This window comes from Pseudonaja textilis, chromosome Z (genome assembly GCF_049901715.1).
Source record: "Pseudonaja textilis isolate UNSWEBS1 chromosome Z, rPseTex1.2, whole genome shotgun sequence".
NCBI classification, from domain to species: domain Eukaryota; kingdom Metazoa; phylum Chordata; class Lepidosauria; order Squamata; family Elapidae; genus Pseudonaja; species Pseudonaja textilis.
Window position 1 is genome coordinate 92,835,639 of NC_142008.1, and position 68,288 is coordinate 92,903,926.

General features: G+C 40.6%; 1 protein-coding gene, 1 long non-coding RNA gene and 1 pseudogene across 3 annotated transcripts in view; 1 reads left to right on the plus strand and 2 right to left on the minus strand.

Moving 5' to 3' along the window:
- Nucleotides 1–3,092: 3,092 nt before the first annotated feature.
- Nucleotides 3,093–34,523, minus strand: TNS4 (tensin 4). Of its 2 annotated transcripts, none has more exons than XM_087916894.1 (13): nucleotides 34,366–34,523; nucleotides 28,908–29,495; nucleotides 24,680–25,082; nucleotides 22,024–22,448; nucleotides 20,259–20,345; nucleotides 17,278–17,418; nucleotides 14,898–14,990; nucleotides 13,504–13,581; nucleotides 13,119–13,187; nucleotides 10,129–10,297; nucleotides 8,598–8,666; nucleotides 5,481–5,507; nucleotides 3,093–4,672 (listed from the first exon to the last, which is right to left on the minus strand). In XM_087916894.1, exons 2-13 carry the CDS (start codon nucleotides 29,377–29,379, stop codon nucleotides 4,546–4,548), a joined length of 2,160 nt encoding a protein of 719 aa, XP_087773020.1. In that variant the 5' UTR covers nucleotides 29,380–29,495; nucleotides 34,366–34,523; the 3' UTR covers nucleotides 3,093–4,545. The 2 variants fall into 2 exon arrangements, with proteins under 2 accessions (XP_087773020.1, XP_087773021.1); XM_087916895.1 differs by having other exon boundaries at nucleotides 17,311–17,418; nucleotides 34,366–34,503.
- Nucleotides 34,524–59,140: 24,617 nt separating this feature from the next.
- LOC148124151 (NADH dehydrogenase [ubiquinone] 1 alpha subcomplex subunit 11 pseudogene) lies at nucleotides 59,141–59,505 on the minus strand (annotated as a pseudogene).
- A 396-nt stretch (nucleotides 59,506–59,901) lies between these two features.
- LOC148124152 (uncharacterized) overlaps nucleotides 59,902–68,288 on the plus strand; it is a 17,335-nt gene continuing 8,948 nt past the window's right edge. The window contains exons 1-3 of the long non-coding RNA XR_015739941.1: nucleotides 59,902–60,288; nucleotides 61,060–61,165; nucleotides 65,664–65,770. This is a non-coding gene — a long non-coding RNA (uncharacterized LOC148124152). The remainder of the gene's footprint in view (nucleotides 60,289–61,059; nucleotides 61,166–65,663; nucleotides 65,771–68,288) is intronic.

The following is a 68,288-nucleotide window of genomic DNA, read 5'->3' on the forward strand; positions in this document are numbered from 1 at the left end:
GCAGAGATTAAAACAAGCACCACCAGAAAAATCCTAATATATGAGGGAGATATGCTACATCAGAACAATGATGACGTCTTAGAGCAGGGCTCGTGGCCCACAGGCCGGATGTGTCACATGCTGGCCACACCTGATTTAGCAAAGAGGAAAAACGTCCTGATACATCACGTGACACTGCCATGATGATGCGAGTTTGGCAACCCTGTCTTAGAGGATAAAAGGGAATTTGCCTAGTACCCCAAAGATAACAAAATTGGGATAGCAGACATTTCTTATAGAGCATGTTTTACAGCTGAGAAAAAGGAACACAAGACGATCAATGAAAAGTTCTCTCCTCCTAAAGAAGCTACTGTACTACTTCAGCATGCAGTGGTGTTCAGAAGAAGCTCTTCCTAAAAATCTCAGACATATATGGAAAGAGGCTCTCCTTTCTCCATTTGTCCTAGGGGTGTCCAACCTTGGCAACTTTAAGACTTGTGGACTTCCTCCCAGCTTTGCTGGCTGAGGAATTCTGGGAATTGAAGTCCACAAGTCTTAAAGTTGCCAAGGTTGGACACCCCTGTGACCTAGACCATAACTTTTTGTCACCTGAAGCAGTATGAATTGGGCATAAAAATAATTGAGCTACTGTGGTTTGAATGAAAGGAGTCTTCTAAAGACTTCAGGAGCAGCCATGGAGGGCATTTGCATGGTGGTGGTCCTGGAAAAGTTAAGATGGCAGGTGCATGATCAGAAATTAATCTAAACTAAGCTGAACATGGTTCAATGAAGCCATCATACCTCATGCGCAACCGTAATATGCTTTCCTTAACTTTACCTTGCATTTGTAAATATATTTTCCTTAATTCAATGAAGCAAGAGTCAATGTAATTAATAGGTTTTGGCCAAAGATAAGCATATTAATGATCTTCTAAAGTCAGAGAGAGCTGCTGGTCAAGCACAATTCATAAAAAAGTACATCCTATAATTGGGAAGCAAGCAAAGCAGGAAAAGGCCTTCACCACCTCTCCCAACGCTCCAGTTGTCATGTTTTTGAGATCTTATGAGTGGACTTCAACAGACTTGAGTTTATTCTCAATTTCAATTTAACTCAGTTTGAGGTTATTTAGCCTTGGAGTCCTAGTGGATGATCACTTAAATATGAGCCAGGAGTGTATGGCAGCAGCTGAAAAAGCTAATACAATCCTTGGTTGTATAAAAGAGGCATAGAATCAAAATCACCTGAAATATTAGTACTACTTTACAAAGCCTTAGTAAAGCCACGTCAGGAATACTGCATGCAGTTTTGGTCACATTACAAAAAAGATATTGAGACTTTAGAAAAAGTGCAAAGAAGAGCAAGATGATTAGAGATCTGGAGATAAAAACATATGAAGAACGTTGCAGGGTTTGGCTAGTCTAGAGAAAAGAAAGACATTCCAGCATTTGAGAGGCTGCCATGAAGAGGAGGGGATCAATTTATTTTCCAAAGCACCTGAGGGCAGGAGAAGAAACAATGGACGGAAACTAATCAAGGAGAGAAGCAATCTGGAATTAAAGAGAATCTTCCTAACTGTGAGGACAATTAACCAGTGGATCAGCTTGCCTTCAGAAGTTGTGGATGCTTCATCACTGGAGATTTTAAAAAAGACACTGGACAGTCATTTATCTGAAATGGTGTAGGGTTTCCTGCTTGAGCAGGAGGCTGGACTAGAAGACCTCTAAGGTCCCTTCCAGCTCTATTCTGATTGATAACTATGGCTTAGCAGAGTAGAAAGCTGACCACACTTTGACTGGCCACAACCATTGAGGCAACCTTTGTGAACAAATCACTTTCCTGTGCAGTAATTTTGGGTTAGGTTTAAATATAACCTCCAACTCAAAAAGATTGCTTGCCCCTGGCTTAATGCCTGTGAGAACCCAGTCAGAAAGGTTCCTGAATTATGCTTGCTGTTTGTATGATTTGTCAACTTTGCCACTTGTGGGTTATTGAGCAAAAACCCCATTTAAGCAGGATATGGAAGACTGGATTTCAGTGACAGGAAGTCAGTCTTATTGAGTATTGAAAAAAGCTTTTTAAGGACAAGAATAGTTTGACAGTAAAAAGAAGTGGGCTTTCCTTTATTGGCAGCTAGACAGCTCTCTGTCTGGGAAATTTTAATTTCAATTCTCACACTGATCAGGATGGCCTCTTGCACCTTTATGAACTAAATATAGAACTAAATGTGACCCTAGTCAGCTCTTTATTGAAGTAATACATACATAGTGTATTAGCTTAAGAGTTAAAAAGTGCTCCAAGCCCCAGAAATGCTTGAGCCTCTAATGGCAATCATACAGTAACCACAAGTTGTAAAAAGTCTCCTATAGGACAGCTTTTCTTAACCTCATGCCACTTTTTCAATCAATACATAGGCAGTCCTCGACTTACGATCACAATTGAGCCGAAGATTTATGCTGTGAGACATTTGTTAAGTGAGTTTTGCCCCATTTTCCCCCACTGCTGTTATGTGAATTATTGCAATCATTAACCTAGTAACACAGGTTGTTAAGTGGAATCTAGCTTCCCCATTGATTTTGTTTGTGAGGAGGTCACAAAAAGGGATCCCATGATCCCAAGATGCTGTCAGAAGTATGAGTCACTTGCCAAATGACTGAATATTGATCACATGACCATGGGGATGCTGCAATGGTTGTAAGTGTGAAAAATGATCATAAGTCACTTTTTCAATGCTGTTGTAACTTCAAATGGTCACTAAATGGTCAACTGTTGTAAGTTGAAGACTACCTATACTGGACCAACTCTTATATTAGCTGGTGATTATTGACTTTTGGAGTTTAACTCATGAAGATGCTTTGCCTGATGTAAATCAATTATAGCAAGTTCCAAGCAGGATGGAAAGAAGTGATAAACTCCTACATTCATGCTTTTCTTAATACTTAATTCTTTCATTGCATCCTATTTGCTTATAATTCTCTGATGCATTACTGAGACCAATGGCCATGTAAAAGGGAGTATATGTGAAAAACACCAAAAACTGAAGCAATAAGAAAAAGGCGAGTATTTTTGTGTAATGATGGAAATAACTTTCTGATGACAAAACAACAACAAAAAGGATGTTGAAACCTTGAGTATTTAAAGACTTCCTTACAAAGTAGGGAAACAAGATTGAATAGTTGTTTCATTCATTAACGACAAAGTCAGAGTAGGTATTGCCATGACAGATTCCTGCTTTGGATTTTTTAAGGGTAAAGTTACATGTTTGTTACATTTCAATTTTATTTCAGCGCAAAGTAGCTTGCAAATTTAGTTTATTGGACTGCCCCACTGGCCATTACAATAAATGAAGAAATGAAACATAATATACTGTATATAAAAAAGGCATTGAAATGGTGTCAATAATCTATTACATCATTATTAGCAATCTTATTCCCAGTACTTGAGTTATTACCAAAAAAAGCAACATCAATTGTAAAAAGTATCCTTTCCAATAAGACTGATAGGTTTTTGAGAAAACAGAAGATCAGAAAATATAATGCTAGTCTATCTGCAGATAGGACAGAGCATGCTTCTGGTTCTCTGTTGTTCTCTATTCTATTGTAACAGACGGAGAAGGTATTAAATAGCCTGATTATTGTTTCACATTGATCAATCCCTTCCCAGCAATTATTTTTTTGTCTAGAGAATATGAAGATTGATACCAACAATCTTAATTGGTATTCTATATAAAGCACAACAAAGAATGTTCATTCTGTGCCAACTCAGAAAGCTCAAACTGTCCAAGGAGCTGCTGATACAGTTCTACGGAGGAATTATTGAGTCTATCATCTGCACCTCTGTAACTGTCTGGTTTGGTTCTGCAACCCAACAGGACAGACAAAGACTTCAGAGGATAATTAGGACTGCAGAAAAAACAATTACTACCCACCTGCCTTCCATTGAGGAACTGTATATTGCACAAGTCAAAAAGAGGGCTGTGAAAATATTTACAGACCCCTCACATCCCGGAAATAAACTGTTTCAACTCCTTCCCTCAAAATGACACTATAGAGCACTCCACACCAGAACAAGAACACAAGAACAGTTTGTTCCCGAAAGCCATCAATCTGCTAAACAAATAATTCCCTCAACACTGTTCAATTATTTACAAAGTGTGCACTACTATTACTGTTAATCTTCTCATCACTCCTTATCACCCATCCCCTCCCACTTCTGATTGTAGCAGTGTAACTTTGTTGCTTGTAACCTTACTATTTATATTGACTGTTTCCTAGTATGATTTGATTGTTGATTGTACCTTATGACTATCATTAAGTGTTGTACGTTATAATTCTTGAATCTTAACAAATGTACCTTTTCTCTATGTATACTGAGAGTATTTACACCAAGACAAATTCCTTGTGTGTCCAATCACACTTCGCCAATAAAGTATTCTATTCTATTCTATTGATGAAAACCAATCCGCAGCCTCAAAATACAACACAGCAGCTTGAAGAGGTAACATTGTTTGGCATACTGCACAAGGCAAAGAATTTGCTAGAAACAGACATTTCAGTAGTGTGGCAGCCTTAGAAATCAAGAAGTTTCTGGATAAAGTCAACTACGTGAGAAGCTGGATGCACAGCATCATATTCTGCAAAGAGGTGGCATATATTCTCGGAATCAGCTGGGATCTTAGAAACAACACCAAAGATCCTATGGTGGAAGACAGACAGGAAGCAGTGTTTAAAATAACAGATTTACCACTTTATAGTCATGACTAATGATGATGAAACGGCTTTGATAAGACTGTGGAGAAGGTTTTATATTGCACTATTTTTCTTTTACATCATGCATTTAGCTTCTGGTATTCTACAGGAGGGGCCAGATGCTATGAAAGGCATTTTAATCCTTTGTTCAAATAGCATCTAGCCTGGGCTTGAAATTTCTAAGGAATAGGAAGAGGCAATACCCAAACTGACTCACTGATCTTATGCACTCAATTTTCCTCTTTCCTTTCATTGATTCATCATGTAAGTCATTTAAGAAGCATCAGAGTGCAACAATAAAGATTAAAGCTTAGATCCAAAATTAATTGAAAGTATAAGTACAAAATGGGATGTGAGATGTGATGTTAATCAAGTATATACAAGCAACTCCTTTGAAATTAATGGAATTTATATTTAAGTAGTAAACATTATTAGAATCTAGATATTGATTCAACAAGGAGGCATTTAGACAACTTCAATGCCTTTAAACTCTATTTGTGGAATTGGTTTTTTCCCCTTCTTTTTAGCCTTTGCTTGGCCAATATCTTAAAGAAACCCCTGACTAACATCTAATACAGGAAAGACTGTGGAAAGGATATGAGTAAAAAAAGTTAAGTCAGTAGCTATGTCTATACAATCAAAGATCCACTCCCTTATCTAATCTGCCTTACATCTGCAATATATAAAAATGGGAATGGGCTTTGATTGTGCAGTCAAGACCACCACTTTTGATTTATACCATTCATATAACTTACCTTGAAGTTTTGGAAAACTTTTGCCACCTTAAAATGAAAAAGAGATATTAAATTTAATAAACATGAACTCATACCATTTTCTTAATGTGACTTCAAAGAAACAACTAATTTCATATAAGAAAAAAGGCTTAGTGTCTGTTGCTGAAGCTTGGTGAAAAGAAATGGAATAAGGAGAAACATAGGTGATATTCCCAGGTTTTGAACTTTTTTTAAAAAAATCATACATTCATACTGAGACAATTCTGTTCTGTACATTTTGACCTTTTCCTGCAATTTTGATGTTACATTGCATTAAAAAAAATAAATGCATATTCAGAGTAGCTTTTTAACCCCTCTCATCATTCAGGTTTTTTTTTTTTACTGTAACTCACAAAAAGAGAATCTGGAGTAGATAATGATTTAAGTTTCTTTCATATAAACCTCTTCAAGCTGAAATTGATACGATGGGTTCAGTCATCCCAAAGGTGCAATTTCAAGAGGCAACTGGACTGTCTGTTTTTTTCTTTAAAAATGTTTCACTTTTCATCTAAAAAGCTTTGTTAGTTTTTTTAAATGCAGATGGCCTGCTGAATCTAGTCCTGATCTGTTTGTTCTCCTTCAGGACTAGATTCAGCAGGACATCTACATTTAAAAGACACAGGCTACTCTTTTGAAGACAGCAAAGTCCACAGAGAGGACAGCTGGTTTGACAGACGGGTCAAAGAGGCCATCTGTGTCAAAACTGAACAGCCCTTTCTCAACAGAGGGGGTGAGATAGGACATCATCTATTTCCAATCTACAAAACAGTTCCAAGAAGGCTCCACACCCATTTGTACCACTCAGGTGACTGCAGCTGACCTTAACAACTTGCTTAAAGAATGCAAATGACCAGCTGTCTGCAAGGAGCATAAATCCTTCCATTCCCCACCATCAGAGCTGAAGAATCTTCTTGGATGAGAAGCGAAATAAAAACCAGAAAATCCAGTTGCCTCTTGAAAAAGCACATTTGGGACAACCATGTCCTAGGTGACTGAGAATTTCCATAGACATGGGTTTAGTCAGTTATTGAAGAATGCAGATAATATTATTACCAAATCATTGAAACTATTTTCTTTGTTTGCAATTTTTAAAGGGTTTGATTTAAATGTACTATTTTGGATTAGCAAATGCCACTGATGTGTATCTCATAAAGGCAAAGTTGCTCATTACTGCCATCTTGGCAATAAAATACAGTTACTAATCTTGTTGCTTTTGAACAGAACTGCCATAATATCCTTGCTGTAGCTTTTTTCTTCCCCATCATTCTACTATGATCCAACCCAACTACAATTAAGTTTCATGCTTTGATTCATGCCATTATTATAGATCTCTTCCCCAAAACAGTGAATAATACCTATTAAATTTCTCTTTTTTCCAGAAAGTAGATTCCAATTCACTAAGGATTTGAAATTATATTTCATTATTACTCAGACACTTGTTTTTATCATGTGACAAGCACCCAGAGATTTACTGTAGAAAAAAACCCCCCTTTTAAAGCTACACCATATTGCTTGAGTTCCAGACATGCCATTAAGGCCTCAGTTCTGTTGTTATGTTGACAAAACAATTCATTGGGAACTATTTCCAGGTGCCGGCAAACGATAAAGTGGGTTGCTGGGAAATAGTCCCACTTAAAAATAACAGATAATATCATTATCCTTCCAAAGACCATATATGTGTGGGAAGAAAAGAACTACCTTTGATAAAATATTTTGCATACGTAACTAAAACAAAACACTTTGGAGGGAAAAAATAATGGGGACCTAAGGATTCTTCAACATTCTGAAGCTTTTACAGTACTCCAGAATCAGTATCTTTACTGCTGTTTTCTGGGTACAACAATAGAATCAAACACTGGATTGGCTGCGGTATATTTGAAACCCACAAAAAACAAGTCATTAAAAAAAAGTATCTAGCCTCTGAGGAGTTTGTTGCTGGGCTGTGTTTGTATAGTCTAAGAAAACTAGGTTTATTGTTGGTAAGAAACCCTTATAAGGTTGTTGTTTTTTGCATGAAGCAGAAAAAAATGAACTTATAATTTATGGCTTTGAGGATTAGAAAAAATAGATAATATAAAAAAACTTTCTTTTTTATTATCATAGAGTAAAAATGTACTTGTATTTGTTGCAATGAAAATCTGAAGCTCTACTTTCTATTTCTTTTTGCTTTATCTTTTTTCCTATTTTCCTTTTTTCTTTACTTGATAGTAGTTCTTGCTAGTTTTTATCTTTTATTCAAAAATTTTAATAAAAATTATAGATAAGTAAATATTTGAATAATATTTTTTTTTACAAAATTACAGGTAGTCCTCGACTTACAACAGTTCATTTAGTGAATGTTCAAAGTTACACCGGCACTAAAAAAGTGACATAACCGTTTTTTTCAGTTTCATCCTTTGCTACATTCCCATGATCATATGACCAAAATTCAGATGCTTGGCAGCTGGTTCATATTTATGACTGCTGCAGTGTCCCAAGGTCACACAATTACCTTTTGTGACCTTCTTACCAGCAAAGTCCATGGGGAAGTGAGATAACATTTATCAACTACAGTGATTTACTTAACAATTGTGGCGAAAAAGGTCATAAAATGTGGCAAAACTCACCTAATAAATGTCTCACTTAACAATAGAAATTTTGGACTCAATTATGGTTGTAAGTTGAGGACTACCTATATTTCAGTATTTGTGAGAACTTTTGATTTCCCTTACATCTTAATCCCTGGATATTAGCCATATGAGGAGGCCTTTCAAGGGAATGATAAATTAGCAGCTCAGCAGCTTCCCAAGATTGAAATCATTTTGATTTTTTATTTTTGCATACAATTGAATAAGTGCATATAGCATGAAATAAGGACATGAATGGGCTGCATTATGCAATCCATTTTATAATTTCCCTTCTGGTGAAGGGTTTTTCTTTTTATAAGGGGTTGCTACAGCTCAGGGTATGGCAATGATTAAATGTCATTCTTTGTTCCCTGTCCTTAGTTTTTCTTGTGTATAATATCTTGAAATTCCTTTGAGAATATGTCTTAAAATAGCCTGAAAATTGGTTCAACCTTCAATACTTGCTATAAGATTTAAGCTGAAGAGTACTCACTTTCGATTTTCAGGATCCATGTCACAGAAACTGATGGTAGCCAATGGATAGTGCCGTCTGAAAAAGATCCTGTAGCAAAAGAATGTTTGTGTGTGTGGAAAGTAATGAAGAGATTCAAAGAATATAGAACATGTTTGTATTCTCACTTGTAAGAACTATCATGCCATCTAATAGTGAAATGACCCCAGTCAATGCTTTTCAGGCTAAGAGCTGATATGACCTCTGAATATTATATCGGATGCACATATTAAAAATGTATGCAATTAGTTAAGAAGATAAGAGAAAATTACATGCTGAAAATGATAAATCAATGAATGAATTCAATAAAAACAATACTTAACTCTACCTCAACAATCTCACTTAATTTAAAGTGTCATATATGTGTAATAATCCAGGTATGGACTTATAAGACAGCAACCTTAATTGTTGTAATTTAGCTCCAGTTGTGTAATTTAGCTCCATTGTGAAATCATGGGATATAACACCAATCATCTTAATCTAGCTTTAAGATAAAGGAGATTAAGTGTTTGTTATTTCATAGGAATTTTTTTTCTGCTTATCAGACTGGGCTGGATTCAGTGTGAATGACTCATGATTTAATTCACTGAAATAAAATAAATAGCTCATTATTTATTTATGATGAATTGTCCCATTGATTTCAATAGAAATAAAACATGACTAATTTCTTTATTCAAGACTGTAGTCTGTATAAGTTAAACCAAATCCAAAATGCCATAATAGCATGACACATAAAGTTGATCACTGACTCAGGCAGATGTTGTGTTCAAACATACTGCCAAGCCAAAAAATTTAAGTTATGAATTGCTAAATAATTCATAGTGGCCTATTTCATATGCAACGTGAAAACAGATAATGGCTGGGCTCACATGCTGCACTAAAGTAAACAAATCACATTTAAGTTAATATGGTATGTGAATCAGTCCCCAAAACTTTACTTATATTGTAATAGGAGCTGGAATTATAAAGGAGCAGCTTTCCACCTAATGTTTTGGATGCAATGGACTAACCTGGCCACTTCACAGTGGAAAATACACAAAAGTAAAGGAAAAGGTAAAGGTTTCCCCTGTCCAATTATGTCTGACTCTAGGTGCTGGTGCTCATCTTCATTTCTTAGCTGAGGTAGCCAGTGTTGTCTGAAGACACTTCCATGATCATGTGGCCAGCACAATTATACATCAAGGCACACAGAACGATGCTACCTTCCCACCAAAGTGGTACCTATTTATCTACTTACATTTGCATGCCTTTGAACTGCTAGGTGGGCAGGAGATGGGATGAGTAATGGGAGCTCACCCCATTGCATGGCGCTCAGGTCTCAAACCCAGGTTGTTAGTTTCCAGTTGACAAGCTCAGAGTCTTTAACATCTGAGCCATTGCACCACCACACAAAAGTATATCTATTTTTTTCCTACACATTTTTTAAAAATATGCCATCTTTTCCATTTGAAGATTTATCCTGATGGAATTGGCTATAGAAAATGGCTCCCCGCCCTTAGGGCATCTTTCTTACTTTCTCTGGATGTCAGTCAAAGTTATTCCTAGGGAAGTAACTTTGAAGTGGACAATGGTGGGTGTCGGCAATATCTCTTGTTCCAAAGTGGAGGATACAGCTTTCTGAACTGCAGCTTTGCCAGTGAGGGTTTCCATAGTCACCGAGTGCAGATACAAGAGATTACATACTATAAGACAAAAGGTCAAAAAAGAAGAAAAAAGTTATCTCTGGTGGCTATCATTGAGATTTTTTTTTTTAAAAATGAAATATTTTCAAAAATATGGAAGAAACCAAAGGTTCTGAGACATTAACATAAGTCGATTTCTACGCTAAGATTGCACAGTATACTTTAAAAATACAGTAAAACTTATGAAAAAACTGAAGGCAGGCTGGAGATTTGTTTGCTTAATCAAAGAAATTCACATCTTACCACATTGGATAGATTGAAGCTTTATTTGAAACTGTGATTGTGATAGCCTTTAAAAAAACCCAAATCATTTTTTTTTAAACTAAGGAGAGAACAGAAAAGAAGATACTGGGTTTCAATGGGCTAATCAAGAATATGTGTTGGACTGCTAATTAACATTATTTGTGATCATATTGTAATATTTTTGGCTTCTAATAAAAGCACCTGAAAAGTCTGGAACTTAGCAATGGTTACAGATCTTGAGCTCCTTTCTGCTTCATCTTTCCATAGTTTTTAAAAATGTTTATATTTTCTTCTTAATTGCAGTTAAATATAAACACTGAATTGCAGCACTATCTGAACATTACTAACAGTGATATGAAACAATATAATGGAAACAAAACATTTACATATAAAACCTAGCAGGGTTCATTTTCTCATTTTTTTAACCCCATTCACAAAAATAATTATGAGCTTTTGCAAACAACAACAACAACCCCAACAACCTTGAACCTCTACACTAAATGATAACACTGAATGATAATCAAAATATGCTCCTCTGCTACAACCCCTCACTTGTCAGAATTTATCTCTTGATCATTTGAACAAGGAAGCAGCCTCAGAAAGCTTCTGTGGTAAGTGAGAGTAGATAATAATTTGTATTAGTTACAAATCTGATGTCCTTTGTGGTAATTGTGAATTCTCACAAGATGCTACAAAGGCACTTAGGGGATGCCCCCATGGCTGCGAGAAGTTTTGAGAAGTTAGATAACAAAACAAGAGCATGTGACAGAAATACCAAAAGAAGCCAAACAAGAAATCTAGAACAAATCAAGACATTACAACTGCAGAAAGGGAGATGGAAAGAAACACAGCGAGAAGAAACAAAATCATGTTAAAGGATATGAGCTTTGCAATTCCTATTGCTGATTCGTATGTTACCTCTCCTTGAAAGCATCGTTTATTACATGCCTGATTTCTGTACAGGTTAGCCTTTGACTTACAAGAATTCATTTAGTATCATTCAAAGTTACAACAGCAGTGAAAAAAGTGACTTATAACTGCTTTTCACATTTATGAGCGTTGCAGCATTTCCAGGGTCACATGACCACAATTCCGATGCTTGGCAACTGGTCCATATTTATGATGATTGCAGTGTCTCTGGGGATCACATGATCACCTTTTGTGATCTTCTGACAAGCAAAGCCAATGGGCAAGCCAGATTCACTTAACAACGGTGTTAGTAACTTAATAACTGCAATGATTCACTTAACAACTATGGTAAGAAAGGTCATAAAATGGGGCAAAACTAATTCAACAAATGTCTCACTTAGCAACATAAATTTTGGGCCCCATTGTGGTCATAAGTTGAAGACTTACCTGTACTGAGGTACTAAGTAATGAATGATAAGAGTTTAACAATTTTTATTCACCTTGATGCTGGAAGAAAAACATGTGAGGTAGCCCTAAGGTTGCCTCATTCATGAGATGGGCATGAGATGAATGTTATATTAAAAGAGGACCCAATAAAACAAAATTTTTGCCAGCCAAGGTATTTCTATATTAAAATTGCAGAGATAGAACAAAAGTGATTTCTTGGTGCAGATACACTATCTAAGTTGGCAACAACCAGTTCCTGAACAGATAAGGGGCCTTGCAAGCCAAAGCAATGCTGGACCCATGAGCTCAGAGACAATTTTCCTCTGCAGTGAAATGGGAGAGTCACCCACTCCTCCCATTCAATTCTCTGAAATTGGTAGCAAGATCCTGTCTCATGCTTAGACTCTGGTGCTTCTGAGCTGGCATTGCCAAGTATTTTCATCACTGCCCTTTTGGCCTTCCACGTTGTTCACCATGTCCCATTGAAAGCTGAGCAGAACAGCATTTCAAACGATCTCCACAACTGGGCGAGACTAACTCGGTAATAACCCTAGCTGTGGGGGAAGATGCTATAGATTGACAGTGATGAAATAGCATAGACAGAGAATATATAATATTGCTATATATTATGTATAATATTCAAATGTGCTTCTGGGGCTACAATATCCCCTGAACCTAACGAAACAAGTGAATGTTATCTGGTAGCTCAGCTTTTCAGTATCTGATGGAGGCTTCTTAGCTGATCTTCCTGGAAGGCCTCTCTTTGACCAGCTGTCGGTAGTGATGAATGGGCTAAATGCCTCTCTTAAGCCTACCCCCAAGCCATAGTCAAAATCAGTCAGACTTGACAACTACTTCTAAAATTCTTTCCTTCCTTCCTTCCTTCCTTCCTTCCTTCCTTCCTCCCTCCCTCCCTCCCTCCACCCCTTCCCCTCTGTCTCTGTTTCTGTCTTTCTCTCTCTCTTTCTCTCCCCCCTCCCCACACAAACCACAGAGGATTAAAATCTATTATGCAATCATCGTGTTAAAAAAAAATCTTTGTGTAGATACAGGATATTGTGGTCTGAAAGGTAGAAAAATGTGGCATCTTCATAGAAAAGTGACAGCACTGAAAGGAGGCAAAATGTAGATCAAACTGCAAGATATTATTTATTGCCTTAACCTTTAGGATATAAAATGGTCTGGTTAATTGAAGAAAAATGCATACTCTCATTATACTCACCAGCAGCTTTCTGGGACAAAAGAAGAGAAGCCTCTGAACCAAGGACAGGATTTTCATCACTGAGGAAAGCTAAGATAGGTATAACAGCACACCAGTTACAACCACATTACAAAACATATTAAATTAAAGTACTGATGCATAACCATATCCTTTCCTGGAAAGATCTCTGAAAATCTGCTATTCTAGTATGACGCAGAATTCGCTTTAACACACTAATGCGTGTTTACTTATCCTTTTCATTGGGGTTTTATTCATTAGCAAATATATTTGGGTTTAAAAAGGAATTGTTGTTAGCTGGTCTCTATAAGGTTTGTAAGAGTTTGTGTTGCAGTATATTATTCTTTTGATCATTGCAAGAACTCTTGGTCCAAGATTCTAAACATACCTTGGCTAGGAATGATCAATTTGCAGGGTAGAGCTAATGGCATAATGGTGTGTTGATATACAAATGCTGAGAGACTCCCTGTAATAAAGAACAAATGGATGAGGTTTGTACAAAGTGTTTTTAACATCTCTATATTTCACATTATTACCTCACACCCTACACTATATTCCTAAATTTTTAATTTTCAGGTAATCAACAACTGGGGTAGCAGTGTTAAGAAACTGGAGATTCATGAGACCAACGGACCCATTTGTCTTCTGAAAAAATGGGGTGGGAGATTGGAGTGACTAGAAGGGAATTCTTGAGGTGGTGGTAGTTTGGATTTGGATGCTCCCTCCCTTCCTTGTTACTTTGAATGATAATGGATGGATGAAAATGGTAAAACGTTTGATGCAAATTCACTTGCTAAATCTTATTGCAAATTAGAATGCACTCTGTACAACACTATATATTTATTAAATTTGTAAAAACCCATACTTTAAAAAAATGTATGTATTAGGGAAAATCAATGTATTAGTGAAAGGTTGATAAATATTAGGAAAAGATCATTGGCACAGTGTGTGCATTTCTGATGCTTTAAAAAATATCTTCTCAAATAGGTATCAACTTGCAGGAGGATTTTTAAGAAGCTACCTGATTTGTGAGTAAGGCCAGCTAAATATTAAAGATCCAATCTGAAATGGTAAGATTCACTCTTCATGATAAATGAAGAGATGGACAAGATTATCTGTTCTTCCACATAAAATATTACTAGTAAAACGTTAGCTATCTTAGGTAGTCTGTCTCTCTGCTTATTAGTTCTAGGATTGTAGACCATGTGAAAGGTCCACTGCCTTCTAAGACTGCCACATTTATGACTTTCCATAGATGCTCGGTCCCACTTAATTGAAATAGAATGCTGAGTCTGTTTCAAAGGTGGGGGGGATGCACAATGGTTCAAAGGTTAAAGATGCTGAACTGGTCAGCTGGAAAGCTGACAGCCCAAGTTTGAGACCCAAGTGCTGTGTGATGTGTGAGCTCCAGTAGCTTGTCCCACCTAGCAGTCTGAAAGCATGTACATGCAAGTTGAAAATAGGTACCACTTCACTGGAAAAGTAACAGCGTTCCATTCACATCAGCATATAGTCATGCTAGCCACATGACTGCTGTTCCCTCGCTAAGAAATGAAAATGAATAGTGCCCCCTAGAGTTGGACATGATTGGAAAGGGGGAACTTTTCCCTTTGCCTTGCATAATCAGATGGGCAGGGCACATTTTTAAGAGCACAAAGCAACACAGATGCAACTGCCTCAAACTCAGCTAACTGCAACACCAGCTAATAACTGTATGCATGAATATAAGACAGTCACAGCTTAAGCACAAGTAGCTGAAACCAAGTAAACCAACAATCTTACCAAAATAGGGTTCTTCTTCCGTTCCCTTAAGATGCACTCCTTTGGGAGAAGACTCAATGAGGAAGTGCCTAATGTGGTTACCAGCATCTTCTCCTTTAAAACAAAACCAAGAAATCTGAAATGCAACTTAGAAAAAAAATCAATACTTTACATTGTAAGCTTTCCAAAGAGCTTTAAAATTGGACTTTTAAAGGCTTTATTTAACTCTAATTCTGGTTTTGGTGTTGTTTATGTTTACTATTAGATACAATATGTGACAATGAAGATATAATTCCTGAACCTAGTTTTGTATGAAGAAATAGATAACACACATATTTTTTCTGATTTTCTGATGCCGTTATCATCATCTTTTAGTTCTATGGAAATTCTTTATTATAAATCTAAACCAGATGAAGAAGCAGAATTGTTTTGAGAACAGTTTCAGCTCATGAAACTAAGTGTTTCTGAATAATAAATCAGTGATGGACTCATAGTGGAATTCTTCCAGAGATGTGAAAGTTAAAATTTAAAAAAACTAAACTCAATATCTCATGCACAGCCTCTCATGTTCCTAAAATCCTCTATTTAAAGAAATATTATGTGATTGCAAATTCGGTAATGTGAGAATTGGATTGAATTTCAAACGAAAGCTAATGAATTGGAGTCCTAAACATTACAAGATAATTTACCACAAATGATAGAATTTGGGGCCAGAATGAGATCCCTGATCCTTTATCACAATCATGAACGTTTTCAGTGTATGACAACAACAGAAAATGCTCTCTATAAAGTTCATCCAATAATCACAGAGAAAAAAACTTTTTTGGCCTGAAAATGCAATTTAAACCCAAAAACAATTGAGAAGAAGCAAACGAGCAGAGATTCTTTAACCTATGTTTCCCCTCTCTCTCTTTTTGTACAAGGACATGTGCATTTTTTGCAGCCTTTTCCAGCACAGAGTCCTCAGATGGGTTGGAATATAAACTCCACAATTCCCAATGGCCATGCTGGGTAGGACTAATGGGAAATATAGTTGAATATATTTAGAAGGCATCAATGTGGCATGGTAAAGTTTTACTCTAGTGTATTTTTAATGATAAACTCTTTCCCAACTTTCAAAACCTAGGAATGTTGAAGGGCAAAATTTAAATGCTAGAAATAAATATTAATTTTTTAACATTAAAACAAAGGTTGCAATACTTGCTCACATTATTTACAATCTCTTACTGCTCCCTTCTGTTTTAAATAGATTATTTCCGCCGCTCAGCAAAATTTTCCTATTTGAGCTAAATTGGAGAAACTCTCTTAAAGTTGTGCAGAATGATATGGAACATTCTGCTCTGCTCCTTTCAATGATCATTAACTCCCATCTCTTCTATGCTTCATAACTCAACTGGGGCACACATGGTTAATTAATAGAGAAGCTTATGTTCCCCTTCAGCTGCATTCCCTTCCCTGAAGCTGACCCATGCTGAAGTCACAGAAAGATTGCTTGTCCTGGCTTGCAACTACTTTACCCTGAAATCCTTGCATGGACAGGCTCCAGGTTTGCTTTGTTTCTGTTTCATTTCCCCTGCGACATCTTGCAGGTTGCTTCCAATGTGAGAAGCAAAGTTTGCTCTGACTTGAACTTCCCACTGCCCTTGATTCAGAAAGACTGTGAATATGGTCATTTGCCAACTTTCTATTGCTTTTCTTTTGGACGCCTCATCAGTCATCTGTCCTCCCCTCTTTCACTTCTCTGCTGGTTTACCCACTGGGGTTTCCCCCACCATTGTTTTCCTGTGTGAAAGAAAAACCTTGAGATTTGTTCAGCTTTGATTTCTAAAACGTGTAATGATGATTGCTTGCTTTTACAGAAATGCTGTGCTCTACCAATTATAGAGCTCTGTTTTTCATTTTTGCAGAATTTCCTTAACTGTGTGCCATGAGGCAACTGGGAACATGTAGTGAGCAATATGTTGAATGATTAACTACAGCCATGAGTTTGGAGCTTTTGGCCATGCAAAGAACTTCTCTGCATTAGCTGCAGTTGCATCATCAGTCTTTAGGAGAAGTGAACGTGCTGCCTCTCTGTGAGAGTCAATAGCCTCTCTTGTTGTCCAATACTGCAACTGTCAAAATTTTGGGAGTCTACCATTTTCCCCTTCCTGTTTAGGTCTCGTTAGTATTCAGACTGGGATCATGCAAGTGGGAGACTAAATAAAAAATCCCCTAAGTGGGGTTTCTGAACAGTTTGGCATCAGAGCAGCTTTTCTAAACGCAGTGCCCTCCAAATACGCTGGAGCTGCAACTTCCAGACTTTCCAGCCAATTGCTTGGGAATCCTACAATTTATAGTAAAATACATCTGGAAAGCATCAGGCAGGAAAAGGCAGCTGTTGGCCCCTCTCTATTATCACCTTTTTGCAGTTTGAAACAGGAATTCTGAGTACCTGCTTTGTTGCTGAAGACTTTCAGGGCTAAGCCAAATGAGCCAGGATAAGATGTGCTGTCCCTCATAATAAATGTACCTGGTGGTTCGTCTGTTAGCAGTTGGATGGCTGTTAAAACATACACCCAAAGAACAAAGTGTCACCATATCAAAGAACAAAGAGAGATTAATAATCATTTGTATCTTTTGCAAACAGAGTTTCTTGTGTTCAAAGCATTTCACATGTACTACTTAGCTGGCAACCTTCACAGTAAACCAATATTGTGATCATATGTTGCAGAAAAAGATAATAGCTTACTTAAGGCCATTTGGCCACACAGAGGCCAGATTGGAATCAGCAGCATTTTGATTTACAGCTTAGTCTCTTTGCTCTTCATAACCTGAGATAAGACTAGAAAGGCTCTATATTTCAAATAACTGAGCAGCTTGAAGGTCCTACTGAGAAAATACTGCCTGTCCTCAATAACATTGCACATCTTTATCTATTTTATGCTCATCAGTTTGCAAGTTCTCCTTTTCAGAGACCCACAGGAATAAACCAGTTACATATAAAACCAGTAGAACCAGACCCATATCTGGGAAAATTTTCTTACCCAGGTACAGCCTGGTACTACTGCCTTTGCATATAGGGTCCATCTCACAAAATAAAGTTGTGGGAATTACTTGAAAGAACAAATTAAATGCCTTATTTATCATGAATATGTGCAATAAAAGCTTAAACAATAGCTGTGATAAAATAGTAGCTATATAGACAACATCTCTTAAAATGCCAGAGCATGGGAGTGTGATTGGATACCAGTCTTTATCAAGGAAGCTTTGCTTTACAAATAATAATGTAGATGACAAATTGTATAATTATTCTGAGCAGTGGTATCAATTCAATTTGAATGCAGCATATATGTATATGTAAGGCTGAAACTTACATCTTACTACAGAAATTAGTTGTCCCAAAGTTTGGAGTTTCAAAACATAAGGAAGTAGGTAAATAGGTAGACAGTAAATTGAGGCAGGGAAAAATAACTGAGAGACAATTCTACCAATTTTTTAATGCTCCAAGCATTCATTTGCGTTTCCAAAAGCTTTCATGCCCATAATGAGAAAGAGAGGGAAAGGATTAAATCACCCAAGAAGATAGGCTCAAGATCCAGGTGGATCTTGACAGACTAGAGCACTGGGCCTTTTCTAAAAAAATGAAATTCAATGTAGAGAAAAATAAAATCCTACACTTAGGCAAGAAAAACCAAAAGTACACATACAGACTGGGTGAAACTAGGCTTAATAGCAGTAACTATGAGAGGGGTCTTGGAGTCTTAGTGGACAACCAGCTAAATATGAGCCAGCAGTGTGCAGCAGAATCCAGAAAAGCTAATGCAATCCTAAATTGCATTAACAGAGGAATACAATCGAGATCAAGTGAGGTACTAATACCACTCTATAAAGCCTTAGTAAGACCACACCTAGAGTACTGCATCCAGTTTTGGTCACCACATTATAAAAAGATGTTGAGACTCTAGAAAAAGTACAGAAAAGAGCAACCAGGATGATTAGGGGACTGGAGGCTAAAACATACAACGAATGGTTTCAGGAACTGAGCTTGGCTAGTCTAGTAAAGAGAAGGACCAGAGGAGACATGATAGAGGTCTTCCAATATTTGAGGGGCTGTCACAGAGAGGAAGGGGTCAAGCTATTTTCTAAAACACCTGTAGGCCAGATAAGGAACAATGGATGGCAACTGAGAGATTTAACCTGGAAATAAGGAGAAACTTTCTGACAGTGAGAACAATCAACCAATGGAACACTTTGCCCTCGGAAGTTGTGGGAGTGCCATCACTTGAGACTTTCAAGAAGAGATTGGACTGCCATTTGTCAGAAATGGTGTAGGGTCTCCCGCTTGGGTGGGGGGTTGGACTAGATGACCTATAAGGTTCCTTCCAACTCTGATTATCTGTTATCCTTTATCCTTTTTGGCAAGTCGCCACTTCTTCAAAATGGACATGTAAATCAATATAAATCTGATATATTTTCCTTTCTGTATCTATATGGACTTGATTCAGGTTTTTTTTACAGACTTTAATAGATCAATTTAAAAACTATACTGCATTTTGTTAACAACTGATATGGAGCATTTGTACACAACTTTCCTAATGTAGTCTATTGGTAGCCCAAATACTTGAAGAAACTTCTTTTAAACACGCTTCTCTGAAATTATTTTTGTTGCATAACTCTTTCCTCACTATCTTTTTCACTTTGCCCATTAAGAAAATGGCTTGAAAAAGTATGAAAATAGAGGGAGAAAAAACACAGGGAAGCTGACTTCTATTGGTTTTTTTTTCTCCTGTAATTATAATTTTCTGCCTTGATGGATGTGCTCCTAGAAGGAAGATAAAGGTGTGGTTTAGGTATAGCAACAGATGCTGTTGCTGTACTTTAACCACACTTATGGGGAAAAGTAAAGTAAAAAGTTAGTTGTTGGATTTGAAGTTGTGGATTAAATGCCAAGGATCCCATCCCATGGGCCATCCCAGCAACACATCCCTGTGATGTTATCATTTAACAACACAGCCATGAAAGGACAGAATAATTATCCTTTTTTTGTTTCCCCCCAAAAGCATGTTTGTTAAGATATAAGACGCCTGTAGCGTTGTTCAGTCCAATATTGTAAAATGAAGCCTTTAACAGAGCTGCCAGCAACTTCTTTTTTTCTGAAATGGATCTTGGAAGTATTTCTAGCTTGCTTTCCAAGGGGAATAATATGTATTAAAAAGCTGTACAACACCATGAATCCATAAAAACTAATACAACTCCTTTCTGAGAGATATCAGCTCAGGCAGCGCATTCATGTAACAATCATATTTATCTCTGTGTCTGAATCAAGTCACATTCTTAGTCTTTTAGCTTTCTTGCCTTTCCGTCATTTTGTATATTGTTGCCTGCTGCTCTTTAGATTACCTTGGTCTCTTGTGATGCTGGGTTTGAACCAATATTTAGAGGTGTCCATCACAAACTTCATAGTTGTCTGGGCTTCTTTGGAATACCCTGCATTAAAAAAAAGTCATACATATATCTAAGTTTTAAAAAAAAAGGTTAAGGAAAAGTGATTAGAAAAATCAGAAATTTTCTTTTTTTTTCATCATAGAGGTTTTTTAAAAAATTTTGAGGGAGGTTTTATAAAATAAATGAAGGCAAGCCGGAGAGGAAAAAGAGATTATCCCGGTGTTGTCCATCCGTTTCAGATTACAAATACTGAAATGGATGGGTCACACTGATATAGTGGAAGAGATCCAAATTCCTTTCAAATTCCCAGTGATCCTAGGTTTATTGAAATCCAGACAGCAAGTTAGAAATGACTTAATTGAATTTCCTTTGATTTTCTTTTGCAATTAAGGCAATGGTATCTGGGAAAGGGGTTAAAAATAATCAAGATGCTTCAATGAATATATAATGAAAGCCACATTCTATGTTTACATACGTTGCATGTAATATTGCTTCCCTCACTTCATTATAACTTTCATTGTGAGAGAGTTTTTTGGGGGGACACCCTTTGTGAATGTTCAGAGGGTAATTATCACATCGGACTTTTATAAGGCTAGAAAAGTTATTTCTTTTGCATGGTGACAAAACTAATTTTAAAAGAGACTGCTTCGTTGTGATAGCTAAATACACAATTTTTATATTCAGGGACTCTAATGAATACCCAAACAGAATCTCCTCAAATCGCATGCCAGAATGTTAAATCAATGTTGCTGTTTTGGACCCAGCTGCTGGATTTTGTACCGGCCTCCTCTCCCTCAAAAGTAAACACTGTTTAATTAGATTTCCTAGCAAACATTCAAAACCCCAACATTACATGTCAGGATTTAATATTAACACAGTGACTACATGTTCTTAGAACATCTGGTTCTGTTAAGCAACAATATGCCATTCTAGATGAATTATTGATTGGATGTCCCTGATCAGCGACTTTGTTTTTCTGATAGTCCTACTTTTTGGAAAGAGGATGCAGATATAACCAGTCTGCAACTACTCCCTCCTCCTTGACTGAGGTGATATTGTTCAGAGGGTAGCAGAGAGAAGCATGTATGAAAATGAGAAAGCAAGGGAAGTCCATTTCTCATACTAGTATTCACCCCTAGCTTCCTTCTCAAACTGATTGTCAGATGGAAGATATAAGGAAAAAGGGTGTGCTGAAATGAATTTGCTTCCTCTTAATTTGTGCTTTTTCCATCACTAAGTTTCTAGAAATACTTCAAAAGGCTGACAGGCGAAGAAAAGGAAGGGCAGTGAATTAACAAATAGGGAAAATGTGGTCAATTTAGGAAACTTTACCAGGCTGATTGTACAGATGCTTTGCTTGGATAATATACAGATTGGCCTTATTCCCTGATTTTTGCATGAGCAGGCAGACTGCTGTTTTCAGTTTGGATTACTTCCTCTACTTCTTACAGCAGGGAAATTTTATTTCACACATCCTCTAGATTGGTACTTTTTAGATGTGTGGACCTCAGCTTCCCGAATTCTTACCAACATCCATGTCAGCTGGGGAAGGAATTGCAATTCTGATTGTGTGAACCACATATTACATGACCTGGGGAAGGTCGTTTTTTTTGCAAAAAGTTGTATGCCTTCCCAATTTTTAAAATAAAGGATTCTTTTGCAGCCCAATTGGAAATAAAGAAAGATGTGAACTTTCAGTCCTAGAGATGGAACAACTTACCTTCCAGAGATGAAGTGGAGAAACTTGAATTGTCAGAATAGGAATTGTTTAAATCATTAACTCCTGAAAAACTGCTGGAATTGGTCCTGGGCATCTTATCTTTGAAGGAACTGGAGTGGCCCCTGGAAAGCTTAATAGCTGTCTCATTCTCTTCTGGGAGACCATTGATGAGCACTATAGGGATTGGGAGTGGGGGATTTGTAACAGATAAAAGAGAGTGGGTGTAGGTTCCGGTTTGTCCCTTCTGGTATGGCTGAGTTAGAGAAGAATTCTCTTTCTGGGAGCATGTGGCTCTGTGGTAGGAAGAACCAGAGCTATTGGATGGAGCATAACATCCTGTCAGGGATTCAACAGAGGAAGGGCTCCCTATTGACCTGGTTAGAGGTGTGTCAGGTTCATGGTTGGACAATGATTGGCTGCTGCTGCTGCAACAGAGGGAAGAAAACATAGAAAAGTTAGAAAGGACTAGGGTTCTACTACTGTTACTTCTAAATATCCATATGGGAGCAAATCATGCATGCTAGGTACACAAGAGTTTAGAACTCTCTAATGTTGTATGCCTTCCCAATTTAAAGTTTGGCTTTAAAAGAAGAATTGAAACTCATCTAGATAAAACCACTGTTCCAGTGGTGGGATTCAAATTTTTTTACTACCGGTTCTGTGCGGGTGGCAGGGGAAAGATACTGTAAAATCTCCAGTCAGAGGTGGTATTTGCCGGTTCTTCGAACTACTCAACATTTCCGCTACTGGTTCTCCAGAACTAGTCAGAACCTGCTGAATACCACCTCTGCGCTGTTCTATCTGCCCACAACCAGCTAATTAGTGATTTGTTTGTTTGTTTGTTTTTAAAAAACACCCATCTTTTCAAAATTCTAAATGGAAACAAGTGGAGCTGGATGATATTTATTCGGGGAGGGCACATTTTGATGATATTCCTCAACTAATGGGGCATCATCAGTCAATCAGAATCAATCAGAATAGAGCTGGAAGGGACATTGTAGGTCTTCTAGTCCAGCCCCTTTGCTCAAGGACGAGAATATATCAAGAAAATATTTAGTTTTGTTCTGTATTGTTCCTGAATGTGAGAAACCAAATAATAGCCTGAAGTTATAGGAAGGCAGATTCCACTTGGATGTTAGGAAAGAAACTCAAACAGTTGAAGTGTTTGGCTGCAGAAATAAATTCCTAGAGAAGTGGATATGCTCACTAAATCTATAGGGAATTCTTTTATTTGAATTCCTGCATTGAATCCAGTGTGGAAAGTCAAATTCGTGTTTCTGATTTACTTCCTGGGACCTTTTTTAAAGACTCTGCTGTAACAGACACTATGGATTTCTGTGAAGACTAAATAACACTGTACAGGAGAATGTGTTCAATAGCAAATGAGTCTCTAAGCACTCTTTTGTCCTGGGGTGAGGAAAAACAGTGGATTTGTTTAGGTGGGCATTGATTTGTCTCCTTGCATTTCCTAACCTTGATTTTACAAAAGCGATTATTAGTTATTTTGACATAGTGAGGGATGCAGAGGAGTTAAATATCTGCCTATGCCCGAAGAAAATAACATAGCAGCTACCTTGAAATGCACTTTCCCTTACCAAACAAGTATGTAAGCAAAACCTACTTTCTCCTGTCACTTCTCCTGTCATTTCCCAGTCATCTTTTCCAGCCACCATCTTTAAATGTGCACAATTGCTGCTGGATTAGAGGTAGTGTGACCAGGCCACAGTGTCTTTTGAGGGCAATGTTCTGTTCTGACTGGGTTTTTCATCACTGTCTGCTAACATTTTCTCCTGCCATTATTGCTATACATTTTTTTCTCCTCCTTTCACCTTCCTGCCTGATAGAGATTGGACAACCATTTGTCTGAAATGATATAGGGTTTCCTCCCTGGGCAGAGAATTGAACTGGAAGACTTCCAAGGTCCCTTCTAACTCTGTTATTCTGTTCTTTTTTTTTTTTAATTTATTTGATGTATCAATCACTTACAAGATAATAGGTATAAGGATAAACATAGTTATGAATACATGAAATGGATAAAAATAAAAAAGAAACAATAGGACAGGGACAGTAGGCACGTTGGTGCGCTTATGCACGCCCCCTACAGACCTCTTAGGAAAGGGGTGAGGTCAATAGTAGAAAGTCTAAGGTTAAAGTTTTTGGGTTTGGGAAAGAAACCACAGAGTCAGGTAGAGTATTCCAGACATTGACGACTCTGTTGCTGAAGTTGTATTTCCTGCAATCAAGTCTGGTGTGATTAACCTTGAGTTTGTATCTATTGCTTGCTCTTGCATTGTTATGATTGAAGCTGAAGCATTCATTGACATATAGGACATTGCAATATATGATTTTATATACTATACTTAGATCGGACAAAAGGCGGCGTAGTTCTAGGTTTTCTAGGTCTAGAAGTTTGAGTCTGGTGGCATAAGATATTCTGCAACGAGTAGAGGAGTGTAGAACTCTTTTTGTGAAATATTTCTGGACTTTCTCAACTGTGTTAATATCAGATACATAATGTGGGTTCCAGACTGATGAGCTGTATTTGAGTATTGGTCTTGTAAACCAGCACTGCAAAGTAGTTCAGGCAATGATATTCAACTACAGAGAAATGTGAAGCAATCACACAGGATAATCCCTTTTTTAAGAGTGCATTTACCTTCCAAAAATGTAACTGGTGTCTGATCCAGGACTTGTTGAAAGCACTGATGCCTCACTGCATCTCTGTGCCATTCTCCTGAGCTGCAGAATGCCCGGAGAGGAAGCTAGAGAAGAATTTGAACCATAGGATGCAAAGTTCTTCTGATCTCGTTGTGGAATGGAGATACTCTCTGATACTTGGATGCAAGTTGGTGACTGCCTTCCTGTAGGGGAGAAATGCTGTACATTTCCAGAAATATTACCAACAGCATCACAGTTATAGCCAAGGTTGCCTCCAAGTGGAAATAAATGACCCCGTTTTGGAGAAGACACAGAAAATGGAGTGCTGGAAGGACTCCTTGAGCTCTGCCAAGACTCTTGATACTTGGTTTTGCCTGGTGACATTTCAATATATTTTATGTCTGGTAAAAACAAGAAGAGAAAATAAGACAAACTGCAAGAGCCACAAAATCAATTAGAATCATTTAGGTTCAACAGTTCTAAATCATTTTTATGCTTCTCCATAGACAATATGTAAACTTCTTCACTATATTTACAAAGCAACAGATATATAAAAGCAGATTTTAAATACTAGTACTTAATGTATGTCAATACCTTATCACCAGCAGCATATGGGTGGGGAGGGATAATCAAAATTAACAAATGAACTAACATGATAGAAACCTTGGGAAAGTATGCCCTTCATATGATGAATATAAGAGTGATGAGAGATTTTACTTGTGGAATTAATGAAAAGTCCTGTGTGAAAAAGAATGCTAGAAATCTTAGTGTCCAAGAAAAAAAAAAGGATATTAGGAGAGAAGTATCAGGGCCTAATGGGGTACTGGAGAGGATGTGAAAAGTAGAGGACAGTGGTGGTAGGACCACTCAGAGCTGTGACTCCTAAGTTGGGAGAGTGGCTCCAACAGATCCCAGGAAAAATATCAGAGCTTTCTGTACAGAAGATGGGAGAAAACAGCTAAGATATTGTGCTGAACCTTCAAGTTTGCAGGCCTCTGGTAGAGGGCTTGAGATTGAAGAAGATGCATACCACCCATTGTATTATATTGTATTGAATTGCATTAGTTTACATTAATATACTGCTATGCTATGCTATTCTATGCTATACTGTGCTAATCATATCATAACAGTAATATATGTGTACAATATATACAGGAGCCTCTGTGGCGCAGTGGTTAGAGTGCAGTACTGCAAGCTACTTCTGCAGCCAGCTGCCTATAGTTTGGCAGTTCAAATCCCACCAGGCTCAAGGTTGACTCAACCTTCCACCCTTCTGAGGTGGGTAAAATGGGGACCCAAACTGTTGGGAGTAATATGCTGACTCTGTAAACCGCTTAGAGAGGGCTGTAAAGCACTATAAAGCAGTATATAAGTCTAAGTGCTATTGCTATATGGTGGGATTAAAAATCAAATAATAAATAAATGTTCTGCATTTTAGTTATCATCCTCCATGACCATACTTGCTGGGACTGTGAGAATGGCAGTGGCAGTGGCAGTAGTTTCAAAGCAGTTGAGGGATACTGGGTTGTCTACTGAAGGCAGACCAAGAAAGAAGGGAGTTCTAACCTTACAGAGATTTTGGACTATACACATTATCATTGAGAGCTGGCAGACTGACTGGCAGAGATTAATGGTCCAGCTCCATCATAACTGCTGGTACAGAGATCAGCCTTCCATAGCTTGACTATGGAACATGGTAGAAATATGGCTAAGAATTCTGGGAGTTTTAAAACCCTATTACCATTTCTATTACAACATCTACTTTCAAGTTAGTGTATAACCTGTCTTTTCCCCAAAGAACAATCATTAGTGCGGGAACAAAGCTGGAACATGCAGATACAGCATTTGTCTGATACATTGTGAGACAATCTTATATATGCTCATGATTGGTCATTCATTCCAGCACAAGTATACTGGAGATATTTATCTAGATCAGGGGTGTCAAACTCACAGCCTGCAGGCCAGATGCGTCATGTGCTGGCCCTGCCCTCACCTGGTTTAGTAAAGAGGAAAAAAGTCCCGATATGTCATGTGACACCACCCTGACGACACGAGTTTGACGCCACTGATCTAGGTGGATAAACACCATTTTCAAGATCTTTTTTTCCAGGTGCAGATAACCTTCTAGCCAGACCTGGAAGTCAAAGAGCCCTCCCAACAATGTGCTTTGTAGAGTCATCCAAGCAAGCTTAATGTCAATGAGTCCATTACTTGTTGGCACCTGTATAAAAGGGTGGGGATGCAAGCTTCAGTTGTTCTCCTTTCCTGCCTGTTCTAACAGCAAATGAGAAACATCTGGTTACTTCCAAAGAACATATTAGATACAAGTTTAAGGAGACTGCACAAGGCCTTCTCCTTGCACAGTTTTGACTCCAATCAAGCAGTGATCTCATATTGACCTTTACCAATATGTGTTATACAATTAGTAAATATGCATTCAAATGTTTTTCTAACCTGGAACTGCATTTCAAAGCAAAAAGGTGAGTTTATATTACTTCTAATGCTGCCAGTACTTTCCCTAGCATTTGGTTTTAGAAAAGATTCGACATAAATTTGTAAAAATCATTTAAAGATTTTTCATTTAAATTTGATATTGCAAGAAAACCACTCTAGACACATTTAGATTTTAAAATATGTAATATAACTAGATGTATATAATACACATATAAGAAACTTTTATATGGATATGATTTTTGAAGAAAGAATACAAAGAAAAATAAGAGATACGTAGCTTTCCTAATGGATTGCTCTTATGCGCCAATGTGGGTTTTACACATTTTGATCTACAAAGAGACGTCATTGATTTTGTTTTCAAGGGACAAATGACCTGTAATTCAATTAGAACACATGAACACATCATCCCTTTCCTTTCCTGTCTTACTTAGCACCCACATTAAAAAAGGATAATAGCTCAACAGTAGATCACATTATGTATATGCAAAGGTTAATCCCTAACAGCTGCAGTTTGAAGTGGCAAAAGTTGCTGTCAGAAATCTGCTTAACTGCTATGACTCTATGTGAATACTGACCGAGAAGGATCAATAATTCAGTTTGGAATCAGGCAGCTTTAAAACATATTGATTTCAAAAACCTTCAAAGACATATCAGTCAAACTTGATCTTGATCTGTTTCATATATTAGGCAGGATTCTCAAGAACAGAGTCCTAAGTTGAACATATAAACGTGTTTCATCTTTTATAAATAGTATGTACGTATATTGCCCAAAGCACTTATAAAGAAGTGGCTGTGTCCGTGATATTTTTTAGGTAATCACTGCATATATTTGCAGTGCAAGCCAATTTAGCTGTTTAGCTGCACACCCTAGCAAATGATGTCATCTGCAGGCATTCTGCATTCCCAAAACTATGCCAAAGTACAAACTCTAACATGGCACTATGAGTCATGCTTATTTTCCTACCTTGCCTTAAGGATTTGGCTACTGGTCGGGATAGATAGGCTGAAAATGACTACTTGGTCTGTTCAACTGGAATGAGAATTGTAGTCATGCAGCTTGGATTCCAGCACTGGAAACTAATTTTGCTTAGTGAAAGCAGATGAAGAAACTTTATTATTACTGTTACAGAAAAATTGATGATGGGCATTGTGTATCTGGACAAAAGCTAGATCTTTTGTCTTATCTGAAGTATTTTTATAAACAACTTAAGGCAAATAATATCCAGACAGTTTTGTGGCAGCTGATGGATTAAAAGATTGCCAGCATATGACTGAACAGTCATTCTATGTCTCATTAAATGAGGGTAGCAGAGTTTGAGTCCTTCATACATAGTCCTTGGTAGAATGACAACTTTTACTACATGATCTTTTTTTACTACATGATATTAGCTGTAGAATTCAATGGATTGCCAAAGCAACAAAGTCTCAATTTGTAACCCCCCCTTCACCTATCTGCCATAATTTTCCTTTTCAGACAAAATCCATTAAGTGTGAAAAAACATATATGCTTTGATGTGTTTTTATTAGTTGCATCTAAGAGTCTCCAGGATCATCCATTTTTAATGCAAGAAATTGCACATTCATTGCAGTGGCTTCCACTTTCTACTGGTCTTGATTGTTCATATAAATTTTCAGGGCTTAAAAGGAAGTGGTGCAGCTTTCTGAATTCTCTGCACTCATTTTCAACTCTATAAGCCTAAAATATCTAAACAGTGGGAAAAGGAATTATTTTTAGAGTGATCTCTTATGGTTTGAAGGATTCCATATCTTACCTGATGTATCAGGTTCATGCTTTGCTACTGTACTGGTGTTGCTTTGGGGGACAGTTTGGAGGAGACTGTCTGCCTGGGTCGGCTGTTGGAGTGGCTTGAAAGTTGGGTCAATTTCCAAGATCAAGCGGTTCAAGTTCTCAATAGATATATCCAAAGTAGGAGAGGCTGGATAGCTGTCTTCATTTGGACCTGTTGGTTCTTCCTGCTGATATTTGTCCTCACAAAGTTGAGAGGGCATAGGTGTGACTATTACAGTAGATTTAACAGATTTATTAGTTGGTGAACTTCCTTGGGTTTGAGCCAACAAATTCTTCCTGTCCCAGCCTTCCACTGTATAATAAAAACACTGCATTGGCAATGTGTGACAGGACAAACCATCATTTGGGTGCTGCAAACAGGTATGCTCTTCTTTGGGTGAAATGCACACTGTCTGCCCAACCCGTACCACATGATTTGGGATGACTTTTGACATCCTGAAGGTATTAAGTCTTCCTGACTCTACGTTGTGCTTGATTCCAATTTTGCCAATACCTGTAAACTTTAGTTGGGTCCTGATTCATTTATCAAAACGTCCCCTGTGCATAGGACCTTAAAAGAGACAGAAAGAAGTACATTTTAATCTCAGAGAAGGGAGGAGGGAGAGGGAAAGAAAATAGTTCACAAATACATTCTAAGAATAGGAATTATTTGCACCAATGCATTTTCTGCCAAAATGGATTTGAAGAATTACTTTTAATTAATGCTACAGGGAGGAAAGTGTTAAAGTTATCATATTTCCTCCCCTTAAGTTTTGGGAATTTAAGATTCCATTATGTGTCTGCTATTTGACTTTTTAAAATTGCATATTATCTCTTTGTTAAGAGTTTTAAAGGAAGGATCTCTCACTGTTTTTGCAATATTATATTAAATAGGAGAATGTTAAAACAGAAGTTATACAGACTGAAAGGAAAAGTCAACAAAAGGAAAAATCATAGTGTTCTGAGATGACTGCCAGGACTGTTATCCATACCAAGGTTGTGGTGGGAACATTCTTGCTTAAGGAGCCATCTTTGGACTCAAGTCTATTTCAACTGTTTCCATATTCAATTTTTAGTCAAGCAGGTAGGGAGGGAAGTGTATCGAAGTTGCAGGAGATCTTAGGCAAAATTATTTACCCTGATGCTTTGTAGTCTGGTTTCAGATCCAAAATAAGCACAGAAATGGCCTGTAAAGTGAGGCTCAACCCAGATAAAAGAGAGAGATACCGTTTGTGGATGATACCAGCTGAGTTCCAGAGAGGCCTGCAATTTCCTGAAAGCAGCAAGTTTACAGTTTCAAAAGTGGTCCTAGATTCTCCATTATCACTCAGATGGTGTTGGTGGAACCATGTGCCTTTTATCATCTTTGGCTGATTTACTATTTGTGACATTATGTGGAGAGAAGCAGACTTACAACGTTTATGCTCTGGTATCTTCCCAGCTGATTTTTGCAAAGTGCTCTTCATGGAGCTGCTTTTGAAAATAGTTTGTTAGTTTAGAATGATTGTGACTGATTAAAATAAACATATTATACTAATTTTTTTATTTATTCAGTTTAGTCCAGGATACCCGAAGAAGCGCCTTCTCCTAAATGTTCTACCTGGATCTTAAGATCATCTACTTAAATCCTCTCCAAGTCCTTGCACCTGGAGATGAGGTGGGCTTTATAAAGGGTTGAGCTTTTCTGTGGTGGCAACTGTCTAGAAAATTCCCTTCTCAAAGATGTCAACTAGCATCATTTTAACACTAGGGGAATGACTTCCTATTTCCCCAAGCCTCTAAAATAACTTTTAATTGCATTTTAGTGTAGGTTGTTTTAGATTTTGAATGACCACCATGCAACTGTTCCATGAACTTAGTTCAGAATATTTAAGTCATGAATACGTGCAGCAGGAAAGGATTGTCACAGCAAAATTAGCAGTAAATGAACCTGAACTCCAGTAAGACAAAATTGTGATTGACTCTGGGAACTGGTATGCAATTCAACAGATAAATCTGTTCATTATGGAGTTACAATTCCTTTTATGGAACAGAATTGCTTGTCAAAGAATCTCCTGGATCCAGAGTCCAGATCCAGTGGACAGTCACATACTTTCAAAAGTAAGAGAGCTTTTTAGGAGTTTTCAGATTTCTGTACCTGAAAAACAGAAACTTCACTCTAGGAACTCAAGCCCTGTTATTTTTAGGATAGATCTATGGAAATAGACTCTTCATAAGGTGACACTTCAAGATACCCCGGAAACTGCAGTCAGCTAAGAACACTGCATTGCATGTGATAAGTACTGCTTCTTTGGGGTCTTCCATTACCCCTGTATTGAAACAGCTCCCTTTATAATTGATTGCCTCCCAATCCTATTCAGGATGCTCACACTGTATAAACTGTTATATGGCTTAGGTCCAAGTTATTAAGGGGATTGTCTGTCCCTCTACAGTCCTCTCCCTGCTGTTAGGAGAGGCATCTCATTGCTTGCAAGTCCTGCCATGGATCCACTGATCATTAATGAGGCATTTTATTCTATTTTACTTTATTCATATCGAGGCCAGTATTATGAAACAAACCACTATTGGGATTCTGTCTTAAGTGTATACATAAGAGAAGTTACAAAGTTTAGGAAGACTTTTTTTAAATTCTCAAAATAAGATAGCTGCTCAAAATTTATTTATTTGGGCTTTTAAATGTTGCTGTTTTATGTTTTTTATATTGCTTTTGTTTTATAGTTATTGCATCTATGTATGTTCCTAAGAGAAATGGAAATAAAGAAAAAAGCAGCTGTTTTCCTTTATTATAGACAAAAAAAAATTCTGTTAATTATTATATCATGACTTCATGGGAGAATTATCTATAGTCAATAGAATTGCTGTATTGCAAAGACATTAGGTTACATTTATAATCAAAACCCAAGGAAATCCCAAAGGGCAAGAGTTAGGGGCCAGAGGAATTAAGACAGGCCTTGATGGATAGATCAAAATTTAAACATTAAACCTCATAGATTGTATAATAGCTTGTAAGCAAATAGTAGATGTGGAAAGTTTATAAAATAATACTCATAGAAGGAAAAAATATTTTTAGAAGTGCAGAAGCAGCACAGAAAACATAAAGCTGATTCATCAATATACAAAGATAGGATATATCAATATACAAAGACAGAAGCACAATCGGTCACAACTACCCTATATCAATTTCCTACCCTGATCAATTTCCCTGATCAATTTCACAGTATGCATTATTGCTTTACCGCTTTGCCCCCTTGAGCTTTGCAATATCTTCATTATAATGTAAGAGAAATCTAATGATGATATTTAGATTTTTTTAAAAAATAGATACTTAGGCATGTTCTTCAGGAGCAGATGAATTAGTGATGGTTTGGGTATAGTTCCTCCATAGTGGAGAAGCTTTTGATAGACATGTTGTGACTGGCAGTAGTTGACTAACTACTTTGAAGGCTGATGACTGAGGTAAATGTAAAATTTTGAGAAATACACAGAACATGATGTCCCAGGAATTATATAACAGTTGGCCAAGAACAGATAATTCCTTTTTGTTCTCTTCCTCTGAAAAGCTAACCTGTACATTTTCAGGGCCGTCCATAATCCTCATGCCTTTTTACATACGTAGTGCTAAACAGACAAGAGTTGAGGTGAGGGTGGGAGAGGGCCAAACTTTTAAACTTGCTCCTTTCCAATTTATTCCTTTTTCCTCCATCCCCTCCTACCAGCCCCTCAAAAATTGATCATCTGCCTTATATAGAGAGTTGCATGCAATAGCTTGCTACGGACTGTACTGTCTGAGAATTTTGATCAGATCCTGGCAATAGAATAGAGGTGGCAGCTTTTAACTGTCCTTGGCTGTTCTTGAAAAAGCTAAGGAGGTCTGGAAAAATTAAGCAGGTCTGGATTTGGTTTGCATTTAGACAGGAGATCACCCCAAGGCTCTAGGCTAGACTGGGAAGTAAAAAAAAAAAATCCAGAAGACTGAATGGGAGCCAAAAACACTGTATTGATCTGTCCAGGAGTCAGGCTTGATTCTGGAAGGAGACTACATTTATTAGTCTACGTGTTATAAATTCCATGTTAATGTTTTTATATGCAAGGCAGAGGTGGTATTCAGCAGTTCTGGAGAATTGGTACTGGAAATTTTGAGTAGTTCGGAGAACCAGTAAATACCACTCTGCACTTCAATTTCAAGAGAAAAGGGAAAAATAGAACTACCAATACAAATTTCCTTAAATGGTCCATCCAGATGTAGTATCTCCTGGTCCATATGTTAATGTATTTGGAAAACCACCTGGTTTGAAAGGATTGCACTAGAATTAAAACCTGAACAAATGTTCACCTCAATTGAATTGTATGTTAAATAGAAACAGGTACACACATAGAGAAACTTTGCTTAGTATCATCAAAAGTTTGTATTAATTCTGCCCACTAACTAGTCTTCTGCTGTTGATGCATGATGAAGGAAAAGGAGGGAAGGTATGACCATTCGTTGATCAGTATACATTCACCAATGGCTTTGCAGAGCATAATTTTACCACTTTTTAAACTGATATTTTAATTGGTGCTAAAATATTTTGAAGTTATGATTAAAGAAAAAATCATACACCACTATAACAAATTGGAATGATTATATTCTACTGGTAAAATGCTCTAAACCTCAATTTCTACCTTTGCTAGTTTAGTAAGGGAATCAGTGAGTATATGGTAAAATCAAAATGGGCAAGTGATATCATCTAAGACTTTATGTCATCCTGTGAAAGTACAAATTACACAATAGGCTTGACAACATAAAGTACCACTAATGGCTTTACAATACTACAATGAAGGCTGGATGATACTACAAATTGCTAGAGCAGAAACACTGACACTCATTAAATGTCTTATGTTAAGGGAATCCATGTTACAAGACATTAAGATTCCACTTGTCCTCTACGCACATTCAACATACACATTGAAACTTGCTTCACTTTTTAATGCATATGAATCAGTATTATCCAAATGTTTTACAAGTACTGTCTGAAAAAAAATGACACTTCTGACCCAGGTAAATGGCACCTGCATGTTCAAGAAATGTCTAGGTCTAGTAAATATAAAAGCAATTTTTATATACTGCTTTTGTACAATATAGAATTAATGCTGGATCTTCTTCAAGGAGAAACATTCAGCTAAGATTTATTTTAGTGTGCTTTTTAAATCTCTGAATTCAAAACATCCCTCATAAAGAAAATGTGTCATATGTTTTCCCCTACTGAACAACAAAAGCTAATACTTTAAATAAGGGATATTGCAGATTACAATTCATTTAACTTGATTTTATATCATTACTAGACAGAAATGGTATACTATCTGTTAAATGCAGAAGTGAAATGTGACAAGCCACGATGAAGAACAGGAGAAAGCAGATTGCAAGCAGAAAGAAAAGAAAAAGAAAATAATTTCTCCATTACCTAAACTCCGTGGCTGCTGTTTTCTCTGTTGCCCTCAGCCTCCAACGTGTGGCAAAAAGAAAGTGTGAACAAATCTCAGTGCCTTGAGGGTGCTATTCCTTTAATGGTAGCCCTGTCCCGCCTATGCCAGGTGAAATCATGGCAACCACACCTGGATTTTTGTTAGGTGTGTCTCTAGGCTTATATCCAGGAGTGATGGAAAAACTGAAAGTGTTGATTATGGACCTGGCTATTAGCCAGGCAGATTCTGTCCTTCGTAGCTCATACCTTAAGCAGGCAGGAAAACATAAATCTTTTCACACAAAGAAAAATTAACCAAGAGCAATAGAGCAGTGAATCTGAACAGTTGAAAGAAGAGTGAGAATCTTATCTGGATTTCTGATGAAGGAAGGAGGAAAGAAAACAATTTTCTGTTCAGTTCCCTGACTGGCATAAATTTCTCCTTAGCATGTATAGAGTGTCCTTTGTTTATTATAACAGGCTTAGCATTTTTAGAAGACTGAATGCAACAATAAAACAGTGTGTTACCTTCTACTTTTCATACTCCTCCCCCAGTATGCTATACATCATATATCATTCTTCAACATAATGTGCTCAGAACTAAAACCAGCATGACAATAAAGTGAAACAACCTATTCATAATTGTAATTACAACTATAAAAATAAAATAACACACTAGAGTGTTTATAATTTCAGAAAATTATACTGAAAACAAATACTGTGTTTGCAGGCTATCCATGAATTATAATCACTTGTTTACTGACCATTTGAAGTTACAATGGCAATTTAAAAAGTGACTTATAACTGTTTTTCACACTTATGACCCTTACAGCATTCCCATAGTTAGGTGATCAAATTCAGGTATTTGGTGACTGGCATGTGTTTATGATGGTTGTATGTCCCAGGATCATGTGATCAACCTTTTGACAATCAATAAGGAAGCCAGATTCACTTAACAACTACGTTAGTAATTTAACAACTGCTCGAAGTACAGGAAAAAGAGGCTGTTGAATTATTGGGGGTGGGAATGTTGCCATCACTTTGTATATGTGATTTACAGACTCATTTTCTCAGATTCAGAATTCTTTTGTTGCTACCACTTGATTTCCAGTAAAAGATATATTTTCTCTAATTAATGGAGTCTAAGTATTTTTTTTCTTGGATTTTGAATGGAGCACCATCTGACATTATTCTGAATTCAACCTCCTTCTTTTTCTGGGCTCTGTTAACCTGGAGGCATTTTCTAGAAGGGCCAAAACACTCTTTTGACGTGTGGACAGATCATAAAAATTTGGAAGCTTTAAAAATGCCTCGGAAACTGTCTCCCAAGCAAGTTCGCTGGGCACAGGACTTCCCCGGGGGGAAGAACTTCATGGTGGATGCTTTATCTAGATTACCTCAATATAATAGTGCCCGCCCAGAAGTGGTTCAGCCTATTGTCCCCACTGAACAATTGGTGGCTCCAGTGGTTACCAGAGCCCAGAAAAAGAAGGAAGTTGAATTATCAAATGATTTATCTTCCCAATTAAAAGAAGCTCTGAAACTTGATGATTGGTTCTTGGCTCACTCAAATAACTGTACAGTATAGATAGATTGTATAGTATAGATAGATTGGCATGGGTGGGGGCCAAATTATATGTTCCAGAAAAGTTGAGAAACCAAATATTACAACAAGCTCATGATTCTAAAGTTGCTGGACATTTTGGATTTGTGAAAACCTTACACTTGGTTAAAAGGCAATATTGGTGGCCTACCTTGAAAAAAGACATAGAGGCTTATGTGGCTAGTTGTCCTATCTGTGCCTCAGCCAAACAGTCACCTGGTAAACCAGTGGGCTTGCTACAAAATGTGGCTAGGTCAACTGCCCCATGGAAAGAAATTTCTATGCATTTTACAGTGGAATTACCTGAAAGTGGGGGAAATACAGTTATTTGGGTAGTAATAGGTATACTTCATACCGTGTGCAAAGATTCCATTTGCGAAAAACTTGGCTAAACTGTTTATTTTACATATCTACGGGTTACATGGTGTTCCTGAATGCATAATCTCAGATAGGGGTGTCCAGTTTACCTCAAACTTTTGGAAGGAGTTCCTGAAGTTATTGGGCTCCGCCCAAGGCTTAAGCTCTGCCCACCACCCACAAACCAATGGGGCTTCTGAGAGAACTAACTCTGTATTGGAACAGTATCTTAGATGTTATATAAATTATCAGCAAGATGATTGGGCTAACCTATTGCCATTCACTGAGGTGGCGTATAACAATTCGGTACATAGTTAGTACTGGGTTTACTCCATTTAAAGTGGCTTCAGGACAAGCCTTTGTACCTATACCTGAGCTTCCACAGGAGAAACCTAACATTTAGTCACTGAATGAGTGGATAACCCAACTCCAGCTTACCTGGCCCGTTACCCGTAAAGCATTAGATGATGCTCATCAAGCTCATTAAAAAATTGCAGATAAAGGACAACAAAAACCACATCAAGTGGGTGACAAAGTCTTCCTATCTACCAGATATTTGCAGATTTCTCAAAAGTCAAAAAAGCTTGGACCTAAGTATGTTGGACCTTTTCCAACTGAATGAACTGTGAATCTTCTTTACAACTACAATTACTGAAACCCCTCTGATGAATCCACCCTGTCTTCCATGTTAGTTTGTTAAAACCTGAACATACATCTGATCTGAGACTGGCTCAGGTCGATCCCCCTGTGCCTTTGCTAATTGAAGGTGAGCAACATTTTGAAGTTAAAGAAATCTTGGATTCTAGGAAACAAAGAGGTCGACTCCAATATTTAGTTGTTTGGAAACATTTTCCTCCTTCTCATTCTGAATGGGTGAATGAGAAGGATGTTCAAGCTCCTAAGCTTGTCAAGGCATTTCATATGAAATATCCTGATAAACCCTGAACTTTAGTATTATGATGTTATATGTATATTATTCTTTTATCTTTTATTCTTTCTCTTTTTTAGCACTAACACCTCTTTTTCAGGGGGGCTGAATGTCAGCAAGATTTTCTTCCTTTGCTTTGCATCTTTCGGCTGTCATAAGTAACGGGGGGAGGAAGGGGGACATGATTATGAGAAGCGAGCTGGAAGTTTTCCAAAACAGAACTGTATAAGTTGTGGGGGGGAGTTTCTTGCTTAGGCTTCTATCCTATGCGATGCACAACTCTTTATCAAAATATGCCAAGGTCAATGGACAGAGGCCTCAACACCACCTGGAGATGCCCACATGATGCTATACACAACTTTTAATTGGAAGAGCCAATTGAACTATTGGGGGTGAGAATGTTGCCATCACTTTGTATATGTGATTTATGTGCTCATTTTCTCAGATTCAGAATTCTTTTGTTGCTACCACTTGATTTCCAGTAAAAGATATCTTTTCTCTAATTAATGGAGTCTAAGTATTTCTTTCTTGGATTTTGAATGGAGCACCATCTGACAGGGGCTCTTCTGACATCAGTGCTATAATACAAACATTATGACAAAAAACTCCTTGAATAGCTACTCTCTAATATATATGAATGATGGGACAATTTCACAAGTGCAAATTATATTAGTATTTCTGCTATCTTGGCCCTGAAGTATTTTGGGTTCTGTCAGTAAAAATAGGCTCCTTCAGTTGGAAGCAAGTTAAAAAATATTATATGGTCTTAAAGGAAACATAATGTGGAAGTACATTTTATATTAATTTTTAATAATAAGAATTCTATTTGGAGTACATCATTGTAAACTAGTTGCTACATAATTACAGCATGACTTAATACAATATGATCTTTTACCTCAGGAAGGATATTGTTGACATACCAACTGGATAATCCCCCCTATTACAATCATCTAGCTTTTGAAGATCCATCCCATATTTCATAGGATCATTCTCTCATCCCAATCTATATATCTGCTTCTTCAACAGAACTGCTATCCCATCCAGATGACATTGTATTTACCATCATAGGATAAATCATCTGGTGATCAACAGGGCTTACCTCAATTCAGTTGCAGTTTATTTTTCCTCAGATTCATTTTAATATTGTATTCAGCAGTGATTCAGGACTTTCAGTATCTTGAATGTAGATATACACATAATACCATGAATATAGTTATATAAATGAACCGAAAAATTATGGATGAATTCTCCATCAAATCAGGGCCAAAGGAGAAAATAAAACTCAGATGAATCCACGTGGATTAGAAATGATGGCTCTGAGCAATATATACTCAGCCATCCTATTCTGGAAACATTATCTGAAATATGACTGAAACCATGATAAAATGTTGCCTCCATCTAAGTTCAGCATCCAGGTTATGCAGCATCACCACCAGATGGACTGGATGACCAACTACATTGCACTTGTAGTCCTCAATGGAATTGCATTTACATGGATGTATGCAGTGGGGTACACTAAAGCTCAGCCTTTGGCTCAGTACTCTTCATCAATGATTTGGATGAGGGGATAGAACCATCAGTGTACTACAGCTACCAAAAAAGACAACATGATCCTAGGCTGCATTAATAGAGAGATCAAGATCATATGAAGTGTTAATACCATTTTATAATACCATGGTAAGACTACACTTGGAATATGGCATTCAGTTTTGGTCGCCATGATATAAAAAAGATGTTGACATTCTAGAGAGAGTGTAGAGAAGAACAACAAGATGATTAGGGGACTGGGATCTAAAATATGTAAAGAACAGTTACAGAAATTGGGTATGTCTAGTTTAATGAAAAGAAGGATGCCACCATCATTCAAAAACAATTCAGGAAAAAGAAATTTGAAGCCACCCTGAAAATTCATTTCAATAGAAAGGTGGGCCACAGAAAAATAAATAAGTGGTTCAATAGTTGTCTAGTCATTAGGAGACAGTGGAAAGTTTTAAAATAAAGAATTTATAATTGCTTCCTTCAGTGGAAATGAAATATAATTCTCCTTCAAAGAATGGATTATAATATTTGCAATTTAATCAACTAATTTGCCTCTGGCACCTTTTATAAACTAAGATAATTACAGGTCTAAAAGCTTGAGACTAAACAAAAAACCCTCATCCATTAAAATGGGATGCATGCCAGCCTCAATATTCTCAACATACTTGACTCTCAGTGTGGAGTCCAGCTTGGAATAGATGTGAGCAATCTGATGAGCAAAATGCATTTCTGTATTAATTATAGGTTCCTTCTCAATGTATGTGTGCAAAGCAGTTGCCCTTGGACTTCTAGAAATATTGGTCATTTTCTGAAAATTTCTGAAATTTCTGAAAGCAGGAAATTGTTCTGGAATTTAAAATTCTTGTTTATTTAATTATAAGATTTATATATGTACTGTACTACTTCAGTCTGAATGACTGTCCATGTAGTCTACAACATTATAATAGAGCCTGCCATTTATGGTTGTAAGCTGTAACGGTTGTAAAATTGTTTTGTAACGTGACAAACCTAATTTTGTTACCTTTTTTATGGCACTGGTTAAGCAAAGAGAGTGATCATAAAGTGAATGCCATGGTCATTAAGTGAACCCATTGTTCACCTGTTAAGTTTGGGAAAAGAGAGGCTGAACCAGAGCATGAGTGCAACAATACTTTATTATAACAATAAAGGACTGACCGTGCTTGCCAAGCCTGGAATTGGCTCGCAGCGATCAGCAACTGGTTGGACCCCGCAGCCTGCTTTTATAGCTGGCTGCTGGGGAGAACCAACCAATGAGTGAAGGGGAAGAACGCCCCGTAAAGTGAATGGACCTGAGTGAGAACTCCTAGAGTTCCCAGGACATAACACCCTTCCCCCAGATGCGAACACGCATAGTCTTTGAGGTAGGCAGGAGGTTTATGTTGGCGCCCGGAGCGGCGCAGCTCTGGAATGCTGTCTGTCCGTTCCGGGTCTGTCTGGGAAGGCAGAGCCGGTAAAGTGTCACCAACGTGCCCCTCGGTTCGGGCAGGCCCGGGACTTGTAGGGTTGGTCACTGGGGACATGCTCCCGTTGACTGGATCGGACTGGTCAGCCGACTGGACGCCGCTGTCCGTGTTCGGGCTTTCTGGAATGTCTGCTGGTGTGAGTTGGTCGCTGGGAACGATGTTGATGTGGGGTTGATGCTGAGGCCTCCCTTCGTTTGGTAATTCTGGGTCCCTGCTAGCGAGGGTGCTGTGACGCCTACGCAGCTGGTCTAGGTGCCTTCTCCAGACACGGCCGTCCTCCAGTCTGACTCGATACGACCTGGGTCCAGTGATGGCCACGATCTCGCCCGGGATCCACAGGGGGTCTCCAGCGAAGTTCCTCGCGAATACTGGCTCCTGTAAGATAAAATGTCTAACCCCCGATGTGGAAGCGAGGGGAGAGTCAGGGCAGTATTGTGGGTGCAGTCTGTCCAATACAGTCCTCAGGCGCCTGCCCATCAGGAGCTCAGCTGGGGACTTATTGGTGACTGAACATGGAGTTGAGTGCTGGCTCATCAGGAAACGCGAGAGTTTGTGGTGCCAATCGTCCTTGCTGAACCTAGCCAGGGCTTCTTTAGTGGTCCTGACGGCTCTTTCAGCCAAACCGTTACTGGCAGGATGAAATGGGGCTGTGAAAATGTGGCAGATGCCCAGGTTGGCAGCGAAACGGCTGAACTCGGTTGATGCGAACTGTGGGCCATTGTCGGAGACAATGGAGTCAGGCAGCCCGTGTGTTACAAACAGGCGAGTTAATACTTTGGTAATTGCTTGTGTGGTGGTCGTGGATAGCTGGGCTACGTCAATCCATTTAGAATAGGAGTCCATGACCACTAGGAACATTTTCCCATGCAATGGGCCGGCCAGGTCAATGTGAATTCTGGACCACGGAGCGCTGGCGCTCTCCCACTTAGTAGGGGTGGCAATAGGAGGAGCTGGACGGGATTCCTGGCAGGGGTTGCAGGAGCTTACCCATCTGGCGATGTCCTCGTCGAGGCCCGGCCACCATACGTAGCTGCGTGCTAATGCCTTCATTCTAACGATGCCAGGGTGTCCCTCGTGCAACGCCTCCAGAACTCGGGTACGCAGTGAGGTCGGGATGACCACTCGAGTGCCCCACAGTAGACAGCCCTGCAAACTGGATAATTCCTGCATGCGGGTCTTGAAGGGTGTGAATTTGTTTTCAACATTACCACCCGGCCACCCCCTCCTCACCCAGTCCAGCACCTGGGCGAGCGTTTTGTCTGCCTTGGTTTTAGCAGCAATGTCGAGGGCAGTGATGGGGAGGTCCAATTGGGTGACCTCAAAAATAGCGTGGACAGGAGCAGGGTCTTCAGCTGGAGCCAGCAAGGGACAGCGGCTGAGAGCGTCAGCGTGGGACAAAGTTTTACCTGGGCGGTGTATGAGTCTGTAGGAGTAGGCTGCTAGGAAGAGGGTCCATCTCGTCATTCTAGGAGAAAGGACTTGAGGGGTCTGTTTGTCCCCAGCTAGTAGACCCAGGAGGGGCTTGTGGTCCGTGACCAGCTCGAAAAAATGGCCAAAGAGAAATTCGTGAAATTTTTTCACTGCTACAACAGCTGCTAGAGCTTCCTTATCGATCTGGCTGTAATTACGCTCTGTTGCAGAGAGCGTCCTGGAGAAAAAAGCAATGGGAGCCTCGGAGCCATTGGGAAGCCTGTGACTTAATACTGCCCCGATTCCAAAGGGGGATGCGTCTGCTGCCAGTACTAGTGGAAGGTTGGGGTCGAACTGAATAAGTACCGCCTCTGACGTGAGTAGTGATTTGACGGCGTGAAAAGCAGAGTCTTCTTTGTGACCCCAGTGCCAAGGTGATTTTTTATCCAGTAATCTGTGTAGGGGTTCTGCCACTGATGCTTTATGGGGCAAGAAGGACGCAAAAGTTCAATAGCCCCAAGAAGGCCTGTAGTTCAGTTTTGGAGGTTGGAGTGGGTGCCTCGTGAATTGCCTTAACCTTGGACTCCAGGGGTGAATGCCTGAGGCGTCAATTTTATAACCCAGAAAGTCCACCTGTCTAGTGGCAATGGCGCATTTTTCTTTTTTCAATTTGAGGCCATGCTGTCTGAACCTCTCTAACACTGCTCGAACTCTCTGGAAGAGTTGGGGTCTGTCCCTGGCCGAGACTAAAATGTCGTCGAAGTAGGGTACTACACCAGGGAGGCCCTGCAAAATCCGCTCCATGAGGGATTGAAAAATGCCTGGGGCAACGCTTACGCCAAATTGGAGACGCTTGCACCGGAAAGCACCCCTGTGGGTGACAATGGTCTGGAGTTCCGCTGTTTGGTTGTCAACAGGGAACTGTTGATATGCTTGAGACATGTCCAATTTGGCAAAAATGCTGCCAGGTTCAAAAGTGTGTAATAAATGCTGAATGATGGGCACGGGGTAAGCGCTAACTTGTAGAAACTTATTGATTGTGGTCTTGTAGTCCAAGCAAATTCTCAGGCTACCGTCTTTTTGAGGGGTGTGACAATGGGCGCCTCCCATTTGGCTAAATCTGTTGGCTCAATGACCCCTTGTTTTAACAGTTTATCCAATTCCGCATCTAGTTTTGGCCGAATAGCGAATGGGACCCTACGCGGTTTTAGCCTGATTGGGACAGCCTGGGGGTCGACTGAGAATGAGATAGAGGTACCGTTATAACACCCCAGCTCATCGCTGAATACATCTGCGTAATCAGCGAATAAGGAGTCAGTGTCAGAGGTTGAGACAGCATGGACTCCTGTTAGCCCTAGGCCGAGATGGGGAAACCAATCGAGCCCCAATAATGTGGGGAGATTGCCGTTAACTACCACTAGAGGTAGGTGACCTTTAAAAGCTCTAAAATTGACAAGGAACTTGCCTCTGCCGATTACAGGAATGGTCTTCCCCTGGTAGTCCTTCAGGCTAAACTGGCACTTCTGGAGCCGGCTAGTTGATAGGTTGGGCTGGAGCCTCTTGAGGGTGTTCCACAAGATAATTGAGAGCGCTGATCCTGTGTCGACCTCCATGCGGCACGGTTTACCTTCTAACACAACGGAGAGAGAGATTTTACTAACAGTGTGGCGAGTGTGCTTGGCATGGTGGTGAGTGCGACAGTTCAATACTTGCCTCTGCGGTCCAGAGTGTGAGAAGGGGGCGTGCCTTTGTGCTGGGTTTTGAGAGGCTTGGCAGACTCTCGCGATGTGCCCCCTTTTATGGCAGGTATTGCAGGTGGCTCCTTTGAATTTGCAGGTGGCCCTCAGATGAGATCCACCACAAGCTAGGCACAGAGTGATGTGCTTGGGTGGCCCGATGTTTTCTTGTTTGGCTCCTACCTGCGGTTGTCTGGCGTTGGAGAGGCGGTGGACGTCGCTTTCATCACTACGGGCTTCCTCTGCTACCACCTTCTCGGAGTGGACTGGAACTGTCGTTAGCTTGGACGTCGGGCCATGAATTTCGGTGGCTGAGTGTGCTGCCAGTTCTGCTGCCAAGGCCTCCTCGACGGCTTGTGCGAGGTTGAGGTCTTTTTTTGCGAGAAGGCGCCTTTGAAGGTGGAGGTCCTTGACCCCGCAGACTAGTTGCTCGAGGAGCATGTCCTCCAGGTAGGTTCCAAACCCACAATGCAGTGCTGCTGTTCTGAGGGCGGCCATGTACTGATTGATGGTCTCCTTGTCTGATTGCTTCCTCATACGGAAGGTGAATCGCCTGGCAATCTGTGAAAGCCTGGGAGAATAGTGGTTAGTGAGAATTTCAAGCAGTTCAGACCAAGGAACGTTTTTCAACTCACGTGGAGCCACGAGGGCTGTGGCAGTATCGAAGACGGTGGCTCCACAGTAGATTAGGAAATACGATTTTTTCCGATGCTCCCCAGCATCAGCCAGCCCAATTGCATCGATATAATGATTGAAGCGGTTCTTATAAGATTCCCACTTCTCCTCATCCGGCTTGAACGCTGGGAAGACTGGATTGGGATTCATGGTGAATGGAACCAGTAGAACAACCTGTGGACAAATCTCTCTGGGGCAGCAGCAAAAGGTTCTAGTGCCTGTGGCAGGCAAGTGATTTCAGCTCTGGAGAGGCTTTTCGCAATCCTCTCTCTCTCTCTGGGCTAGCACACGGTTTGGCTGTCAGCCGTTGGCAGCGTTTGAATTCGTGCCTGTGTGGGCGTCAGTGACTTGACTACAGCAAGCGCTGTACCTTTTAGGTTTGAAATTCAAATGACAGCCGTTTGAATTTCGCGCCTAAACCAAACGAGCGGCTGCGGCTCGCAGCACTTCACTTTTCCTGTAGCTGGGCTAACAAGCGGCTACAGACGCTTCTAACTTTTGATTCTGACCGCTCTCTCTGGCTGCGGATCAGTGTTCGCTTCTTAGTGCTTGCTGACCGCTTTCTCTGTCAGCGGATCAGCGTTCGCTCTTTTTGCTTGCTGACCGCTCTATCTGGCTGCGGATCAGCGTTGCTCTTATCGCCGGCCGATCGCTCTCTCTGGCTGCGGATCGGCGGCTAGTGACTCAGCGGTTGCATGGTGCTTCTGGTAGCCATCCCATCCTCGTCGCCAGTGTTAAGTTTGGGAAAAGAGAGGCTGAACCAGAGCATGAGTGCAACAATACTTTATTATAACAATAAAGGACTGACCGTGCTTGCCAAGCCTGGAACTGGCTCGCAGCGATCAGCAACTGGTTGGACCCCGCAGCCTGCTTTTATAGCTGGCTGCTGGGGAGAACCAACCAATGAGTGAAGGGGAAGAACGCCCCCGTAAAGTGAATGGACCTGAGTGAGAACTCCTAGAGTTCCCAGGACATAACATCACCAGTGTGCATTTTCCTGAAAACTGGAAGTAAGTGCTGGTTTTCACAAAACAATTGCAAAATGAGGGCATATGATAGCAGGATGCTGCAAACATGCATAAATGCAACCATGTTCCTGAGTGCCTGAAATGTGGTCATGTGACCATGGGGGAGTGGGGGAACCAGCCTCAGAACTTTGGATGCAGGTCATAAAGCCCCCTTTCTGGGATCCATTGCAATTTTGAATGGTTGCTAAGGAACCAGTCATAAATCAAGGACTACTTGTAAATGGTATAAGTAGGAGCACATTAACCATTTACCAATGCAATATTAATAAAAATAGTACATTCAGTGCATAATACACAAATAAGGTAAATATATAAATATATTAAATAACACATAAAATTCCCTTTGAAACATCTAAGTCTTAGCAAATCTTCAGAAGGCTGTATGAATTGGAGCAAGCTAGCCTGACTTCAGCAAGGCTCCTGAGACTTTTAGAAACAAGCAGGCCATATCAAGTTTTCAAAAGGCCATAAGAATGGTATTGCACAAAAATTCTTGGCCCAAGTTAAAAACCCCTAATCCACACATATTCAGGAAAAACAAAGCCCAGGCTCAACCTGTATGGTTTCCAGTTGGGCATTGCCCCTGTTTCTTTTTCTTTATCTTTGAGTCAGTACTGACTTCTGGCAGCTGGATTAGCTGGACTGCAGTTTTTTGGCAAGATTTTGTTATACTATGTACATTTGGTAGGGGTAAGTAGAATCTATCTTGGAAAGGCAGTCTTGCAGATATCTAGACTTTCAGCCATTATAGGTAAAGAGCAGCACCCTGCCAACCAGTGCAGTTCCTATAGCAGTTGTTCTATATTAATATACTCCAAACGTTGAAATGTGATTGGTCCACATGGACCGCTTTCCGATTGGTCCACTGAACGGCCATGATTGGCTTTCTAAGAATCAACCACGATTGGCCAAGCCGATCGCGGGAGATTCAAAGCCCTGTCATTGGCCGGCAAGCCGCGAGCAATCCCTGTATGAAGGGCTGCCATGGTTCCAAGATCTTGTACAGGTCTTAACTTTAAATAAAGAGCTTGAAGTTCACTGGTCTCACGTCTCATCTGTACCTGATCTAACACTGGTGACGAAGGTGGGATCGTGAGACAAGAGATCAACCGAGCACGTGGCGAAGCAGCACAGAACGACCGACAAGATGGCCAGCAGCACCTTGCCACCCGCACCCTTCAACCAGGCTGCCGAGGATTGGGAATCATATATTGATCGATTCCTAATGTTCCTTGAGAGCAGCAACCTAAGAGATGCCAATGGACAGAAAAAAAGGGCTGTGTTCCTGACACACTGTGGGCCCGCAGTGTTCAAAATGGCTAAAGCCCTAGCCAAACCCGCCGACATGAAGGAGATGGACTGGGCTGACCTCGAACCGATGCTGCAGTGCCACTATGCCCCCACCGTGCCCAATCTCATCAGAAGGCACGAATTCTATCGGTGGGACCAGAAAGAGGGCGAGAGCATCAGTGACTTTGTGGCTACACTGAGAGAGCTCGGGGCACGTGCGGCTTCACTGACATGGACGAGGCCCTACGAGACCGTGTGGTCCTCGGGCTCAGGGACCCCATCGCCGAAGTGACTGCATCCAAAGCAGCCAAGCAGTCAGCGACTTGGATGCGGCAGATGAACGTGGTGGACTGGCCAGCAACCAGCGAAGTGACCCCGGCATCGGAGAAACACCCAAAAGCACGACCAGAGGCCAACCACAAGACCACCACCATGCACCACGGAGACCTTGACTCCTTCTCAGATACCGAGGACGAGGAGGAGGAGATCCACTGGCTGCAGGCGGAACGAGACCAGCGAGAGCGGTGAGGTCGTAAGTCAGGGTTTCAGTGTGCCAGGTGCGGGGGTGACCATCCACGCTCAGAATGCAGGTTCTTCGATGCCATCTGTCGGCACTGTGGCAAATGGGGGCACATCACCAAGGTGTGCCAGAACAAGAGGAACCACAGCCCTCAGTGATGAGACAGCAGCCCCCGATGACGAGAAGGCACCCCCCCAGGACCAGAGACCATCACACCGAACCGATGGAACTGGGATGGGCGGAACAAGCGGTTCAGCGAGGCCAGGAGAAAAGAAGAGACCCATCAGATGGTCATCATCGGGCACTCAACAACCCTCGACACCCGGAAAATGCACGTGGAGATAGGCATCGAAGACCAGCCATGCACGATGGAGGTAGATTCCGGATCCTACCTCTCCATGGTCTCCTGGCACACAATCAAGTGCCTGGTGCCTACAATCCACAGGAGTGATCTAGAAAGCCAGAAGCTGACCCTGAAAGACTATCAGGGAAACCGCATCCCCGTGGCTGGGATTGGACATTTTAAAATATCTTTCAAGGGGTGTGCAGAGGTACTTCCGCTCACCATCATGAACAAAGACCACCCAAGCCTGCTGGGACTACAATGGTTCGTGCCATTGGGGATCGAGGTGATGTGCATCAACCACGTCGCCGAGGCCTACTGGGAGGAAATGCTCGTGAGGGACTTCCAGGAGGTCTTCAACGGCGACCTAGGCAAGTACCAGGGGTCCCCAATATCCTTCAGCCTAAACCCAAACATTTCCCCAATCCGCCTTAAGCCACGGTGAGTGCCATTTGCGCTCAAGCCCAAAATCGATGAGCAGTTAGACAAGCTCATCGCGTAAAGGTTTTTAGAGCCTATAGACCATGCCCACTGGGAAACTCCCATAGTCACCCCGATCAAGCCAGATGGGTCCATAAGAATCTGTGGTGACTACAAGGCCACCCTCAACCATGCGTTGCAGCCAAGTGCCTAACCCATCCCAGTGGTACAGCACCTTCTGCACTCACTGGGGGGAGGTAAGGTCTTTGCAAAACTCGATCTGGCGCAGGCATATCAGCAGCTGCCAGTTGATGCCGAGACCGTGGAGGCGCAGACCATCGTCACCCAACGAGGGGCATTCCGGTGCAAACAGCTCCAATTTGGAGTCAGCGTGGCACCAGGGGTCTTCCAGAGCCTGATGGAAAGACTTTTACTAGGAATAAAAGGGGTGGTACCCTATTTCGACGATGTACTGGTGTCAGCTACAAATAAAACCCAATTAGAAAGCCACCTAAGGGAGGTCTTGCAGAAATTCAAAGACACCAGGCTAAAAGTTAAAAAGGAAAAATGTCAACTTTGCACTGAGAAAGTTGAATTCCTGGGGTACCTCCTAGACAAAAATGGAATCCACCCCATGGAAAAAAAGCTCAAAGCCATCAGAGAAGCCTCTAGACCTAGGAATAAGACTGAACTGCAGGCTTTTCTTGGCCTCATTAACTTGTACAATGTTTTCCTGCCCCAGAAGGTGACGGTAGCGGAACCCCTCCATAGGCTGCTGGACAAAACAGCCACCTGGGCCTGGGGGAAGCAGGAGGAAAATGCATTCAAGCAGACAAAAAACCTGCTAACATCAGACACAGTTCTCATCCAATACAGCGAGACTCTGCCATTAACTGTGACCTGCGACTCGGCACCCTTTGGCGTCAGAGCCATTCTCAGCCACATGCTGCTGGATGGAAGAGAAGCACCCATCACTTTCTTCTCGAGGACACTATCCAAGCCAGAGAGAAACTACAGCCAGCTGGACAAGGAGGCCCTAGCAGTCATCGCCGGAGTGAAAAGGTTCCATGAATACCTATACGGTAGGACCTTTTCAATTATCACTGATCATAAGCTGCTGCTGGGGATACTGGCAGGGAACAAGGCCACCCTGAAAATACTGTCACCAAGGATGACAAGGTGGTCCGAGTTCCTTGCTGCCAACTCCTACCAGCTGGCACACCGACCTGGGAAGAACATCACACATGCAGACGCATTGAGCCGCTCACCCCTGCCCGACCTGGAGGACGACCCGGCACCCACAACAGCAATGCTACACACAGAAACACTACCCAACCCACCCCTGACCGTGTCAGACCTTGCCCGAGAGACTAATAAGGACAAATGGCTGACAGGGGTCTTGAGCTGGGTGGAAAAAGGGTGGTCAGAAAATGACGGCAGCGAACAATTCAGGACTTTTTGAAACCGGCAAACCGAACTCTTTACACAGAAGGGTTGCATACTTTGGGGGGACAGGGTTGTGATCCCTGAAACACTGCAAAAAAGGGTTTTGTCTATGTTGCATGAGGGGCACCCGGGCATAGTTAAGATGAAAGCCCTGGCCAGGAATTATGCCTGGTGGCCAGGAATGGACAAACAAATCGAGACTTGGGTAGCCTCATGTGGGAGATGCCAGGAAACCAGACCTCCCTCTGACCCAATCCTGGAATGGGAAACCCCCAGGGGACCATGGTCCAGGATCCATATAGACTTCGCCGGGCCGACCAAGGGACACACATTCCTGATAATGGTCGACGCTTACTCCAACTGGCTGGAGGTAAGTGCCATGAAATCCACCACCACGGAAGCCATTATCAAAAAACTAAACAAACTATTCACTACCCATGGCCTACGAGACGTGCTGGTGTCAGACAACGGGCCACAATTTACCGCACTAGCATTTGAAAAATTCCTGGCAGAACGGGGCATACGACATGCATTGACAGCGCCTGCTTATCCGGCGGCGAACGGGCAGGCGGAACGCATGGTTCGTTACACAAAAAATCAAAACCGGGGACATACAGGAAAAAAATAAATAAATAAAATGCTATTAATACATAACACCCAACACAACAACCAACAAAAGCCCAGCAGAACTCCTCATGGGCAGAAAATTACGATCCCAGTTAGATAGACTGCACCCCACTTATAACCCCGAGAAACCTCCAGACTCATCAAGCAAACACCGAACATTTAACACAGGAGACATAGTCTACGCTAAAAATTTCATGGGAGACCCACTCTGGGTACCTGCAAAAATAACCCAGGTAACAGGCCCCCGATCATACTGCCTACAAACGGACGATGGAAGAAGCTGGAAACGGCACATCGACCAATTAAGGTCAAGAATAGCCACTGAAAACAAAGACAACTCTCAAACACCACAAAAAGTCACTAATAAAGAAACCAGAAGGGGGGGAACCTCAAGCAATAAACAAACAGAAAAAGAAAATTCTAAAACACAAACCGAACACCCCCAAGCCAAAATAAACCAGCAATATTCACCGGTAGACGATGAACCAACAGTAGAACCAACAGGAGCTTCACCTGGAAGGAGCAGCCAAGCCAGTTCAACCAGCCTGGAAAGACCAGGCGGGAACAGCGGAGACGGCAGCTCAACCAGCCCGGATAGTCCGGGAGGGAGCTACCACAGCAGGCCCGGCTCACCCTTCCAGGCGGTTCCATCAAGAGAGATAAGAGCAGCAAGGAGTCCGTCCGAACGGTTGAAGACCAAACATCAACTGAACCGCGCAGGTCAAATAGGCAGGTACGGAGCCCCACCTATTTACGCGACTATGTAACCGAGCTGCGTAGGACTGAACCAAGAGGGGAGGGGTGTTCTATATTAACATACTCCAAACATTGAAATCTGATTGGTCCACACAGACCGCTTTCTGATTGGTCCACTGAACAGCTGTGATTGGCTTTCTAAGAATCAACCGCGATTGGCCGAGGCGATCATGGGAGATTCAAAGCCCTGTCATTGGCCGGCAAGCCATGAGCAATCCCTATATGAAGGGCTGCCATGGCTCCAAGATCTTGTAAAGGTCTTAGCTTTAAATAAAGAGCTTGAAGTTCACTGGTCTCACATCTTGTCTGTACCCGATCTAACAGCAGTGATACCATATGTCAGTAACAAAACTATCCCTAAGCATTCAGGTTGGTGGTTCTGTGCCACTGGAAGCTTTTGGATGGTCTTCAAGGTCAGCTTTACATAAGGCAAATAATAGTAATCCCAGATGCAAGCTGCAAGGGCATGAATGATCTCCCTTAGTACCTTCAGCTCAAGATAAGCTTGCTTGTGCATTTGCCAGAACTAAGTAAAAGTAAAAGACCTCCTGAGCATGGTTTTCTTCCAGCAACAGTTGTGAATCCAAGGAGACCCAACTTGCAAGTCCACATTTGATACTGAAGATCCAAGTTGCTACTAATCCAGAATCAAGAGGCTTTTGAATGAAAAGCCACTCCAAATTAATAATTGAGTCTGAGCCTGATTTCTCACATGCAAACCCATGCAGATCCATTTGCAGTCTTCATACACCACTTGAGACGTTCTGCCTGTAAAGAAATATAGAGGTGGGGAAAGGTATGAAAGAGCCATTCAAATGGGTAGAAAGTGATAGGCTATTCAAAGGGATGTGGAGAAGCAATTATGCAATCAGAGAGGGAAATAACAAACCTGCCTTGATTTGTCTGGTATAAGATGGAACAGAGAGAAACTTGGACAGGCTCTTAAGATGACATCAGCCCTTCAAGCTTGGCCAGATCAAGAAACAGATACCACAGGGATTCCAGTTTATTTTTCTAGGATATAATAACAGGATCTGGAAAGCATGTCCAAATTTCTCTCTTTTCCATTTATACTAGATGTATCAAGGCAGTGTTATTTGGAGTTTTTCAGCCAGGGGTGGAGATAGACAATTGGGTGTTATTTAGATATTAATGATACCTCATTCTGACCTGGTAGATAACTCTTTCAATATCTATAGAGATTCTCAATCATCCAGATCATGGTTGTCCCAAAGGCCCTTATTCCAAAAGATAGCTAGATTTTCTTGGTTTTTTTTTCTTTGAAAATGTTTCACTTCTGAAGAACTGAAGAAACTTCTTGGATGAGAAGCAAAACATTTTCAAATAACAAACCAAGAAAATCCAGTTGTCTTTTGGAAAAAGCACCTTTGGGACTTCTTCCAAAAATTTCATGTAGATGATAATCAGGATAGGGGAAGGGTTCAATAACCCCATGGCATCTCATTACAGAGCACCTCCCTAAACACTGTTGAAGAAATGAAATCATCAAGTCTGTCCTTCTCTGCTTTAAATAAAGGATTGGTAGCAGTTTCTTCCACCATCCAGTGACACTGGATAGGTGCAGAAACAAGCTAGGAAATCTTGCTATGGATAAAGGGAGAGCTTGGAAGAAAGAAGGGGAGAATACATATCTTCCATCTCCTTTGCTGCCATAGGAAGCAGTAGAAAGACAAAAGGAGAACGGCTCCGCTGGTTCTACTTCACTTATAATCTCTCCATGGGATAAATAATTGACTGCTCTCCATCCTACCTCTCTCCTTTCTCCTACTTCTTTTCAGGACATAGCTCTACATTCAGAGGTGGCATTCAGCAGGTTCTGACCAGTTCTGGAGAACCAGTAGTGGAAATTTTGAGTAGTTTGATAAATACCACCTCTGACTGGCCCCGCTCTCATACAATCTCTGCCTCCCGAGTCTCAGCTGATTGGCTGGGTCTTCTTTTGTTGCCCTGCAAAGGAGAACAGAGCTGGAAACTAGGTTAGTGGGGAGGGGAGGGAATGGGATTTTGCAGTAACCTTCCCCCAGGAGTGGGGTGGGAATTGAAATTTTGCACTATCCTTCCCCTGCTATATCCACCACACCATGCCCACCAAGCCACACTCACAGAACCAGTAGGAAAAAAATTTCAATCCCACCACTACCCACATTCTAAGGGCTGATAGCTAAGGGCTGAAAGTTGGTCCAGCCTTTCTTTAACAAGCCATACTCTAAGCCAGTCCCTTCACTGAATAGTAGCATTGTATACAAGATAGAAACTCTGTTCCTGTGGTACACGCACAGAAACATTGCATGTATATATGTAAGGAGGCATGCTTCAGGGGGACTAGGCAGGAACATGTAATGAAAGCAACACATTCTTGATTGTGTTTTGTGGTATATCTGGTGTGCTGTATCCAGACATTCTTAGTCTTTGTCTTGGTTTTACACTTTTAAAAGCTGCCTAAAATTGTTGGTGCATCACTGTCCCTTTTTTAATGCCCATCGTATGAAAGGGGAGGAGTTTGCTTTGGAAGGATCCTGAAGGTGTTTGTGTAGAGTTGCATTGTTACATCAGGAAACTCAGTTTGTGTTTCTGAATAATCCTGATATTCAATGCTCCATCCCAGAGAAAAGTCTTTCTATACAGGCACTGAATTAACTGTTCCAGAAATTGAATGCTGGAATAGAGAGGCTTTTGTTAGATCCTGAAGGTCCCTCTTACACGCTAACTCCTTTTTGTGATAAATTAAGAAATGGTGTTCCTAGGAAGTTTGTTAATCTCCTTCTTCCCTCTTTTTTTCAAATGAGTCACATTACTTTGGATAATTAAAAGAAAACCCCATGTTGACTCAGTATGGGTGGAGCACTCTGTCCCAACAATATGGTTTTATTTGTTCCTCTGACTTTTTTTTATTCTTGCCAAAGTTTATCAGTGAGTTAATTCCATAATTAAAAAACAAAACAGAACAAAAACTGGAAGCTGCTTCCGTCTTTTGCCCATTTCTGTGCCCCCAGGTAAATACATCCTATTCAATGGAAATTTAGGTTGATAAAGGAAGTACAATGTATTTTACGGGAAGATGAGGGCAGTTTTTTAATGATTCACAAAGAAAAGGAGGGTCAGTTTGAAACTGCAATATTCATTATCTATTGAAAACTCATTCCTGCCTGTTTGATGCAACCAACCATAACAATATTTAAAAATAAAACTTATTTAATGAAGGACCTAAAACCCATTGTGAAGCATATTAAGTATCTGAATAATTCAGTCTTGCACAGAATGTTGCCTTCAGATTTGCTATGACAGTCACTCCCAGAGTTTCTTGGCAGCAAAGAGGACATCTTCTTAGACAAAAATAATTATTCTTAAAGGAAATAAGTTTGGTGTAGGGCTTTAAAGCCAAAAGGTAGAAAGTAAGATACTGTGAGTTCTAGTCCCACTTTAGCCACAAAGACAGTTGCTTCTCAGCTCTAAGGATGTCAATTTTTCTCAGTTCTAAGAAAGGAAGGACTAACCACTTCCAAAATCTTGCCAAAATTGCAAGGACTAGCCTGGGCAATAATCAAGAGTCAACAATGACTTGGATACACATTCAAATAAATAGTCAGAGAGTAGTGGAGTTGTTGTATTGAAGAGTATAGATTCATTGTTGTGAGTAAGGCCTGATTAAAATAATAGGGTGTCCTTAGACAGGAGAGTGGAAGATTAAGAGGTGAAGCAGTATTCTAATATCAGAAGGATCATCATGTAAATCAGTTTCTCATCTTTGGAACTTTAAGTTGTATGGATTTCAACTACCAGAATTCCCCAGCCAGCTATGTTAATTGGAGAATTCTGGGAGTTGAAGTCCTCATATCTTAAAGTGCCCAAGGTTGTGAAATACTAATGTAGAGGATGAAATGGAACTGTCCTCCTTTGAGTAAGAAAAAAACGAATCAGTGGAAATTTCACAGAAACAGGTGTGAGTCAATACTGCTAGAAAGTTTCCAGGCATATGAAATATTAAATTGTGGGCCAGATTTTTTGGGAGGGAATAGGAATATTCTCCACTGCAACTATTTTCTCAGTCTGGATACTATATGCTAGGGATGCTGTGGAGAGTTGCGGGTTTGAGGAGGACTTACAGAGGTTCAGAATCCTTGAACAAAAGCAGCATTTCCCTAAAATTGCATACTAATCAACAATGGCTAGAAGAAAACCAGGAATGGGTTTTTAACTGAATCGCTTGTAAGCTTGATTCCAGCCTGGTACCATTTGATGGACTTTGGAACAGGAAAAATCAGCATAGAACTCTGACTGGGTGATCTAGACTGCAGGACCTCCAGAATAATTTTCTGTACAATTCCACCCAGAAACAGCCAGACAGTCAACATCTAGTTAAAAGTGTACAATTTAAAGCCAAACCCAGAAAATGAATCTGCTGTCTTATGACTACTGCTATCTTTCTCAAACTATCCAACCTGATACCACTAGCTGAAGATAGGACAACTGGGATAACAAGAGCAGGCCTTGGAGACCAAGACTGTCCTTAATAAATAAATGGGAGTACATGGAATTGTACACTGCTCAAAAAACTAAAGGGAACACTTAAACAACACAATGTAACTCCAAGTCAATCACACTTCTGTGAAATCAAACTGTCCACTTAGGTAGCAACACTGATTGACAATCAATTTCACATGCTGTTGTGCAAATGGAATAGACGACAGGTGGAAAACATAGGCAGTTCGCAAGACATCCCCAATAAAGGAGTGGTTCTGCAGGTGGTGACCACAGACCACTTCTCAGTTCTTATGCTTTCTGGCTGATGGTTTGGTCACTTTTGAATGCTGGTGGTGCTTTCACTCTAGTGGTAGCATGAGATGGAGTCTACAACCCACACAAGTGGCTCAGGTAGTACAGCTCATCCAGGATGGCACATCAATGCGAGCTGTGACAAGAAGGTTTGCTGTGTCTGTCACCGTAGTGTCCAGAGCATGGAGGTGCTACCAGGAGACAGGCCAGTACATCAGGAGATGTGGAAGAGGCCGTAGGAGGGCAATAACCCAGAATCAGGACCGCTACCTCCGCCTTTGTGCAAGGAGGGACAGGAGGAGCACTGCCAGAGCACTGCAAAATGACCTCCAGCAGGCCACAAATGTGTATGTGGCTGTTCAAACGGTCAGAAACAGACTCCATGAGGGTGGTATGAGGGCCCAACGTTCACAGGTGGGGGTTGTGCTTACAGCCCAACACCATGCAGGATGTTTGGCATTTGCCAGAGAACACCAAGATTGGCAAATTCGCCACTGGCACCCTGTGCTCTTCACAGATGAAAGCAGGTTCAAATTGAGCACATGTGACAGAGTCTGGAGATGCCATGGAGAACATTCTGCTGCCTACAACATCCTCCAGCATGACCAGTTTGGCAGTGGGTCAATAATGGTGTGGGGTGGCATTTCTTTAGGGGGCCTCACAGCCCTCCATGTGCTTGCCAGAGATAGCCTGACTGCCATTAGGTACTGAGATGAGATCCTCAGACCCCTTGTGAGACCATATGCTGGTGGGGTTGGCCCTGGGTTCCTCTTAATGCATGACAATGCTAGACCTCATGTGGCTAGAGTATGTCAGCAGTTCCTGCAAGACGAAGGCATTGATGCTATGGACTGGCCTGCCCATTCCCCAGACCTGAATCCAATTGAGCACATCTGGGACATCATGTCTTGCTCCATCCACCAATGCCACATTGCACCACAGACTGTCCAGGAGTTGGGGGATGCTTTAGTCCAGGTGTTGGAGGAGATCCCTCAGGAGACCATCTACCACCTCATCAAGAGCATGCCCAGGTATTGTAGGGAGGTCATACAGGCACGTGGAGGCCACACTCTCACTACTGAGCCTCATTTTGACTTGTTTTAAGGACATTACATCAAAGTTGGATCAGCCTGTAGTGTTTTTTCCACTTTAATTTTGAGTGTAACTCCAAATCCAGACCTCCATGGGTTGCTAAATTTGATTTCTATTGATAATTTTTGTGTGATTTTGTTGTCAGCACATTCAATTATGTAATGAACAAAGTATTTAATAAGAATATTTCATTCATTCAGATCTAGGATGTCTTATTTTTATGTTCCCTTTATTTTTTTGAGCAGTATATATCTTCAAGGGGTCATTTGAAAAAAAGTCTAGCAGGAGAAAGTAATCTTTCATTACCCAATTGGACATTTTGGGATCAGGGTGTCCTTAAGATGCCTATTCACATTAGGATAACAATGCTGGAACTTTTACAGCCTTTGAATGGTTCTGTTGATGAGATGAGGCAGAGCTGAAGTGAGCTGACTTGGAGACAATATTATTCAGCGGTTCCAATTTACAATGGAAGATCTGATTTTGTGAGACTTATCAATGGCAAATAATTTGGACTGTAATTCTACCTAATAGTTCACTTGAATTCATGTGCCAAGTAGGTCGGAAAGCAAAACTAGTAAATCTTGTTGCTCTTTGCATAATAGAAATTAAATGTGTTGCACCAGTTTGTGGACTGAATCATAGTAATAACTTGTGATGGTGATAAATATAATGCATGGTCTTTTGTATCATATTGCTCACTTCAATGCTCAATGATAACATATACAACACAGACCAGCATAATTTAAAATATGTGATGCAGGATAATAACAATAGCACTTAGACTTATATACCACTTTATAGTGCTTTACAGCCCTCTCTAAGCAGAATCATTCTATTGCCCCCAACAATCTGGGTCCTCATTTTACCAACCTCAGAAGGATGGAAGGATGAATCAACTTTGTGCAGATCAAAATCAAACTCCTGGAGTCAGCAGTGAGTTAGCCTGAAGTACTGCATTCTAACTTCTGCATCACCACGGCTCTAAATCAATTCACTTTTTTTTTTTAAAAAGAGAGAGAATTAATCATAATGTAATATGATTGTTTAAATCTTTCATATTAAATGCCCACTTTCATTCAAAATGGAATACCATTTTCTGAAATCGCATTGAATATATTTTTTAAAATATTTTTTATAAATTATTTGAATGTAACAAAAAGCATGGCTTTTGGGGCATGTTGGGCCTATTTGTAGGCCTGTTTTGTAATTGGCCATATCGATTTGTCTCGATAGTCAAATGGGGTAAGAACTTATAATGTGGTCTCTACATTCCAGTGATCCCAAAATATTGGGACTCTGTTTTATAATATTTTGGAGAATGCTGACTATGAAGGAATTCAAGCTACAGAGCAATCTGATCAGCTATATCATATCATAGCTGTGTTTTCAAGAAACTTTAGGAGGAAAACTGGGGAAGGCTGAGCCTTTTTCCTCCACCTATTGTCAGCAGAACAAGACTATAAGAACTATGGAAGAGCCTTGATGGCACAGTGGTAAGAATGCAATATTGCAAGCTAATTCTGCTGACTGCCAGCAGTTTGATTCTCACTGGCTCAAGGTTGATTCAGCCTTCCATCCTTGTGAGGTTGGAAAAATGAGGACCTAAATCATTGGAGGCAATATGCTGACTCTGTAAACCACATAGAGAAGACTGTAAAGCACTATGAAGTGGGTATATAAGTCTAAGTGCTATGCTACTGCTATCATGCTTTCTGCTACTGGAGAACTAGAAATGGGCAAGACAAATGGACAAGTCAGATAGTTTGCTCTGTAGTATGCCTTCAGAAACTTCTGTATCCATAAATGATAACATCTCAGTTTGAAAGGGACCATTTGGGCAACTAAGTTTATTCTTCACCCCATTATGTGCAGGAATCCAATCAAAGGTAGAACATATGGGAGTCCAGCATCTCTCCGGGTAACAGATCTCTTACCTTCTTTTACCATTAGCAGATTTTCCCTGAGCTTTAGCATGGTCATGTGCCTTTTGGTTGCACTGGCCATTTTATGGTTAGGACTACCAGTTTTAGGCTGCATTTTCATCTATCTTCAACACTTGATGTTCAAGGGCTGAGGAACATTTTTCTCATGATAGAGGCATATTTGGAAAATGACAGTCCTTTGGATCTAATCTTTCTTTGATTTCACTTCTCCCGCCATCCTTTTGTCTCTACCAATATTAGAATTTTGATGTTAAAGATGCAAGGTTGCCTGTGGTTTCTATTGGGGGTGGCAGGGCAGGGGGGTCCTCAGGGATAAGTGTCCATGATACATATACAAAAGAGGTGGAACTTTGATATCCCTCTCCATGCAGGCATCCATGGACAGGTGGGACTTTTATTCTCTTTTCCCTCCCTCCCTCCCTTCCTTCCTCCCTCATATCTCTCTCTTACTCCCTCTCCCTCTCCCCCCCTCTCGTTGGCAAATGTAAATGTTAATTATTATACCAGTATTAGTTTTTTTTAATTCAAACATATTATTTGGATGTAAGTTCCTCTCAGAACAGAAAATTTAGTGAAATCGTCACTTCATCATATGTACAAGTTATGAAAACATCCTTCAATTATAACTAAATATATTTGTTTGGAAGCCCCATGAACTTCAATCAGTGACTAGCAACTGTACACACAACAATTCTTTTATATATGATAAAAGAAGACAGAGAAGGACATCTGCTTTTAGAATTAGGAAGTCCACATTGTTTTTGAGGATGTACCAAAATCTCTAGCCTTGCTGCATGCTTACCTTGACAAAAGCTCCCAACATATCAAGACCAAAGCAAGCTGATCTGCCGATAAGAAAACTGTTAGTTCTGGCTCCTATCATTGCCCCCAATGCACATCCTCCAATAAAGTAGTTCATGAGGTCTTCTGGAGCATCTTGAATGCAGATGTTGCCATAAAAACTATCCCTAAGGTGACCATAGTGACAGTAGATTTGGCTACTCTCTTAGGTCCTTCTAGGTTTGTTAGTGGTGTGTACAGAACTATATGGTAAGTTGAACCAATAAGCCAGTAAGGGCCCCAAGGTGCCCCACAAACCTTACGGAAACAGTTCATGCCATCCAGAATCTCCCCATACTTGCTCATGTTGACACTGATAGCGGTGACTGGTGCCAATTATTAAACTAGTTTTTATGAATTTTTCACTGGTAATTTAAATGTTTGCACCTAGATTTACGTATGAAAACCTTTAGAAAATATATTTTTGTGTCTATATATGTGAAAGACTCTGTGAGTTGAGGTTGGTTTCAGAAAATTATCCTATTTGTAATCTTTGGCAACAGTATAGAAGTGATGTGTCACTGCCTTCTTCTGCAGTTTCTTTGTCCGTATTTCTGCCTTTGTCTTTAGCTTTAATTCTAGCCTTAGGCATAACTCTATCTTAAAAGGTTTGTTTTTGTTTAAATGGCCATTGTTTTTCTCTGAATTCATGCTTGTACATTTTCCTACTTTATAGCATCAAATATGGAACTCTTATGAACACAGACAGAATCCACTGTTACCTCAAATGAACTCAAATGAACCCAAATGCCTTAAAAGGCAAGCAATGGACACTTTCATCTGTAAGCTGAGTCACAGAGGGAAGAGAGATATCAAGTCCATGAAATGTTTCAACAATTGGCCTTCCAATGGCATGTCAGATTGGGTTGCTGACCAAGACTCTTCTACTTCTGTTGTCCTTCTGGAGGCCGTGAATAGAGCATGGATATCATTATATGTAAAACTTCTGCTACAATTCCCAACATGTCCCTGATTTATGTAACAACAAGCTGGAGAGATGAGTCATGCTACCAGATTATGCATTGTCTAGATCCCTCAGGGGATATTTTATTCAATGAGAAATCTGACTGAACTGCATCACTGCTGCTGGTGAGTCTCATAAATGCAGAAGACTATATATGGTCCTAGAATAGCTAGCAGAGTATTATGTAAAAGGGAAGGGGATACAAGCCAAGCCTAGACTAAGGCTTAGGGAAAAGGGCTTGTCTTTCCAGTAAGGAAAGTGATTCAGTAGGCCTGTATGCACTGGAAACAAGTGTTAGCACTATTTTGGATCAAAGCTGTGGTGGCTGTGGCTTTAATAGTTCTGCCCTCAAGTGCAACAGAAAGGAATGAACATTACATAAATTAGGATCCCAAACTGAGCATTAGGGGATTTGCAATTAATCAGCATTTTTTCAGATGATAAGATATACCTACCAAAGCAACAACCAAGAAGTTCCATCTTGTAAAATGGATTGCTAAAATCAAGTAATTGGAGGAATACCAGCACTGGCTGGTTGGTTTGTTTTCTGTGTGGGTGAATTTCATTGTGATATCATTCACAACTTCTTGAACTAAGACAAACTCAAACATCTCTCTCCCAAGTAAGGAACTCCTTCCTTAAGAAACTGCTGCTTGAGTACTCAGCATGCAGTTGGGACCCGGAATACTTACCCTTTATATATTCAGAAGGCCTGTCTCCTTTCCTACTAGATATGGGTATGCAGTAGAGCTTTTCCCATGACACTGACTGTATCTTCTTGTGGGAAAACTTGGAAATGGCCTATTTTATAAGAATGGGATGGTTTGTGTTTGATCGTGGGTAATAAAACACAAAGGACTCCAGCTCTTTAAATGTTCCTTTATTTGCTCCAACAGAACTGATTTTGGCAGCCGCGGCTGCTCCTTTTACAGCAGAGCTGCTTGTAGCTTCAACCAGTGATGGTTGTTCAAATTTTCGCTGCCGCAGATCAACCAACCAGAGGTGAGTATGCTAATACCTAACACCCCTACTGTCCTGGTCAGGTTCCACCAATCCTGTCCTTGCCTACCGTACGTAATCATGTAAGTAGGTGGGGCTTTTGTGAGCACGACTGGACCTGAGCAGCTCAGTTGCTGGTTGGTCTCTAAACTGCTCGGGTGGATTTACTGTCTCTCCTGTTCTCCCCATTGGAACCTCCTGGAAACTTCTAGCTGGGGCGGCCATTTTGTCTCCACTAGGAGCCACCCTTTCAACTTCTTTGTGGGCCTGTTCCTGCCTGGCTATGCCATCCTGCCTTTGGGATTCAGGAACATGTCTGCTTTTTTCATTCAGAGCTATTCTTAATTATTGAGGTTGTGTCTCATTAGTTGTCAGGTCCTGTTCTGTATGTTTTCTTGTTTGTGAGGGGTCTTCCCCTCCTCTCTGGTTGTGTTTCACCTGAATGAGGGTTCTCCCTCCTCCTTTCTGGTTGTGTTGTGCCTGTATGAAGGATCTCCCCCTTCTTCTCTATTTGTGTTTCGCCTTTGTGAAGGGTCTCCCCCTTCCTCCCTGCTTATGTCTGGGCCACCCCTCATCCCTCAGACTCTGAGATGGTCTATATGTCTCCTACAACTTTACCCATCTGTTGTATCCACTCTGTAAGAGCAGGGCCCAGTTACCTGGACCACCCTTGCAGGTATCCACAGGGGCTCCCCTGTTAGATTCTTGGCGTAAACTGGGTCACCTGTTTGAAAAGTCCAGCATTTGGTGGACGAATGTACTGGTTTGTCTGCGTTATATATGAGGTGTAGTCTGTCTAGGGTTGAGCTTTCTTCCCATGAGTAGTTCGGCAGAGCTCTTATTAATTGTTGCACTGGGCGTTATGTGCTGTATACTTAACAGCTTGTCTATTTTGGCTTGTGTGTCCCCGGGTCCTAGCTTCTGGAGGGTTTCCTTTGTGTAGTGTACTATGCATTCTGCTTGCCCATTCTGGAAGGGTGCCCTGATGCTATTAAGGCATGCCTTATCCTGTTCTGCACTAGGAAACCTTCAAATCAGGTGGCTGTGAATTGGGGGCCATTGTCGGATATAATTATGTCCAACAGGCCGTGTGTTGCAAATAGTCTCCTAAGATGTAGGAGTGGTAGATTGCATGATGCTAACTTCCAACCATTTGGAATATGCAACCACCACTATTAGAAATGTGTGCCCCTTCACTGGTCCAGCAAAATCAATGTGCACCCTCAATCACGGTCCCCTTGTTGTTTCCCACTTGTGTGGGGGTGCTGTGGGAGGTACTGGCCTAGATTCTTGGCAGTGTTTGCAGGTTGACACCCAGGTTCCTATTTCCCTGTTCATCCCTGGCTACTGCACATAGCTCCTAGCCAGGGATTTCATTTTTACAATTCCCGAGTGTCCCTCATGTAACATTTCTAGTATATTCGCCCTTAAAACCTCAGGTATAATCACTTGATCCCCCGAAACTACGCACCCTTTCAGGATCAAGAGTTCCATTTGTCTGTTTCTGAATGGTTTGGTTTCATCAGCTGTCTCAGCCTCTGGCCAACCCCTCCCTACCTAATTCAATATTCGCACCAGGGATTTCTCTCTTGCCGTTGCTCTCGCGATGTCTGCCGCTGTTGCCGGTGCTTTCTCTAAAGTCTCTATCAGGAGTGTAGATGTGGTTGGCACTGGGTCTTCTTCCAGATTGGGTAGGAGGCATTGACCGAGTACATCTGCATGGCCTTTCCAGGCCGGTGTATTAAATTGTAGTCATAGGCAGCTAGGAACTTTGACCAATGCGGCATTCTGGGCAACAGTATGTTTGGGGTGGCTCTGTTTCCTGCAATGATTCCCAGAAGTGGCTTGTGATCTGTGACTAGAGTGAATTTCCGTCCATAGATATACTCATGGAATCGCTTGATTCCAGTGACAGCAGCCAGCGCTTCTTTGTCAAGTTGACTGTAATTTCATTCCGGTTTGGACAATGTCTTCAAGTAGAAAGCTATGGGTGCTTCTTTCCCATTGGATAGTACGTGGCTGAGGATGGCACCGACCCCAAAAGGTGATGCATCACAGGTTAAGGTTACAGGTAGTGTCTCGCTGTACTGGATTAGTACACAGTCTGATGTGATTATGTTTTTGATTTCCCAGAATGCTCTTTCTTCCCGTTGCCCCCAGGCCCATGCTGCTTTCTTGTCAAGCAGTCAGTGTAGTGGTTCCTCAATTGTCACTTTCTGCAGTAGGAATATATTGTAAAAGTTAATGAGTCCCAGGAAAGCTTGTAAGTCAGTTTTGTTTGTGGGCCTGGGAGCTTCTCTGATTGCTTTGATTTTGCTCTCTGTGGGGTGGATTCCTTCGCTGTCTATCAGATAGCCCAGGAATTCTACTTTGTTGGCTGCTAATTGACATTTTTCCTTTTTTACTTTAAGCCCCACTTCTTTGAATCTGATTAGGATTTCCCTTAGGCAGTCATGCCATTGTCTTTTGTCCTTGGCTGATACGAGGACATTGTCGAAGTAGGGCATCACCCCTTTAATCCGTTGTAATAGGCGTTCCATGAGACTCTGGAATAGCCCTGCAGTGACACTGACCTCAAATTGTAATCTGTTACATTTGAATGTCCCTCTGTGTATTACAATTGTCTGGGCTTCTGCTGTCTCAGTGTCTACCGATAATTGCTGATAGGCTTGTGCAAGATTGAGCTTTGCAAAGATCTTCCCCTGCCTCAGGGAATGTAATAGGTGTTGTACCACTGGGATGGCGTACACACTTTGTTGTAGGGTGCAGTTCAGGGTGGCCTTGTAATCAGCACAGATGTGCATGGACCCATTTGGCTTTACTGGCGTGACTATAGGGGTATCCCACTTTGTGTGGTACATGGGTTCTAGGATCCCTTATGTGATGAGCTTATCTAACTGCTCATCTATTTTAGGTTTAAGTGCGAAGGGGACCTGCCTTGCTTTTAGTCTTATGGGGATTATGGTCAGGTCTAGGTTAAATGAAATTGGGGATCCCAAGTAGTTGCCCAGTTTTCTGTTGAAGACGTCCTGGAATTCCTCCATCAGGTTCTCTTCCCACTTGGTCTTGGTGATAGTGTGTATCCTGATGACTTCAATGCCCAGCGGTGCAAACCGTTCAAGCCCCAGCAGGCTAGGCCGGTCCCGGTCTACTATAGTCAGCGGCAGGACTCCGAAGTAGTTCTTAAAAGTCACTTTGAATTTTCCTATCACAGGAATCTTGTTCCCTTGGTAGTCTTTTAAGGTTATAGTCTGTCTTTTAAGCTGATTTTTGGTTATGCTTGGTTTCAGTCGTTTGATGGTGTCCCAGGATACCATTGATAAGTAGGACCCTGAATCCACTTCCATCCGGCATTGCTTGCCATCTACAGTAACCTGGATGTGGACCTTTCAGGCATTTCTCATGTTGGAGTGGCCCACAGTCACCATCTGGTATGTCTCTCTTTTCCCGTTGGCTGGCTCTTTGTCCCGATGGTTCCTACTGTATTGGCTCCATCTGTTTCCAGGTTGATTTTCTCTGTTCTGTGGAGGTGTGCCCTGTCTCTGCCTTTGGGAGTTGGCTTTCAATGCTCAGCAGGCCCTCACAATGTGCCCTCACCAGTCGCACCATTGGCAAATTGCGTTGCAGAAATGGCATTCCAATCGTGGATGGTTTCCTGCAGCCTGCACACCAAAAATCTTTTCTTTTCCCATCTTGTTTTTTTTGGATTGTGCTCTGAATAGAGTTTGTTCACCCCCTCATTGTCCTCCTGAATTTCTGATTTGGATTCGATGTCCTCGTGGTGGCGATTTCTTTCAGTGGTGCCTGTGGGGTCCTGTTCATTTTTCTCATGGCAGCTGCCAATTTCTGTGATGCTTCCACTACAGTGCCTCCTTGATGGCTTCCTTGTAGGTTATATTGGGCTTAGTAAGGAGGTGGCTCTGCAGTATTAGGTCTCTTAGCCCAAGGACTACATGATCCGTCATTGTCTTGACTACGTTTAAAAACTCACATGCCCCAGCGATGTCCCTCAGGTTTGCGATGAAGTCATTGATGCTCTTGCCTTCCTTCTGGTCTCTTTGGTAGAATTTGTGCCTTTTGATTAGACAGGATACCAGTGGGGTGTAGTGAGCCCTCAGGATCCATTCCAGGTCTGGCCAGGCCATTGTCTTCATATCGCTGGGTGCCAACAGTACCTTGGCCATTTAAAAATGGCGGGCCCGCAGTGCATGAGAAAGACCGCACTCTTTCTTTGTTCCGAAATGTTCATGAGGTTGTTCCCTTCGAGGAACATGTGGAATCGGTCAATGTATAATTCCCAATCCTCTGTTGTGGGATCGAACGGTGCAGGTGGCATGTTTGTTCCGGCATTGTTCGGATGTCTTGCTTCAGTTTTTGTTCACCACATGCTTGCTGGTCCTGTTTCGTCTCGGGATTCCACCCTCGTCACCAGTGTTTGATCATGGGTAATAAGATGCGGATGACTCCAGCTCTTTAAATGTTCCTTTATTTGCTCCTACAGAACTGATCTTGGCAGCCGCGGCAGCTCCTTTTTACAGCAGAGCTGCTCACAGCTTCAACAATTGTTGGCTGTTCAAATTCCCACCATCGTGGATCAACCAAGCAGAGGTGAGTATGCTAATACCCAACAGTTTGCATTTGATGTTTCCGCATATGAAAATAAATGATCACTGAGCACGGGAAATCCATATGATTTTTATTGTTTTATGTTTTATGTCAGAAACCAATGCTTTTCTTGCCCTTGTTTTGTTATTCTCATACAAAAGGAAGGGGTTCTTCCCATGGATTATGGAAAGGATTTCATTAAAACAGCAAAGCAATGAAGACTGAATAAAACCCAGGAGGGACTATAATGTAAAATGATCAGGAAATGATTGCAAGAATTGCAGTGAGATGTATTTCAGGTCAAATCAGTAGAGCATTTATGTATCTACTTTTGCTTATTCTATATCAACAATCTCCAAACGTGGCAGGAAGATAGCTGGAGAATTCTAGGAATTAAACTCCATAAGTCTTAAGGTTGCCAAGTTTGGAGACCCTTGTTCTGTGTCATCAAAGTAACAAAATCAACAAGGTTGAAATCTGTAGTTGCTGGAATCCCATCTCTGGGATCAATTCAGTGGTGGGCTGCTGCCTGATCACACATGTGCTCACCCCCAGTGAACTGGTTGATAGCGTAAGTGCAGCCCACCTCAGTATCAATTCTGTTTAGAGCACTTGAGACAGAAGAAAACTTTCTTTGAAGAGAGAGAGGTAAATCTGACAGTGGAAAGTTCAAACCAGCAGGAGTTTCTGAGACTGATTCTTTATAGTACAGGGCCTCCAAAACAGAATGGGGGAATGAGATAGTGAAGCCACTGATTTCCATGTTTAATGTTCCTTGAGCTCCTGCCTGATAATGACATTAGGGTTGCATATTTGGGAGAAGCACCAGTTTGCAGAGAAATTTCCTCCTTTGGTATAGAAGAAGGAGGAAATGGATGAATTAAACTATAAACTATGTTGTGCCTAGCTTATGAATAAGAATGAGGTAATAAATTATGTTGTCCTATGGCAGTTCTGATAGTTCAGCTAACAATATGATGCTGAAGTAATATAAAAGTTGGCAAGAGAAGATTCTTGGGAAGAAAGTACTAAGAATGGATTCAGAGAGTTTGGGAAGAAGGAGAAAAAGATCATTCAGAAATTGTGGCACCGATTGAGCCATGGACATTTATATCTGGGTTAATTGCTACAGCCTACTGTCAGGCAGCCATAGAAAGTAGAGACTAAGTAAGATTTGAGGGTACATGAATTTTGTATTTTTGTCAATAGCTTGGTTTAGGTCTAATGCTTATTTCGCGAAATACAAACAAATACAAATATGCTGAGCCAGCCTGTAGTGGCAGAGAAGTTGGACTTTCCAACTATCAGCCAGGCAAAATTGCTGCTAGGAAACCATAAACTTAATTTCCTGTTTATTTCCTTCCTAGCTCTTTTACTGCTAATGAAAACAGTCCTGTGAGGAAACTAAATTCTAGATCCTTGGTCTGGCATTTTCTTTTTAATAATCAGAAACTTATGATGGGATATCTAGGTAATAGTTCTTTGCTTACTCTTTGTTCCAATATATGGGACTCTGAAATCCCTAGAATGTATTGCAGTAGCAGCACTATTTAATTATACTTGACCATCTGGTGCATTTGAATATTGCACACAGAGGGAGGGAGGGAGGGAGGGAGAAGAGAGAGAGAGAGAGAGAATACGGAAATATTGTCACAGGAGTATAGAAGGATATGAAAAATATAAATATTTAAAAGGCAGTAAACAGATACATTTTACCACTATAAAAGAAACATAATAATCAATGACCTAACAAGGATATTTCATAAGGAAAGATGTGACAAGAGAAAGAACAGCCAGTACAATATAGTGATTAAAATGTTAGATGTAGTGGTTAAGATGGGGATCTGGAGACTCAGAATAAATCCACCTTCCATTATGGAAACCTATAGAATGACTTTTGGCCTGTTACTCTTCCTCAATTCAAACCACACTACAGGGTTTTTAAAAATTTTTGTTTGTTTTTGTTTTCTGCCAATTGCAGACTGAAACAATCCTTGCGTTACAATGATGGCTTCTAGAAAAGTGCTTGCATACTGTTACTGTCAACTATGCTCAACTATGCGGGTCAGATGCATCACGCGCTGGCCACGCCCATACCTGGTTTAGTGAAGGGAGGGAAGTCACAATAAGTCACATGACGATGCTGTGGTGATACGAGTTTGACATCCCTGATTTAAACAATAGTATCATATTATGAAAAGGGGACGTTGAACTGCAGAATATAAGATTATGTTATGTTGCCCTCTACTGTTCAATAAACTCCTAGGCTGGAGTTGATTATTTTTATTTTATTTTTATTTGTCAATTGCTTACAAGATAATAGGTATAAGTAAAAATATAGCTATGAATATATGGATACATTTAAGAAAAATAAAAAAATATATAAAAGAAACAATAGGACAGGGATGGTAGGCACATTGGTGCACTTATTCATGCCCCTACAGACCTCTTAGGAAAGGGGTAAGGTCAATAGTAGACAGTCTAAGGTTAAATTTAAGGTTAAATTAATTTGTAAGACATA

Bases quoted from the DNA above. Each gene is read 5' to 3' on its own strand.
- TNS4 (XM_087916894.1), bottom strand. From the start codon at position 29,379: ATGTCAAAAGTCATCCCAAATCATGTGGTACGGGTTGGGCAGACAGTG. The intron at 17,419-20,258 runs GTAATCTAAAGA...ATGTTTTAACAG, and splicing joins CAGCATCACAAGAGACCAAG to CCATCCAACTGCTAACAGAC. The intron at 13,188-13,503 runs GTATGTTTAGAA...TACCTATCTTAG, and splicing joins ATTGATCATTCCTAGCCAAG to CTTTCCTCAGTGATGAAAAT.